Source organism: Mytilus galloprovincialis, chromosome 4, assembly GCF_965363235.1.
Source record: "Mytilus galloprovincialis chromosome 4, xbMytGall1.hap1.1, whole genome shotgun sequence".
NCBI lineage: Eukaryota > Metazoa > Mollusca > Bivalvia > Mytilida > Mytilidae > Mytilus > Mytilus galloprovincialis.
In genome coordinates, this window is record NC_134841.1 from 38,849,925 (window position 1) to 38,922,013 (window position 72,089).

General features: G+C 31.8%; 3 protein-coding genes across 3 annotated transcripts; 2 read left to right on the plus strand and 1 right to left on the minus strand.

Moving 5' to 3' along the window:
- The first annotated feature begins 1,297 nt into the window (after nucleotides 1–1,297).
- LOC143071020 (uncharacterized) lies at nucleotides 1,298–12,992 on the plus strand. Its single transcript, XM_076245109.1, has 7 exons — nucleotides 1,298–1,301; nucleotides 2,408–2,419; nucleotides 3,502–3,717; nucleotides 9,671–9,835; nucleotides 11,162–11,227; nucleotides 11,523–11,800; nucleotides 12,897–12,992. The coding sequence occupies exons 1-7, from the start codon at nucleotides 1,298–1,300 to the stop codon at nucleotides 12,990–12,992; spliced, it is 837 nt and encodes a 278-aa protein (XP_076101224.1).
- A 952-nt stretch (nucleotides 12,993–13,944) lies between these two features.
- Nucleotides 13,945–33,187, plus strand: LOC143072098 (von Willebrand factor D and EGF domain-containing protein-like). Its single transcript, XM_076246891.1, has 12 exons — nucleotides 13,945–14,342; nucleotides 15,639–15,788; nucleotides 18,748–18,951; nucleotides 19,260–19,495; nucleotides 22,234–22,573; nucleotides 23,252–23,398; nucleotides 24,588–24,789; nucleotides 25,984–26,168; nucleotides 27,092–27,349; nucleotides 27,844–28,093; nucleotides 29,360–29,480; nucleotides 31,840–33,187. The coding sequence occupies exons 1-12, from the start codon at nucleotides 13,992–13,994 to the stop codon at nucleotides 32,036–32,038; spliced, it is 2,643 nt and encodes an 880-aa protein (XP_076103006.1). The 5' UTR covers nucleotides 13,945–13,991; the 3' UTR covers nucleotides 32,039–33,187.
- A 10,490-nt stretch (nucleotides 33,188–43,677) lies between these two features.
- On the minus strand, nucleotides 43,678–54,618 carry LOC143072096 (uncharacterized). Its single transcript, XM_076246889.1, has 9 exons — nucleotides 54,428–54,618; nucleotides 51,732–51,941; nucleotides 51,042–51,209; nucleotides 49,275–49,349; nucleotides 48,192–48,401; nucleotides 47,413–47,580; nucleotides 46,719–46,769; nucleotides 45,717–45,864; nucleotides 43,678–44,042 (listed from the first exon to the last, which is right to left on the minus strand). Exons 1-9 carry the CDS (start codon nucleotides 54,483–54,485, stop codon nucleotides 43,820–43,822), a joined length of 1,311 nt encoding a protein of 436 aa, XP_076103004.1. The 5' UTR covers nucleotides 54,486–54,618; the 3' UTR covers nucleotides 43,678–43,819.
- Between the last annotated feature and the right edge of the window lie 17,471 nt (nucleotides 54,619–72,089).

Genomic DNA, 72,089 nt, shown 5'->3' on the forward strand with positions numbered 1-72,089 from the left:
TTTGGTTTTAACAATGTATGTTTTCGTTTTTGATGTCTGTCTTTAATCTTATGTCTGTTTTCAATTGTTCATTTTTTCTATTATAACGGCTGTTGTTTTTTGGTTTAAGTTTTATATCTGTTTTCGTTTTTGACATGTGTTTTTTATTTATTTAAATATTATGTTTTTTTTGCAATTGTAGTCTGATATATTGTATGATATAATTTTAAACGTCGTGCAGCCTCTAACGTACAGTAGCCAATTGCATGATTTCACTATCCGATTGTTAGGGGAAAATGTTCTTCGACGAAAAACAAATTAACCTCTAGTTCATTTTGTAGTACTTTTGCATTGTATGAGTGCTGTCTTTGTGTTGTTTAAAGTTACAAAGTGTTGTTTGCTTATAATAATCTATCAACGCGGTTGCATTATTAGTGCTAATAACAACGTTAACGGTATCAATTTTCCTGCACCAGATGCGCATTTCGACAATACATGTCTTTTCAGTGATGCTCGGGGCCAAAATATTTGAAATCAAAAGCTTATATAAAAGACGAAGAGCTATAATCTAAAAGGTCCAAAAGCCAAATCCGTGAAAGGAATCAAGAGATTTGCAATTAACAAATCGGGTTTTGAGAAAAGATTAATTTACATGCGATCGACCTGTCCTGTATTAAAAATACCATTACAGTTTGAAGTACATACCTGACGATGCATCCTTAGTGATATAATACTTTGAAAAAAAAACATAATAGTTCTGATAAAAAACATCCAAAGATATCAATATTTTGTATGTACGGACACTATAACTTGTTGAACGCCGTACTTTGACCTATAATGATTTTCTTTTATAAACTGTTACTTGGATTGAGAGTTTTCCCATTTGGCACTCATACCACATCTTCCTGTATCTATGAACTCTTTTTCAAATAGGATTATCTCCCGTTTATCAGGGAAACATTTCAATTAAGATCAATGCATTTCCTGTATATACAAGTTAAAGCTAAAACAGATAAGGACTGCTTAGCAGCATAACGTATAACGTCAACAAGTAGCAATTATTGTTGATCGAGTCATGAGTACCCATACTGTATTTTTATCTGCCGAAATAAACATCATCTCCCGTCGAAGAAATGTTCACAATTCTATATCAAACTCTTATGTTAAACATATTTATTTATAGTGGATTGAGAAACCAGTTATCGCAACTTATGTTAATTCCTTTCCACTTTGCATTGCAAGTGCTGCCTTGTAGCGGCAATATCCAGCTCTTTTTCTAAATCTACAAGGGTGCCTTCTACGTGCTCTCTCTTAGAACATGGGTCAGTCAATTATGGTCCCCTTCCGACGGACTATCATCGTTTCCTCAAGAACATACTCGCAAATGATGTCAAGGGAGAGCCGAAAATTCAGTCCCTGAAATTTTCTTCCTTCTTAGCCATATCACCAGGCAGCCGATTAGAACCGACTTTGATAAGTAAAAATTTAGGATGGCGTGAATGTCGAATAAAACTAAAAGTTTCAAACCGTGATTTGGAGCAAATTCTAGTTGTGCAGTAATTTGTTCTCCCAATTAAAAATTATCAAGTTATTAAAATAAACTGCCTGTCAGAGCCTATTTATCAATTTGAATTTGAAACGACATTATATAGCAAGATAACCAGTAAAGCCAAAATAATTAACCGAACGGGCATTGGATCGGATCTGGAATTCCCATACTGCGCTCCTTTTAATTATATATCTTCTCCTTGTACCTTGATAGTATCTTTCATGTAAAACATGGACCAAGCAATGAGCAACGGTGTTTGTTACGCAATGATTTCAAGATAGCGTGAATATCACATGAAACTTTAATAGCTTCTTACTGTGATGCTAATTGGTCAGACATACAAGTAAATATACAATATTAGGCCAATGAAAGAAAAAGATAAACTTTTTTGTATGAGGCTCAGAAACTGGAGAAGAGCGAGGTTCTGCCGAGCCCTTCCCAATTTTGCGCCGAGTTCACACAAGTTTATATTTCTATGACATTGGCCTAGTATTGTTTTTATACTGCAACTTAAATTAATAGAATGATATCTTCTGCAATCGTTATACAGATGTTAAACTTATTTTCATCCCTTAATGGACCTCTTATTGTGGAGAAGGTGTTCCATGATGAAATTGACATTATACAAAATATAGCTATGTTACTATATTTAGGAAATAAACACAACTAGTTGCAGTATGAGGCATAATTTATTTCGAAAGTCCGAACGATGTTATTATTAAGAGTGTTTAAAAAAATGATTTCAAAATATGGATGATGACATTATAATTAATGTTTTAATTTATTATTTTGAGTTGATAATACACTTTAGAAATAATCCCTGTCTGCTTGGTAGAGGGTTCATACTTCAAACAATAATTATTATTCTTTTTTTTGTAGGTTTTACCAATGGTACATTAATCGGAATTTATTGAAGAGGGACGAAAGATACCAAAGGGACAGTCAAACTCATAAATCTAAAACAAACTGACAACGCCATGGCTAAAAATGAAAAAGATAAACAAACAACAGCACACACGACACAACATAGAAAACTAAAGAATAAACAACATGACCCCACCAAAAAACTAGGTTGAGAGTTATTTCCAGACACATTATACGCAACAGCAAATTTTAAAACATAATATGTGACACAATTAAGTGGAGTTATTTTAGCTTTGTTTTTGATAGACCAACAAAATAGAGAATTATATCGCAATTAAAACAAATATATTCATCAGGAAGTGTTTCCTTGACATTATTCAAAGTTTCGAGTTATTCTTTGATAGAACATTCGAATTTAAGGATCAATGGTAAATGTGTATTACCAAGCTTCTACATGATAATCATCACTGCACTTGCTTGACCAAGACATACAAGTAAATTCCAACATGAAAAAGTTCATTCAGTATTACAAACGCTATGAATTTAAATAAACACACGAACAAAGAAATCGTTAAAATGTTTGATTTAAAGTTAGATAGAAAAAGAAGACCATTTAATTGTTTAAAGTTTTTTTTAACAAATGCAAAGTCATTAAAAACTTCCTCATAGCTCCGACCTAGTTTCGTGGAACTTAAACTTCCTGGTTCCAATCATTGGAAGCAAAGTACGCAATCCAATAATTTGGAATAACCGTTTCCTTTTTTTAAAATTTAGAACTGATTCAATGGGATTTTCACTTGTGCATGTACATGTTTGAGCAGTTCTGTGTTTGGCAAATTTTCAAAGATATAAAAGTATATAAATTGATCATACTATAATTTCTTCAAATATGAAAATGGACTTCTGGAGAATCGTATTTTATCATTTACTCTTATTTTTTATGTCAGCCAACGCAACAGGCAAGTACAAACATTATACATAATTTTAATACATAGTATGATATTGCATTTGTTTTAATTAAAAATTTCCATATTTATCATATATTTTCCATAAGTATGATCGAAAATGCATTGCAATCTTATATTTTATCGTTTTTCTTTGAATTCCAGATGATTTAGATGATCCCTGCATTTCCCATATAACACTACAAGACCAGGAGCAGCGTTCAGCTGAATATCAACTTGATATTGAGAACGATACTCCCATTAATGATGTTATGCTGACAGATGATTGGTATAGATTTAATACCAGCAACGGAGATGACATGCCTACAGAAGCACCAAATTCTTTTAAATGTGGAACATGGTATCCAATCTGGTTAAACGGTAATCATTTTTGTTTAATTGGATAAGACAATGACAATTTAGAGCTTTATTATCAATGTTACTTATTAAAAATATACTAATTTCTATTTTCCCTGTATGTCTCTCGTGTCAAAGAGAAAGTATTTACCAAAGCGTGATTTTGTTAAAGTCATGAACATGCGTTTATCAATGAACAAATATGTTTCGTGGCATTTTCAGGAATCCAATTATTATAATTATTAGCAAAATCATTATTTTGTATCATTGATATTCCTAATAAACTACGCATTGTTATGTTTTGGAATGATATGCTCTCAAATGAGTATAAATTATCTTTATATAGACACATGTTACAACTTCACCAGATTAAACCCCACACATTTTAAATCGGATAGGTACATTAAATCCATTTTTGATGAATGTGGTCTTACTTTTATATGGAATTATCAAATACCTATGAATAGAAAAATGTTGAAATCTCTTATCAAACAAAAACTTGTTGATCAGTTTATACTACAATGGTTTTCTGTAATTTGTTATTCTTCAAAAGGATAATTCTATTGTAAATTCAAAAGTATATTTGAATTAGAACCCTATCTACTACAATTGGTACAAAATCATTGATTGCATATGGCTTAATTTAGATGTTCAAATCTTAAATTCCCAATTAAAACGGAAAGATGGAAAAATATTTTAAAAGAAAATAGGATATGTCATCTATGTAATCACAATATTGGCGACGAATATCACTATATGCGGTGCATTACGTTTGCGCGCATTACCACTACATTTGCGCGCAAAAATCATTACGTTTGCGCGCAGCTTTTGCTTACATTTGCGCGCATTTTTTTTGACAGGTAAACTAAGGTAAAATCGGTGCATTACGTTTGCGCGCATTACCACTACATTTGCGCGCAAAAATCATTACGTTTGCGCGCAGCTTTTGATTACAATTGCGCGCATTTTTTTGACAGGTAAACCCAGGTAAAATACAGGTATTAACACATGACATGTGTAAAATCTCTTTGTTCTTACTGTGCTATAATCTGGATAATGCACAGCAAAGGTGTGCATTAACTACCTCAGATATACTGCACAGTTCTAATCTATTTTTACCTTTAGGGGCGGTTCCTGGATTTTAAAAAGGGCGTTATTCTATAAAATTAAAAAAAATATCACAGGGTGTAGCGAGACTAAAATCAATATTGACGATTTTATGCTAAAACACGATACTTTGTCCAACGACTTATTCGCCCCTACCCCAAATCCGCCATCTGCCTTAAAATTACGACAAAGTTGAACTTTGTATAAACATCGAAGTTTGAAAATAGGAAAAAAAAAGATTATTTACTAATTTTAAAAACAATCACTATTCATTGAAACACTTTTTATTCTGAAACATTCGCAATGAAGTTACATGTATTTCTTAAGCTATACTACGGAGTTTATTATGCTCACTTTAAAATTTGTTTTACAATTTTATATGAACAAATTATAATTTGAATTAAGAAATATTTTCAAAATTAATAATTGATAGTCATGTTTATTATGAAAATGAAAAATATATATAGTCAATTGTAATTTAATTTAAATTTTTACCTGAATTTACCTGTAAAATGAATGCGCGCAAATGTAATCAAAAGCTGCGCGCAAACGTAAAACATTTTAATCCCCAAATGCGCGCAAACGTAGTGCGCCCGGTAAAATACAGGTCATAATACTTTATTATTTATTAATTTGTTCAATTATTTACAAGTATCAGTACCCCTCCCGTTAGTTTAAGTCTCCTAAGACACCTATTTTGAAAGAATTCAATCAATAATATTTTAGGGAAATACAGGTCATAATACTTATTTATTTATCAATTTGTTCAATTATTTACAATTATCAGTACCCCTTCCGTTAGTCTAAGTCTCCTCTTAGACAGGGGAAAAAAGGAGATAAAGCCGCATATTTTTTTTTCGATTTTCAGATACAATTCAACAAGTCAAAGGGTGTAGACAAAACTTTAAGAAATCTGTGACATAGCCCATTTATCATAACTTGAACTTAAGATAAAAAGGGGTTTTAAATTGATTTTAGAATTCAATATGAACAATATATGATTTGAATTAACAAACTATTTTCAAAATTTATAATTGATAGTCATATCTTTTATGAAAATACCAATAAAATATAGTCATTTATAATTTAATATATATGAATTATTATTTTACATGAGATTACCTGTAAAATGAATGCGCGCAAATGTAATCAAAAGCTGCAAACGTAAAATATTTTAATCCCCAAATGCGCGCAAACGTAGTGCGCCTACTATATGTGTGTTTGTTCACATCCTTGTGTGTCACTTCTTAGACAAAATGTTGTGCCTAATTATTACTTTCAATATCCTTCAAGGCAGAAATTAATCGGTATAAATACTCTCATTTTGCAACACAAAGGTGTATAGGAAAGTATGTACTTTCCTTAGAATGATTACTCATTTGTTGTAGATGCAGTTTTTATACATTTATATATATATTTATGTTTTGACAATCACTGAATGATAAGGAAGATATCTGTACACATGTAATCCTTTTTTTAATAAAATAGGTAATAACTTAATTTTGGATGTAACGCGTCTTCTGATTGGCTGACATTATTTTGTTATGAGCCCATAGACATAATTTAATCATGTGACCGTGACGTCATCAATGTTTTATGGTTTTCTACGGTTTAAAATGGAATTTAGAATTAAATTATAAGAAATGACTGTAATATTTTTTCTGTCTATTCGAAATAACATAAAAAATGTGGTGCACACTGTTAAATAACCCGCTACGCGCGTTATTCAGTGTGCACCAATTTTTTTATGTTATTTCTTCATAGACAGAAAAAATATTACAGTCATTTCTTAAATATATCTAATGTATATGTTGTATACAAGTTGTAATGTTGTACACATTATAATTTGTACAGCTTTTTTGCATAAGTTATGAGTGTTTTATGAACTGCTTTAAACAAATGGATGATGTAAGCGCACAGTCTTTTGTTATGCCTACCTCTGTCATATTTCCACAACTACATGATACAGTCAAACACTGAGCAAAGATACTAAAATTAAAAACATTATAAGAACAAAAACATACTTTTTATGGAGCTGATTTTGGTATAAAGAGAATCATAAGATAAGAACTTAAATCATTCCGAGATCCTCATTTTCTGTTTGAGGACAAAGAGAAAAGCACTAAATGTTAGGTTGAAGTATATAAATTTGAATTTAGTATATTAAACTGTTACATTTTAGAAGATACACTTTAATCAACTGTTACAAGTAGGTATGTGTCAAAAAACTAATAAAATAAAATATTTTTTACAAAATTACATCTTGTACATAACATATATATCTCAATGTCATGAAAATCACGTGCTATTATCGTACACTATTCTGAGGTCGATTTATATGTATACTTTACCATGTTTTGACCTCTTGTACACGTTTGTGTCTGAGGAAATAATATTTTGTCTTTTGTCTTGTATTATTAGACCAGAGCCAATCAATTTAGCAAGCATGTACAATCACGACCTAAGCGATGCCCAAAACCTTCTTGCAGTACTTGTTTATAAATACAAACAGTAAATAGTACTTTAGGTTTAATTTGTAGAATAATAACACTTTTATAATTATGGTATGTACATCGATAAGGATTTCCATTTCCGAGTTAATGAGACATTTCTTATCTAAGCTAAATCTAAAATAGCATTTTCTGTATCTTCGTTATTAAATCTACATTTGAAGAGACGTGGCTCAAACGCAGAGCCGTAAATTAGAAGTTCATAATGGGAGGCATTACAATATGCTGGGAGTTTATGGACCGTACAGATCCCATGATGTTGAGCGCAGTTTGTCAAGTTTTATCTCCCTAGTTTTCCTCCCCTAGAGATATGATTTACAAAAAGTAAAACCTCTTAACTAAACCTGCACTCTCCATAAATATTGATTTTATTTATTATACCAAATTCAGAATCTAATATTTGACTTAAATTCATTCGTTTGATGTGTCTGAGCTTTTGATTTTGCCATTTGCTTAGGGACTTTCCTCTTAGAGTCGTCCTCGGAATTATTTTTGTTACTTGACTTTGTAACGAAGATATATTTAACATTAATGCTTGTTTATTACCATCATGTGTCAAGTCCTTATTTCTTCATTACTATCTTGTTCTATTTTCCCTTTTCGGGGAATGATTTATTTAGTGTTCGAACTTAAACATGGGTCTTTACGAAGACACAGTTTTCAGATCAAGTTCTTTGGACAGCGTTCTCGTCTAAGTAATTTTTTTATAGGAATTCATTGACCAGCATCTGAATATATAATAAGTGTAAAATGTATATCTTTAGAGATAATATCGAATGAAACATTACACAAAGGATCTATAAATGTATAGAATGAATGTGAAAAGCATCAATATAATTCATTGTATGCATCTTGTTTTTCTCAAAATGACAGATACAGTCTCGGTATGTAAAGATATATCAACTGTTTTCGAACTATTGATCCATTGTTTATTTATTTTAACAAACGGTATTTCAGTCCATAACATTTAGATATTCTATTGAATTTCTATGATAATAACAATTACGCGTTACGTGCTTCAACTCTATTTATAACTTCTTTTCCAGTGACATCCGATACTTTTAAAATTGTAATAAGTAAACTTACTTATTGTTAACATTTTCATAAACTGTTTATCTGCCAGCCTTATTTGATTTTTCAATTTGAATTTTGAAGTGAATTGAAAGTTATTTTATTACTGTTCGCACTAGTGGAAAAGTTTAACAAAAATACCGTACTTCAAAAAAATTCAAAATAAGAAATCCGTGAAAACTGATAGAAATAAAAATAAACTATCAATCAGCGGATCACGCGAAAACAAAAATGTCATATATAATGTCCTGTTGTGATTGTCTTAAGTTTAATAAAGACGGTATACTTGTGTTTTTATAGAAATAAAATCTTGTTGAATGTTAGAACAAATCCAGCTAAACATTAGTCCCATTTCTCATATTTAGGGACGCAAATGTATATGTATATTCACTTGTAACACTGATACAATAATTACTTCCTTAAATAACGAAACGTGTGAAATATCTTTTCATCGTATATAAATCACGTGCGAATCATTAATCTGTTGTGTACATTCGGGCTGAGGTTACCAATTTACGTTTATTAAGACGTTTTTCTTTATACGTATACGGGTAACACCATTTTCCTATATTTATAGTGGTTTATGCATGTCTCACTAAAAATATTTTTTAGCTGAATTTGTATAGGTTGTCGTTTTTATTCAGAAATGCAACTTTGTCCGCCTGAGGATATATAAGATTCATCCAGCATTATGTGAATATGTGACAGGTTTTTAAATAAATTTGTCAGATCAAAACAGTTCAACTTTATTATTGATAAAAACTCAAATATCAACCAAATTTGCACCATAGTAGCTTTCATCCGTATTTTATATAAGAAATGTTTTATTTTCTTAACCTTTTTTAGGGATACTACTTCGCATTTGTTCATTTGTTGTTAATCATATATATTTTACAAATGTAATTGTTAGTTAAACTTACCTGTATTTTCAACAGACCGAGTTGTTTTCTGTAGAAGTACTGTGGAAAATGAACAAAATATCACATTCAACCGTACCTGCCGCTGAGAAACAGTTCAAAAGTGAATGCAAATTTTATAAAACTAGACACGCTTTAGTATAAAATATTATACATTCTACGTAGTGTATGATACTAGTACATCGTGTCTTTCGCGCTTGTATTCCCAAGATACTTTCCTATACGAATAAATAATTCAATTTTAAATGGGGATACTCGATGAATTTTCCAGTCCCCTATGGATTTTCAAATGGCAAAAATTGTAGTATCTCATATGTTCATAACAGTCATGTTTGAAATTTCTAAACCGAAAATATACTACTATATTTTCAGATACCTTACCTCTGGTTAGTGATGGTACATCGAACAAACAAGTGTGTATGCGGTCTTTCAAATCGGATTGTTTGGAAAGCTGGAACATTAGGATTAAGAACTGTAGCGGTTTCTATGTATACGACCTAATTAGCAGTAGTACAGAAAATTCAGCATATTGCATCGGTAAGCTTGAGTCATATACACTTGGTTTCGATAAATACCATCTCAAAGTTACAATACCAGTGCGTACAATCCGTGCTTTTCCTTAAAATGATCTGCCTCGAGAACGGTCTATATTTTCAATTTTGAAGATAAATACTTTAATAGCATTGAACCAAGGAAATCAAAATAAATAGAACTAAACCAGCACAGAAAACAAATCATCCAACGAAAATTCTAATAGTTAATAAAAGAGGAAAGAGTTGAGGACAGAACGACACGCTGTTTCGTTGATGATATTACAGTGACTTGACTGTTAGTGTTGCTCTCCAACTATTGCGGTACTTATACATCTTCGGATTTCAAATGTTTGGCTTTGAGCGTTCCTGATGAAGGTAAATCCAGAAAAGCGCTTCGGACGCAATAAATTATTAAACGTGTTGTTTTATATTTTTGCAACTCATTCAAAATTCGGACCAAATTACAATTTGTTTTATTTTAACAAACTGTTCAACTGGTCAGAATTTTGAACAAACTGTTGAATAAAAATTGGAAAGTGCAAGGTGATAAAATAAAACATACTTACAATCCTTTATGTTTTTTATCCACTTAAATGTTGTTATGAAAAATCATTCTAACAGTATGTATACATACTTTATAGGCATTGTCATGCCAAATGTGAAATGTTGTAATGTTTATCCAACTTTGGTGTATTACAATAGCAATTGCTAAATCAGTTTACCAAATTGCAGTTTGATTTCTTCTCCCACAAACTGATCAACTGGTAAAATATTTTAACAGATTTCTACTCCCAAAAACTGATCAACTGGTAAAATATTTTACAGATTCCTCAAGTGAAATGTTGTTATTATGAAGTGAGTGCTGAGAAATGAAAACATATACTTACCATTCAGATATAAAATATTTTACCAGTTGATTAGTTTGTGGGAAAAGAAATCAAACTGCAATTTGGTAAACTGTTTTAGTCATTGCTGTTGTGATACACAACGGTTACTAGATAAGCACTGTAATTGCTATAAAAATGTCCAAACTAAGCTTTCATAAAGTTTTTTGTTCGAAAAGTCTTTTATATTCTTAGGAATCAGACATCATTTGAATTAAAACAACATACATTCATTAAAATATGTGTGAAATAACAAAACGTTATTGATAAGTTTCCATGGGGAGATAACGTAAAACATTATTTTTTAGAATAAAGACTTTTTGAAAGAAAAAAAATATTATCTCACAATGGAAACTTCCTACAAACATATCGTAATTTCACACATATTTTACTGAATATGAAATGTTTTAATTCACATAATATATATTTCCAAATATATTTTTCAGGATCAAAACTTGTTCAATGTCCATATGGTTATTCTTCAAACACTGGATTTTACCCCGGTTGTACTAGTAAGTAAAAATTCCTTTTCGTAAGTTTTATATATAGTTTGAAATTCCTTCGAAAATACTATTTAGAGATATGTTCTCTTATGGAGGAAAAATTTAAATCCAGAAACAACGACTTACTTTGCATATATTATTTATATATGACGTGCAGTATTTTGGATTAGAACAAAAGTTAGACATCAACTGTTTGGTCCGACGAAGGCTATTTGTAAAGGCAAGGAAAGAAAACATGTGTTTGCTTCTGCAAGAACAATATTTCTGATGATGTATATTTAAATACTTCTTTTTTCTCCTTCAGTGAAATTCCCACAAAAAACTGTAGGAACAGTAGAAATTATGGTAGATTTAGTTCCTGGTCCTGTGATCGTCCCACTGTATGGAAATAGTTCAGTAACAGCGTTTGAGTGTAAATTTGATGAAGTATTCGGAGATGACGGAGTTAAATTTGTTTATGATGTGCAATGGTTCATCAATGGTCAAAGTTTTATTTTACATACGGGAAAAGCATACAGCAATATTGGGAGTACCAATCTTACAGAGAATGACTGGATCGGAAAACATAGACTTAACATGGTTGTAAGTTTAGAGGACGTTTAGCACCTGATATCACCCCCAGTTTTTGGTGGAGTTTGTGTTGCTTAGTCTTTAGTGTTCTATGTTGTGTTTTGTGTACTGTTGATTGTCTGTTTGTCTTTTCAAGTTTTAGCCATGGTATCGTCAGTTTGTTTTCGATTTGTGAGTTTGAATGTCCCTCTAGTATCTTTTGCTCCTGTGTATGTAACAAAATCACAGCTAACCACCTGTTCCTTGTGGATGAAGATTTTCCAATAATGAACTTCAGTGTAATTAGAAACCTTAAATCTGCAATTTAACTGATAAATGTAATGTTAAAATATAGCAATTTGAATTATTTCAACTATAAATGCAATGCTAATTTTCTAATAATGCTTCCAAATCTACATATAGGTAAACAAAAAATGAATGATAACGCCACTTGTTTTGCCCCCTTAACAATTGCAAACATACCACATCTTCTTATTTCTACATATAAGATTGCATTATTGTATTATAAATATCTTCAACATTCAAGTCATAAATTGAGTATTGTCATCAGTCATAATGTCAAATTATCCCAATGTCAATCCGTTATTAAACCCGACAATCCTACATATGAACTAAACGCAATTTAATCAATAATGCTGTATACTCGTAGTAAAAACGAATCGCTTACAAAAATCAATATTCTAATTCTCTTGTTTATGAATACAAACGCATTTTCCTCGATCATTATTTATTTGACAATAACTATATTTGCGTATGACAGTGAACATGTATAGATTGAAATTATGAATTATGAAGCCGTCGATGGTATCATCAGCTAAATTATTGAGGATTCGGTACTGACATTATTCATAACATATCTTTTTTTTAAATTGTCCGATCCGAATTTATGAAGTATAAAGATACTAATGTTCCATCTACCTCATGCAAAGTTGACCTCAGATGAATTGGCTGTTCTTTTCGGTCTCTTTTGGTAATAAAGGTTTTCACGTATTTTGGTTCATTTTAAACTTTGATAATTGGTTTGTATCCTTCCTGGTGGAGGAAAATTCAAAAATACATTTTGTTCGGCCGCATCAAAATCTAATGTGTATTTTTCGTTTCTTTTTAGGTAAGATGTTCAGTACGATTGAGGTATAGTGCTGGATTGACACCAGGCCACGAGATAACTAGCACAAATTTTCCTGCAGGGATATATGTAAGTTAAACTGTTCATTAAATCGCTTGTTTGTTTAATGATCTTGTTTCTGTTAGCACTGAAAACCATATATATGCAACCTTCATATTTGCTCACCGATTACGACCTTTAACTTATTCAATTTGATTGAAATACATTTCCGGTTTCCATACGTCATTTAAGAGGACGAGTCAGGCAAAGCTCCTTAAAATTTCTGTTGTTGTCTAATTCAATGAAATTTCCATTTCGACAGTATCAAAAGTTCTTAACATTACGACGAATCTTGGGAATTCCTCTTATCATTTGAAATAATGAAAAGTTATTTTATTTTGATAGTAAAGGAAAGAAATATAAAGTTTGTTGGACACACATTATCTTTGACCTTCCCTTTAAGGAAATAAGCAGAAACCGAAGATATTTTGATATACGGTGGATTCATCTGTTTTAGTGGCTTCCAATTGTCCTAGATTAAGAAATAAAGTTAAATGTTTTATTACTCATAATTATAATATTCATATCTTTAACCTTAATCCGTAATTAACAAAATTTCCCTAACAATACATTTGCACCACCACAAAACATACATCATTAATTGCTAGTTATAAATAGAATTGAAATCATTTACTTAAATTAGGCAAATAAAATTGATAGACCTTCTTTCATATCAAATATTTATTTAAAGATGTTCTTCACCTAAGGAAAAATATAATTGTTCTTCGAAATGTTGGTTTGTTATAATGTTCCATTCACTGGGACATAAACCGAGTACAAGTAATTGAGATAATAAATTCTTCAAATTGAAATTGAAATACACTGTTTTGATCTTTAATTAATTTCATCATTTTTTGGGGCTTGAATTTGATATCGTGTCAATGAAATACACAGTTGATAAAAAAAAAAAAACGCATTGAAAAGAAATGATTAATACATTACACTACCTTTTAACATAACTCGTTTCTACTATAGCCTGAAAAATATGAGTATCAAGTCAAAGAAAAGCAGGAGATAGAAATAAAACTACACAATACAATGCCTGTAGGATGCATAAGTGGATCCAATCAAGCGAGAAAAGGATGTGTATACAAACTGCGATTAGTTCAACCTGATTATCAAATAAACTGTAAAGGCGACGGGTGTGATGCATGTGATACAAGAAACATACAGAATGGTGATATAACATTCCCACGCTCTGACTGTTCATACAACATCACATCTGCAACTTGGGACCAACCTCTTATCTTAAAAATTACCGGATATGTCAATGGACAGTACGATTACGCTGATAGAACAACGTATTTAAGAGTTGTATCACAAGGAGGAAATCAGTATGTTGATGGAGGTCTGTTTGCTTGGGATAATGTACAGATACCAGACATAAAGGTACTTTAAACATATACGGGGATATGGTTAAACCATATCAACCTATTTAGAAATAGCTAGTTTAGAACAAAATTATCATAGTGTATACAACTGAACTAGCTTTATTTAAACTCAAACAAAAAAAGTGAAAAATAATGGACATAACTGAAAATGTCGGTCAATGGCAATGCATGATAGGTCATCTTGCGACACCAAAATAATCCAAAATGAACATAATTGTTTGCTTTTAAAAACTGTTTTTTGGATGGAAAGTTGTCTCATTGGCACTCACACCACATCTTCCTATATCTATAAAATTAATTACAGTGAAACCTTTACTAAATTGTTCCATAGATATAAAAATATAGTTTTGAAGTTTGATTGTACATCCTCATTTTTACGGAAATGTTGTTTGCCGCGCCAGGAAACTTACAAACGATCATGCTGAACTTATCGATACATATTAGATATAGGAAGATGTGGTGTGAGTGCCAATGAGACAACTCTCCATACAAATAACAATTTAAAAAGTAAACCATTAAAACGTTTAAACCCGCTGCATTTGTTTGCAACTATCCCAAGTCAGTAACCTGATGTTCAGTGGTTGTCGTTTATTGACGTGGTTCATAAGTGTTTAATCGACGCTCATTTTTCATATACTAGTATATTAGACCGTTGGTTTTACTGTTTGCATGGTTTAACACTAGTCAAGTTTTATGCCCTTTATAACTTGCTGTTCGGCTCCGCGTTGAAGACCGTAGTTTGACCTATAATGTTGTACTTTTACAAATTGTGACTTGGAATGAGAATTGTCTCATTGACACTCATACCACATCTTCTTATACCTATGTTAAAAAACAGCGTGCTTCATTTATTTTACAAACACCATTGTTCTATGTTTCATTAATAAACGTAACAAAAATCACAGTGCTAAAATAGAAACACCAATGTGCTATGTAAAAACTAGCAATCCACTGTGTTACAAAGACCAATGTGCTTTGTAACAAACACACACGTTGCATGTTACAAACAAATTACAACAAAGCAAACAATGCAATTCAACAGAGATAAATATATTAACTAATCTGTTTTGTCTGTAAATTGAAAATAACAATGCATTTTTTTTTTAAATTGAAATATACAAATAAAAATTGATGTTCATATAAAACACTAAATAAATCATTCTCTCTCGTGAGCAGGTAAACAATCATATATTCATGTGACATCTTTGATATGAAGAATACATTGTGTATGTGTTTTATTTTTCAGATTTTTTTATGTTAGTATAAGTTCATCAGTGTTATTATATATTGCTAGATTACAGTCACGGATGAAGAACATCAGATGGCTGGAAGAGTGTGTGAATCCTTTAATGACCCTCACTTTTATACAGCTGATAGATACAGATGGGACGATTACAAACCAGGGGAATATATTCTTTACAGACATAAAACAAAACCATATCAAGTATGTTAAAAAGGCAAAAGTAGAATACTGCTGTTCAATGGTCATAAATCGATTTAATTGAAACAAACCCGGGTTAAAAACCAAAACCGAGGGAAATACCCACTATTAAAGGAAACAGAACGGAACAAAAACACTGAACTGCTATAAAAACAAACTCTAATATACATAGAAACGGACTTTGTGATAATAACTGCCATATTCTTGTCTTGTTATAGAACATTTAAAAAAAAGATGGCTAGTCAAACCTCCCACTTATATGTCAATGTTGAAGATACCACTAAAACGACAGGAATACAGTACAAATTAATACAACAACTTTCCAGACAAGACATACATAGATGATACAATACTACATTTCAACATATAAACCACAGAATAACAACAAACAAATAAAATTTAATTTCACGTATGAGCATTGTTTTTTAAACTGTTATGTAAATATGCAAACAACTGTATAATTTCTAATAAGATTTAAGGTTTATTATAACCTGTTTTCTAATATGGTCGTACTTAAACCACATAGTTTACTCGGAGAACAGACAAACATGTGCACCTAGAGAAATTTTTAGACATGGTAGTAACTAGATAATTAAATTTTAAATGCATTTTGTGTGTCATAAAATTATAAACTTTTCTGGATTTTGCTATTATTTTTTTAAATTCCTGTAGAAGGTGCAAAAATAAACTAATTTGGGGAAAAGTTTGAGAAGCTCCCCTCATTTAATCCATGCTGTGAGTAGTATTGATTTAAATGGACAATATGTGGCCAAGAGGCATCTGCAAACAAACTGTGATTTAAACTGTGTAACTGGGTGGACCATATTATAAGAAACTCATATGTTTGTTTATTTTGATTTCGTCTGCCAATTGGATAAAAATGCACATAGATATCCAAATAAGTTCTCAATTTTCTGAATCATAGGCTACATATAACTTTTATATATTCGGGTCCTGCCATGCATTAAAACGTTTTTAAATCAGTATGTCTGTTCTCATAGTAGATTTTGTGGTGTAAACACGGCCAAAATTTCAATTCCTTTTTATGGACCTTGCGTTTCTTATAAAGAAGAATATCAACTAGACAGCACACTTTTAAAACATTAACCTATATGGTCGGGTTGTTGTAGCTTTGACACATTCCCCATTTCCTTTCCCAATCTTATTCAATATTATCTGGAAATGTAGGAAACAGGTTTATTGTTTGTAATACGTTTGCACATAGAAAAAGTGGAGAAAAATTACTTCTATAAAATATGTTACTCACAAATTACTAGTGAATATATCCATTGTATATTTTGGTAGATTTATTATTCGGATGATTTTTGCTATACAATAGTAAAAACTATTTATATATTATGTTTTCACATTAATTTTTTAAAATGCATTTGTGTAAATACTCAACATCATTTGAAGTTTGTCTGCAATAATTTACTTTCAAACCGACAAGCTGTATTTTATTTGTCCTTTTTACGAGTCCTGTACATTCAATTTATTATCTTATACAATATGCCAGGTTCTCCAGCAATTTTATTTTTAATAACAGCATAAAAATTACAATGTTTAATATAACATGTTCTTTTATTAGGTCTTTCCACTTTTCTGCGAAAAGACCTATTGATTTTGTTCTGACTATTATTCATTATTATTTTCTTCTTCCGCCTGTGTTTGGTAAATTCGTCAGATCTTGCTTATCTTTTTGCATATGATATCAAAGAGGTTTTGGGACTTTGAAACTGATCCTGTTTAACTGGACAAATTTTAATGTAAGAGTTATCTTCCCAAACACTGTTTTTCATTTGTGTGCATCTCCTTCACAATCGTGAAAGATTACGATAGAATAATTTTACCAATTTGCTCATTATATCCTCGCAATCTTAAGATTAAAAGAGGGACTAAAGATACCAAACGGACAGTCAAACCCATAAATCTAAAACAAACTGACAACGCCATGGCTAAAAATTAAAAAGACAAACATAAAAACAATAGTACACATGACACAACATAGAAAACTAAAGAATAAACAACACGAACCCCATTAATTTTGATCTAAGCAGTCCGGAGCCTCCATATGAGAGTTATTTCCCCTTTTGTATTCAAAATAAGTGCAATGTTATTGTAACTGGTAAGCCATAGGTGATAGAAATCTATGGGGTTTTGATTTAAGGTCTTTGGTCCAATCAAAACAAAATTAGAATAAGGTCAAAGGTGAAGGTCATGTCTTAATTTTGATTTTGGCTTATTTACATTTTTTTGAAAATGTCTGATAAGATATGAACAACATAGTTTGTTAAATGTAAAATAGTTGCGACATGTCGTTTCACATAAATTATGTTTGAAAAGGTACATTGGCATTACATGGCAGTTTCTCCCCTCTTATATATGAAATATAGCGAATGTTGACATTAACCATATATATAAAGACCTAGGGTCTTTTGATAAGAGGTTCTATGTTTATGACCTAGGTCAAGGTCGTATGTAATTTTGACGTTCTACATTTTGACCATTCCTTTATCTTCATATGCAGACATGATAAAGCTGAAAGACTATGCATGAGATTGCTAAACGCTAACCGGAAATGAACTTGTGTGAACCAGAAGTAGTTATTTTTTTAAATTTATTGTTAATGTGAAAGTATATAGAATCATATATATTTGGAATCAGTGTCAAATAAACTATCAGATAAATCAAACAAGAATTAAAAAATGTTTCCCCTTTATTCAAAGGTATAGAAAAATTTATATTTTCTAAATCATTTTACAATTAGCTATCAATTGGCACTTGAAGTGACAATTCAAACCCAATTTTGATATTTTCCATATCATATGGTGGATGGACCTGAAAAACTGTTTTTTTTTATTGTTTGTATTTTTGCTTTTAATTGTTTTATAACTGTTGGTAGGAATCTGACATAACTGACTTTACCATGTGATATTAATGCTTGTTAAAAAAATATTTTCAGGTGAATGCATTGTATGGAATATGCAATAGCGGCTATGCCAATTGCAACTGTGGCGTAGCAATAAGAAGTGGTAACTCAATGTTTGTTATGAGAACATGTGATTATATTTCACAATATGAAACACGCACGCACTCTCCAGATATAGAAATGAGAAGTTGTGATGATTCATCGATGATCATTAAGGAAAATGGAGGAACTTATACGGTAATTCTATGAGTGAATAATACATTTATCAAATGTTAGCATGTTTTAATAAACATATTCCAGCACAAATGACAGCCAAACTGCTTGATAAAAGAATATGAATCTTATAAATCAACATACTCAAGGGAGTTTGTGTCCACATCCAAATATTGTGGATTTGGCTATAAACATATACATTCAATTTAATCTCTCCAAAGTGATATAAGATGTCTTTGGATTTGATGAAATTTCTATTAAAATTTATGATACATCGTTAAAAAGTAAGAATATATAGTAGATACATTTAATAACTTCTACTTTCATTTCAGGTGACTTTGCCAATAGGGACCGAAGTAAAATTTTCGACGTCATCGGGATGGGGACACGACCAGTACATTGGTTATATACATGTTAAGCCATCCCTATTAGATGTTGAAAATTCAGAAGGACTATGTGGATACGTTAGTGGTGGTTCAATGGATACAAGTGATGATTTCACATTAAGAGATGGGACCACAATAGCAACTACACATGCTAATTGGGAAACGTTTGCAGAAAACTGGAGGTATGATTAGTACTCTATATATAAAATGGTATATTTTTTTATACAGATTTTATACATGAAATTGACTGAAGTCCCGGTTTCAAAACGTAAAATAGGATAACGCAAAATTTGCAATCATATAAGTCAAAAGTCTAGATTTTCATCAACACATAAACAAATAACAAACATTAATAACTATGTGAATACTATGTCAATACAGAACATATTCTTTTATCAATGAGAGAGACGAACAAAGATTTAAAAGCAAATCAAAACTATAATTATCTTGAAATCATACAAATTAATTTATAGAAATTCATACAATTAATCGAACATCTATTAATGTGTTAAACTTTTATTCCAACTTCATGTAGTTGTAGCTACAAACATATTTTATGCAACATCAATCAATATGTTACACTTTTCCTCAACTCTTGTAGAGATGAAGTTACAAAAATATTTTTGTTGTCATGCATCCAATTTCATCTTGAGAGATGCACACGCCTGATGAAGCTAATTTGTTTAGCGAAATATTGCTTATTTCTATTTAAAATCTATTAGAAAATTAGCGTGTTTAAGTTATATTCTTAGACATTTATATATCAAATTTACAGATCTAACATTGTTGGGTTGATGTTTAGACGAGTTGTATATACATTATGTACACAGCCATGTAGATTAAAACTGACGTGGAAAGGTAACACCCGGCTATTAAAAGTTTCATTTTGAAGCCCAGGTGGTCGTGTGGTCTAGCGCGCCGATTACAGTGCAGACGATTTGGTGTCACGATATCTCAGTAGCGAGGGAAGAACCAAAATCTAACATTGTTGGGTTGATGTTTAGACGAGTTGTTTAAACATGTATATATAAATATACATTTTTTTTGGTATCTAAATATATATGCATAATCCGTGTAAACAAATAACTCTCCACAACACGCTACATCCGTTTAATTACACCGAATAGATTTGGAATGAAACTCTCTGTACAGGTGAATATATTTGTTTTACTTGAAAGCTGTAATTCATTAACATGTCTATGCCTAATTTTGAGGATAAGAGGATATTGTCATAGAACCGCGGGAATTATACATGTATTCATACGCGTTAGCTGGCTTTTTGATGTAACGTCATATCCGAAACGTTTTTGCGGGAAGATGCTCGAGAGGGTAAAAAAAGTAATATCCAAAATGGCAAATGCCATGATATTTGAGGCAAATTCACCGGCAGTGGTGAAAAACGTGCAAATTCGTTTGAAATGAAGATAAAATATTCGAATTTGCGAAAAATATACTAACTATAAACCAATCAAAATATGGCTTTCTTATATAAGGTGAAATTATGATAAAAAAGGTAATACATTGTATCTGATAATCAATTATTCTTTTCTCTCTGACTTCTCAATCTGTACTGATCCAGGGGTAGTTCATCAAAATCGTTTTCACACAAACAAAATTTACAAAATTATGATTTATTTTATAAATCTCACATCAAATCGACATGTTAATGCATGCATGTGATTTTAAGATTGCATCACACAGGCCATTTCCTTCATTTTTAAATTTATCACTGAGGGTTTTATCTATAATGTGGGCTGCATTATTTTGCAACTTGTCTACTATGCCTCTACCAATACCATTGCATTACCACTAAGTTACGCTAAATTAAAGCCAGGTTTCGCATTCAGCTATTTGTTAAAGCTTGACGATGAGAACAAACAAACAGAACGTCCTCTGGATAAAGCTTGTACATGTTTAAAATGTAACAATGGCATTACACACTCATCTATGTTACGCATAATTCCGGCCAGGTTTTAACTTCAGGTCATTTGTTAAAGCTTGAGTGAGACAGGTAATAAAGCTGTTATTTAGTATCAATACTTTCGGGAAAAAGTCAATTTATAGGACTATGAGAACGAACAGACGAAACTTATTCAAAATAAAGTTGGAATGAAACCACCAATGCCATTACACACTATGTATCTACCACTGCGTTGGGCTGAATTAAAGCCAATGTTATAGCTCTGGGTAATTTTTTAAAGCTTAAGTCAGACGTAAATTAATATTTTTTGTTTCTTGTATTATCAATAACCGACACAAAATGTCGGTTAATAGAACGACTAGAACGAACTAACGTAACATCTTCTGAATACAGTTTAAATAAAATCCACCAATGCCATTAACTATTATAGCTACGTGACGCTCAATTAAACACAGGTTGAGACTTTGTTTTTTTTTAAAAGCTTGAGTGAAATCTGAAATGAAGCTGTGTATAAGTATGATGTATCAAAAAAATAGGTACGATGTCAATATGTAGGAAGATGAGAACGAACAAACAAATCAACTTCTGTATAAAGCTTGAATAAAATTCGGACTAACAACAGCAGTGGTATAAAAGTTCAAATACTCAAGTGCTTAAAAGATTTATCGTATATCATCATGATCATGATCTAGATGTGGAATACACTTTAAATAATTGACCACTCTGTCACCTATGCCTTACAATAGTAAAGCTTTCGATGGCCGGGTGTTTCCTTTTCTCATCAGTTTTAATCTAGCGTCGTAATACAGTACATGATAAATATATATATTTCATTTTTTTCTCCCTTCTATCTATTTCACTGAGCAGGTACAATTTAAGATACTAGTAATACAATTGATAAAATATGTAACATAAAATAACTTACGTAAGCGAACGTCTGTACATCTCATTAATACCTTTATGTAACATTTACTGACATCATAATCATTACTTTTATAGGGTACTTGATGCTGAAAGATTCTTTGTAGACAAACCCCTAGTACTGCGTCAAGAAATTCATCTTCAGCAATATTGTATTTGTGGGGAGACGGAAGATGAAGGAACACAATTAAATGAATTTTCATATAAGTGTGGCTTAGAAGGTCCACTGAAAAATTGTTTATCGCAAACAAGAGAAGCTGCTGTATTTCATAAAACATGTTCATCATCCAGACGAAAGCGTTCTGTCGATGGTCATCATATCATAACAAAAAGCTTAACAGATAGTGATGACATCATTGACAATAGAGAAATGTATATAGCTCCTGATAGTGAGCTTTCTGCTGTGGAAATAATTCATGTAAGAATACATTAAATTTTACTGCTCTAGATTGACGATGCACCGAAAATGTTCGTTAAGTGAAATGTATCATTTTAGGGATATTCCACCTTTTAGCGGTAACAAATTGTACATATTTTTGGAAGATAGCTTTGCTCAGTATAATTGTAAACTGTTTATATGCGTTGCTTTAAAAGAAAGAGAACTTGATTTTCATAAGATTACCGGCCGATTGTTCATGGAAATTGAAGATAACAAATGCGTTGTCAAATGAAAAACGGAGCATCTTCAAGATTTTAGTGTTTTTTTTTATCAGATTAAATCTGGATTAATAAATGTTAGTATAAGAAAACCAGTATATGAAAAAAAAATTGAAAATGCATTTCTGATTTGAAAAATAAGTGTTGTTAGGACATATTTATGACATGGCAGCCATGTTTAACTTTCAACAATTACTCCATAAAGTTATAGATAAACTCATCATAGATAGGATTGAAATTTCATATTTACGCCTGACGGGTGTTTCGTCTACAAGATCTATCAGTGACAATCGAATAAAAAAATGTCCAAAAGGCCAAATAAAGTACGAAATTGAAGACCATTGAAGACCAAAAATTCCTACAAATTTTGCCAAATACAGCTAAGGTGATCTATATAACTCTGTTATAAAACTCTGTTTCGTATTAATGTTTATATCAGATAGACAAATGGCCTGGTAATTGGACTGAAGTTAAAGCACGAGAAGTATGTCAGTCCAGCATCACAGAGGCAGTTGGAGACGAAATATTGGAGACATCGCATACAAAGTCAGATGGATATATAGAAACATGCATGTTTGACATTAAGGTACATTAATGAAATATGTGATATATGTTTTCTCAAGAACGTCAGCATCTTTACTTTACAATCAGAATATAAATCTTAGAAAATTAGAGGCGAGAGATACCAATGGGATAACCATAACCAATGTATTATTATCTGCACCAAAATTGATAGAAACCCCTAGTATTGTCTACAAAATAATCACCAGTGACGGTTGAATAAAAACTGTTAAAATACACTAAATATAATGCGATGTTGCAGAGCATTGAGTGCCCAACTTTTAAAAAGATTTGCTTAATATATACAATTTGACTTTTACTTAATTTTATATCATGGACAAAACGTAAGTACCTAAACAACTAAATTGAGTAAAGATGTTTAAAAAAACCTCAGGCAAGTGTGCTTGGAATTTTAGATGATGTCAAACATTTCATCAAACAATCTTTCTATGAAGCTACGATTAAAGTGCAACAGACCACAAAACTAATGAATTGATAATTATGAAGATTATAGTTCACGAATCTGAATATCATTAACCTTAACATTATAATAAACACTCACGGAATGGAAACCTGAAACGTTGATTAAAAATTGCTTTCATTTACTTTTGAAATCGTATTGCAAAGAAGCCAACATTAAATTATTAGTGCAACAGTATAATATAGAAAGTCTTAAACAAAGTTTGTATTACTCAACATGATAGGTTGTTTACAAATATGAACATCTTTATGAATAAACTGCATTCTACGTGTAGATATGTTTGCTTTCAATCGTTATCTTTCCGGCAAAGACTTTTTAAAATTTAAACCAACATTAAACCAACATTTTAATCATAGTGTAGAGATGTGATTTTCAAATTATGTGATACAATTTAAAGCTAGATCCCTTAATATTTGCCCTCATATTTAAAAAAAAAACAAAAAACAAAATCTTTTCAAATCAAAACAATTTCTTCGGAACAAAAGTATTTTAGTTGAACCTATTTGTTTCCACCAATTCCTATAAGCCTGTATATTATTGGTTTCCTATAGTGACATATAGTTGCTAATGTCTGTGTCATTGTGGTCTCTTGTGGAGAGTTGTCTCATTGGCAATCATACCAAATCTTCGTTTTTGTATCATTTGTTACTGGTAGATTCATTTTGCGCAGTGGTCGAAACGGTTGTAGAGAAAAATCTAATGATGTGGTCTTGACTTGCAATTTTTTTTCCAGTTAGCGGGAGACACACGATTCTTAGAGGCAACTGTCAGTTCTCTACAGGAGGTTGCAATATCTGAGATATCAAGAAACGTTTCTTTATTTATACAAGATAATACAACTGAAACTACAGCAAATTCAAAGAAGTCAATAGGAGAGATGCTGCTTGGCAATTTATGCAAAAATAACTGTAGTAAAAATGGAGTCTGTCAAAAAGGTAGGGTAAATAAGTTTATAATAAAAAAAAATATATATCAAAATTACCGGACTCTAAGGAAATTCAAATTAGAAAATATTTATTCAAATGGCAAATTCAAAAGCTAAACACATCAAACGAATGGATAACAACTTTCATATTCCTGATTTGGTACAGTCATTTTCTTATGTAGAAAATTGCGGATTAAACTCTAGCTAAACTATGGAAGTAAAAAAAAATTACTTTTATGCTCTTCAAAATTTAGTTTTTTAAAGTACATATTGCATATTTTTCAATAGAAATTTTAAAAATATTTATACACTGCGAAAAGGATTATGTTGACATGTATGACGTAATTAAACAAGTTGTTAGAATTCATTTAAATCATATATATTATTATTCCTTTTCCTTCGCGTATCAAGCAAGCCTGGATTTTAAAGACTTCAACCACATTGTTAGCGTTTGGCATTCTGCTCATAACACTTTTTTTTAATTCTTTCATTATCATCATTTAACCTTTGCCTTATAGATTTTTAAGATTAGCTGTCCGAAAATCGTCCGTCGTCGTCTTTGTAGTCCGTTGCGTTAATTTTCACCAAAATCTACTTATCTGAAACTACTGGTCCAAATTTAACCAATCTAAAAATTTTTGTTTCATTTTTTAACTCTCATTTTGAAAACCCTAGTAGATGGATAGAACTTTGAATAGCCAAAATAATCACAATACAAGACCTACAAATAAGTTAAAATGACCAAAATTGTTTGTCGAATTCTTTTTGAAATTATTGCCCTTTAATTTCAATTTGCCAATATTTTGTTTTAGCATTTTTACTTGATATCTTGAAAATTATAATAGATAGTTAATAACTTTAAAATAGGAAAGAATTGTCAGCAAAATTGATCACAAGACAAGTTTTACAATCAAATCCTATTACTGACATCTTCATTCGACTCGTTATTACCCTTTACATATGAATAATACCAAGTTTTTGCCTAGTATAATGGAAACTATAAAAGAGATAGATGTGGATAAAAACTTTAAGAAGCCAAAAAAATAATTAGCAGAACAAGTTTAACCAATATGTCAATATGAATGAAATTGTCAGTTAACTCTTCCTAGAACTATTTCATCTTCATGATGATAATTTTACCTTAAAACAGCAAATCAGTCTCATTTTAGCATTTGTATTATCTAGTTCCTGTTTTGCGTTGTAGGTGTTTGTATCTGTAATCATGGTTTTGGGAGACAAGACTGTTCAGAAGACCTCACTTTACCACCTAGAAACATAACTATTCCAATGAATGGTATTTGTAATACCAGAGAAAGGTTGTGTGCTAAGACAAATATACAGGGCGTTTTCAATTCAAGAAACATCACTTGTCGTTCACGACACTGGGAGGTAAATATTATCTCACATGAATCAAGAAACCAATTTTAACACGCAATACATATGTTTCTGTAATGAGCTTTATCAATACGATTCCGATCAGCAAAAATACACGATCAAAACCAGAATTGCCTAAATGGGCTGTAAAATGATGGAACAACTTAGAGTTCATGTACATTTATGAACAATTATATATGTCATAATTTAGAAATGGAAATAGAGCTGCCTATGATTGTGATCCTTATTTTGTCATAACAAAGGAACTTCAGCTACTTTGATATTTTTAATCAACCCCTTGATGTTTAAAAAGACTTTGAATTTTTTAAAAACTAAGGCTTTTTTTTTTTATCTCAGGAATAGATTACCTTAGCTGTATTTGCCAAAACATTTAGGAATTTTTGGACCTCAATGTTCCTCAATGCTCTCCAACTTCGTACTTTATTTGGCCTTTTAAACATTTTTTTGTTTCGAGCGTCACTGATGAGTCTTTTGTAGACGAAACGCGCGTCTGACGTAAATATAAAATTTTAACCCTGGTTTCTATGATGAGTTTACATGCAGTTACAAGATACTGATACAAGTTAATTGGTTGTTTTCTTATAATTTTTTAAACACATGAGTCAATGTAACTTGATCGCATATTAGGAAAAAATAGCGATTGTACCAAGAAATCAATCAAAATCGACAAAAAAGACAGATGGAAACTCAAATGAACTTTTCATAGTTTTGTACGTCTATCCGCCTTTCTTTTATATCCCATTTACATGTAATTCTTAATCTATAACAAAGAGAAGTTCGATAACGCATAACTGTAAAACTTCGATCATCATTATCATGTTGTAATGGATTTATGAGTTTTGAACAGCGGTATACTACTGTTGCCTTTATTTGTACCTTTGCTATAATTTTTCCATTTAAATATTTTTAATTGATAGATGTTGAAAGACGGAAGTTGGAGTTACGTCTCAGATTATCAGACATATGATGGACAATATAGGAATTCGTACTTGGTTTCATGCGAATTACCAACAGCTCGAAGAAAAAAGCGGGCAACATCAGAGTCAGTTATAGCTGATGGTTATGAAATAAGTTTGTCTACAGACGGAAATAACTTTGGCGACAGCGTCAAAATTATGATATACGACCTAGAGTGTTTTTCTTGTTATTTGGAAAACAATACATGCATTGAACTGGTAAGGGCAAGCACTTTGAGCTATTTATACTATTAAATTTTTAAGATGAAATTATTGCTCTAGTGATATATTCAGTTATATTTGCCTACTGTGAAGATGTTTCATGACTCTGTGTCCTTGATGAGTTTGTTTCGTCGCATTTTAGAGGCAAAAGATAGGAAACAAAATAACCATATTGATTTGAAGATTTTTTAATTATTTCTTGTTAAGGAGTTTCAAAGACAAGGGTAAAGACAGAATAAATGATTTTTCAAAGATAGGCTTAACTTAGATGTAAAATAAAATGAGGTACTGAACGAATGACCATTTCTTAAAATTGAGAATTAATGGAAATGGGGAATGTGTCAAATTTACAATAACATGTTTTTCAGACTCATTCAGATTATGTCTATAAGTAATGATTTTTGTTATAATGTGCGCGTATTATATGAATAAGAAGGTAGAAAGTAATCTTCATATGTTGACACCTAATAAACCTAGATATGTGTTTGTAGGATACATGTCCCATTGAAACTACAACTGAAGCTACAACGGAACATTTAGCTTCAATGAGTTCAATCTCAATTACAAATACAAGCACTACAACAAAATCCACGACAATTAATCCTGCAACACCAATCACACCAGTACAATCAATATCGACTACAGGCAGTTCTACATCTCTAATTTCAACAGAATCAACAATTAAATCCGTATCAACATCTGAACAAAAAACAGAAGCAAGTATTACCAGTACACCAAAAGGTAAGACCGTTTACAATAGTGTCACATTGTAAATTTGCCTTAAATCGAAGAAGTAGTTTTCAATAACTGTCGAGTTTGGAACATTTGTGCATTCATAGCGATTTACCTATATATCGTTTACAGTATGAATATAATCAACAAGGTTAACTTGCCCTTATTTATGGAAAGTGGATATCTTCCTAATATATTCACTGTAGCCAATTGGTGTTTATGCATCTTTATATGGTCATTTTATAAATTTCCTGTTGATAAAAGTATGAACTTTCGAAATACGAAGGATTTTCAATCCCAGGCATAGATAACCTTAGCCGTATTTGGCACAACTTTTTGGAATTTTCGGTCCTCAATGCTCTTCAATTTTTACTTGTTTTGCTTAATAACATTTTTGATCTGAGTGTCACTGATGAGTCTATGTAGACCAAACGCGCGTCTGGCGTATTAAACTATAATCCTGGTACTTTCGATTTTTTTTTATGTAAGTTAAAACTAATGAGCAATGAGCCTACGATCTGGTAGATCTAACAGGACATCAAACATTTAACACATTTGATTCACCCCTTTTGTGTCCCAAAAGAGGGACGAAAGATACCAAAGGGACAATCAAACTCATAAATCTTAAATAAACTGACAACGCCACGGATAAAAATGAAAAAGACAAACAGACAAACAATAGTACACATGACACAACATGTACCGATAATGTTTTACCTATGATTGTCGTCAAGATTACCCTCTGTTAGTCAAATGTTTTGAATATTAAAAAAAATGATACCCTCTGCTCTTTTATAATAGTTATCAAAGGTTCCAGGATTATAATTGAATACGCCAAACGTGCGTTCCGTATACACAAAACTCATCAGTAACGCTCAGATTAAAATAGTCTTGAAGCCACCACTGTTATTTTCAATTCAAGCTGATGTTAAGTTTTATCAATGGTTCAGTCAACTGCAGATTTTTACGAGAAAAGAGTGTTTTCAAACAAATTAACTCTCGAAAAATTTCATGTACAGGTAGATACTTATATATATATATATAAAAGAAATATATAGAAAAACATTTGAAGGTTGGCAATCAACAATGATAATGAAATGAAGGGGTTTTACAATTGAAAATAGTTAAACATGTTAATATCATTTAAAATGTATTTTTTTTACAATTTCAACCTTGTTTGCATATTTATACATGGCTTTAAAATACTAAAATATATTTTTGGACTGTTTCATCTGATATAAATCTTTGCTACGCAATTCTCATCTTTATTTACAGATGATAACTCAAAATCTGGTAATATAATAGCCATTTTAGGAGGCGTTATCGGAGTTGTGGTGATAATAATTCTTATTATTAGCGTGATGATTTACAAAAAAATGAAATTAAAGAACAATGGGTATGTATCTATTATTAAGCTTATTCTAACTAACGACTTAGGCAACATTCAAGAAACACCGGCTTTAGGGTAAAATATCTGCCATTTGATACGATATACCACAGTATGTATTTATAATGATTTCCTTGATGCAGGTTTGCTACACAGAAAGAAGCTATTAAACCAAGAGTTCCAAGAGTTATGTTGTGTTTTGTATATTGATGTTTATCTTTTTCTTTTTTTGGCTATGACATTACCAATTGATTTTCAACTTACGAATTTGATTTCCTCGTGGTTGTCTTCTGAATCTCTGTTAGGCCACACCAAAAGTCTAGAATGCTTAGGGACGGTTTCAAAAAGTAGATTACATGGTTAATCAATTAAATTAACATTAACAATTCAAAACTCGTTATCAAGCGTGGAAATCTTTCAAAGTAAAACTTTCTATCAAAACAAAGTGAATGTAAGAAATTATAGGCATCCGTACGTCCTTCAGTATTGAGAAAAGCCAGACTGTTTAGTCGATTTTAGCAGGCCTTGACATTTAAAACTAGCAAACAATTCAATTGAGAAAGTTTACGGCCTAATTTATAATTAATAATTTTAAAACAAACAAACAATCACTTCACTACAGGCAATGTTCTACGGACCTGTGTACTTACCCGCTTTCGCATTTAAACCGCTTTCAAAGTTAAGGCATAACTGTGAATAATTTTCTATAAATACATACATACAACTACAGTAAATGTACAAGTTATTTAAGCGAAGGTACACATACAATCAATTAACTAAATAAATAAATCTTTGTTCTAGATGGTTCAATATATTACACACTTAATCTCATGATCTAGAAATCATTATTTATCCCAGCTCACTGAGTGTATTGTATTCTTTGTCAACATTAAACTGTGCTATTGTCCGATCAAGCACAACTGCATGTTTTTTTCTGCTTTTGTATTTATGGTGTTAATGAATTATTTCACGTTAAGTTAACTTCTCTTTGTTGATTTTCATGTGTGACATTAGGGACGACATCAAAAGATCGATGTAGGATAAAAAACTTAAATCATATAGTTTGGGGGTGGGGGGGGGGGGGGGGGGGGGGGTGTTAAAATTCTGCAAGTTTTGTATATCTAAAATAGATTTTTACATATATCCCTATTGGTAAATCAATTTTCCCAAATTAATTTAAGAGGGGGTGGGGGTGGGGGGTCAGTGGAAAAACTATGTGAATTAAGTTTTTTATCCTACATTGAACTTTTGATGTCGTCCCTTACATATAGACTTTTCAATTTATCTACAAAGTATGTTTTGTTTTGTACATACATAAACTTCAGTATTAATGTATTTATATTAGGGATGTCACTCGGTGAGGATTTACAAATCGGTTACTCTTTGGATTTACACAGGCTAATGTAACTTATATCAATTTCACGTGAATTTAAGTTAATGTGAATCTGAAATGAAATTCACATGAATTTCACCTCAAACGAGCTTATACGTGAAACTCACGTGCAATCAGTTTTTGTGAGTTTCATGTGAATCTCATGTGAAACTGATGTGAATTTCACATGAAAATCACGTAAATTTTTGTCATTTGAAATTCACATGAATTTTTAAAATAGAGTATTTCAAATAACATCTAAATTTTCAAATTTAATCAAAATCATGAAAAATATCAGTTTTTTTTGTTGTAATTTTCACGTGAAATTATTGTGAAAAATTTCAAATCAGATTCATATGAATCTCAAATCAAGTGAAATTCACATGAAAATTTTCACGTGAGTTTCATGTATAAGCTCGATTGAGGTGAATCTCACGTGAAATTTTTCGTGTGAATATCATGTGAGATTCATGTGAAATTCATGTGAGCAAATTTTGCCATTGTACCGAGGTTAATCGAGTACTCGCTCGGTAAAACATTTACAAAATGAATGGAAAAAACAAAAGTATGCCCAAACATGTTATGTATTGTGGGTGGTTGACTGTCTTTTGATCGTAAAAACTCAAGTTCTCGTTGGCATCCTTTATTTATAATAGCGTTTACAGTTATAGATCTTCCACGTACGCACTCCATTTTGATCGATAATGGGAATGGGTGTGTCGTAAAAAATCACATTAATAGTAAAGATACCTTGCAAGTAGACGAAACACGCGTCTGGCGTTTATACAAAATGTAGTCCTGGTATCTATGATGAGTTTATATGCAACAAATCCCAAGGAATTTAATTGTTTTGGTTTTCTTCTTATGTACAAATTAAAATGAAATCAAACACTTGTGAAACATTAATGTTCAAACTTTTCACCTTTTATTTATTGAGTTTTATTAACTATCGGGTATCATAATTTATTCATTTTTATTATAATTTTTAACTTTCAGACATATTGAAGACAATTTGAGTGAGCAGTTTCAAGTTCCTCCTAAGGAAACTGCCATGAAGCCTCAATTTTCAGACAACTATTTAAGAGAAAAAAGTAACAATTCATTAGGTAATTTGTCTTTCGATCTTGAGACCGATAACATATCAAGACCGAGAACACCAGTTGAACTATTTGCCGTTGGAAATAATAAACAATAAATGGTTTGTTTGCCTTTTTTACAGCATTACATTAATCAATATTTTATCACTCCGTCCATGTATTTAAATAAATGTCTTTCAAACTTGTTATATTGATCAAATAAACATATTATGTACTATAGAAATAATGTAGGACATTTTCTACCATAATTTGTTCAAGTAGGAAATGTATTTTTATTTTCTGAATATCGTTATGTTTTTTTATACACTGATCATTTTATCAATATTTAATTATATGCAAACATGGAACTTTTGTTAATTTACTTTAAAAAAAAAGGAAAAAACTAATAATGTCATCTGCCATTAAAACATTTACGTAAAGCAGAATCGTCTCTACTGTCGTTCAGATACGTTTTGGCATTAGTATAAAATACAGTTCTCATATTCAACAGTTGAAACAACTTGACAACTAAGGGAAGGGAAACAACATCACTAAAGATTAAATTTTAACTTCAAACAAAATAATAGGTAAAATGACTTGAATGAATAGTAGTTCTGATGCTAATTGAGTATCACAGTCATAACATTAGTCAGCTTACTGGCTCATTTTTTTAAAAGAATGTTTGCGACTACGGAAATTCCAAATAACATGCTTACAACTATTTAACAATCCTCCCGATCAATCAATTTAGACTAAAAAAACAACAACCCACAAATATTATTTACCTCGATGATTTTTCAACATGAAGTAAAATAGCAGCTGTGACGTAGAGAAAAAATATATTCTGCTCTTCAAAGTTAAACAGTTCCATGAAATGCCGCAATAAAAAAAAAACAAATATATCTAAGAGGGAGATATATATATATGCAATATATTTTCAAGGTAGTTGCTGATACCAATTTAAACAACAGCGTTGTTTGTATGGATCACACATTTTATTTTAGGTTTCGTTCTCCTAAATTTCTAACATTAATAACATTTTATAACATTAATGCATATAGTAAACTATAAATATAATCTTAAAACACACTACCATGCTGAAAGTCATTGTCTGTTCTCATTCTAGAATCGTTTATATAGTCAATTTATCGTTATTCTACATGGGTTTATTTTGTGCTATGTTTAACCATCTTGATTTACATTTATGTGATGTTTTTATATGATTTTATATTTTTGTTTTCTGAATAAAGTTTAGATATAAAACTTAAGTCTTTCTCCATCTTCTTCTTTGTACTGGTAACCAAAATAAAATAAAATAAGTTTTCCCACAAAGTCGCTATACTGCTGGAATTTGTAAATGCTCCACGAAACAAGCTTACAAATCGTTGCACCTATTATATCATCAACAATCAACGACGAGAAAGCCTTTAGGAGAAAAGATATCATTTCATTTTTCCGATTGTCAAACTTCTATTTCTATGTAAAGCAACATTTCAGAAGCACCATAATATGAAATATATATTTCCGGTTGGATCTTTTTTCCAATGCGTGCATTTGTAATCGAAATTTGATAGAAGCTGCTGCTATGGAAACAATGGTTCATGGTTAATGTTACAGCGCCATCATGAGTTGTTTGATCGATATGGAAAATCCGTGTGAAAGAAGACACAATTTAATGTCTTAGTTATCCTCCTGTCCTATTTTCTTCAATTTTGATATCTAAGAAAACATAGAATGTGTAATTGCAATAATCAAGAATCAGCAGTTGAGTTCCACATGACAAGTAGGGTCTACGTATACTCCATTACAAGGGATCAATCGCATTGTTTTGTACAGGGTTAAGATGCTCAGTTTATTTTATGGTACTATTATTCTGTTAACAATTTTTGGTGCACCTATTTAGACGAGCCCTCTTTTATTAAGAGTATTGATTCTCCATTTGGTATTTTTTGGTCAACATCTACACTGATGTTACGTTATGACAGTTCTTGTCCATTCGTTTTTGATGCGTTTGTTATTTGATTTTGCCATGTGATTATGGACTTTCCGAATTGATTTTCCTCAAAGTTCAGTATTTTTGTGATCTTACTTTTTCCTCGTGAAATTGTTTTCCCATTTTCTACTTTTAATTAAACATGTCTTGAGTTTTGCATCTAACTCATGCAGTCATAACATTGAAATCCAGTCTAAATGATAAACCCTAAAACAACATAGTTGATACGTTTTGTCTGAATCTGTAAACAATGCAATATTGAACAAAACACTGTTAAATTTATCATAATATTTAGAAATGATAGTATATAATTATTATTTATTATGGGAAAAAAAGAACAAAAACAAAATTCGTATTAAAAAAAAAAATATGGCTTCGAGAAAAGAGTCACACAGATAACAGCATACACACGCTACAAAAACTGATACAGCAACGTGAACAAAACAAATAACACAAAAGACAAGACTCGAGTAGTGTCGAGAGGATAGACAGTGCCTACCGATATAAACTAAGGTTCCGATTCCTAGCTGATCTGATATGGAATTGGGCTCTACTTTTATGCTCTCCTGGCCCGAAGGGCCAAGTGAGCTTTTCTTATCACTTTGCGTCCGGCGTCCACCGTCGTCGTCGTCCGCCGTCGTCGTCCGTCGTCTTTAACTTTACAAAAATCTTCCCCTCTGAAATTACTGGGCCAAATTTCACCAAACTTGGCCACAATCATCATTGGGGTATCTTGTTTAAAAAATGTGTGGCGTGACCCAGCCGCCTAACCAAGATGGCCGACATGGCTATAAATAGACCATAGGGGTAAAATGTAGATTTTGGCTAATAACTCTGAAACCAAAGCATTTAGAGCAAATCTGACATTGGTAAAATTGTTTATTACATCAAAATTTATCTGGCCTGAAATTTTCTTACAAATCAGACAACCTGTTGTTGGGTTGCTGCCACAGAATTAGTAATTTTAAGGAAAATTTTGCAGTTTTTGGTTATTATCTTGAATATCATTATGGATAGAAATAAACTGTAAACAGCAATAATGTTCAGCAAAATAAGATAAAAAAAAAGTCACATGGCCAATATTGTCAGTTGACCCCTAAAGGAGTTATTGCCCTTTATAGTCAACTTTAAACAATTTTCATAATTTTTTGTAATTTTTTAGAAAATATTTCCACTGTAATTACTAGGCAAAGTTCATTATAGATATAGATAATTGTAGCAACAAGAATGTTCAGTAAAGTAAGATCTACAAACACATCACCATCACCAAAACAAAATTTGTTATGAATTTATCTCTGTCCATTGTTTAATATGCACATAGACCAAGGTGAGCGACATAGGCTCTTGAGAGCCTCTACTTATTTTTCATAAAGCTCTTCTGGAGTTGAATTAAATACACATTCTTTGCTTTCAAGTTTTCAATTCAGCGGACGTGGTGAATCTAGATCAAGAAAAGGGTTTCGGATGCTCCAAAATATTTTATTTTCTTATGCTATTGTCATTTATTGTGTCGCTCAAAACAAACAAAAGTCAAGATAAAAAATCTATTGGCTCTGTCGTATACGACTCATAAAGTTTTTACCGTGATCACTGTTGACAAAGATATTACACAATCATCAACTAAAATATTGTTCGTGTTTATTAACCTTCAAAAAGATTTACCTTTATTGTGAAGGAAACACAAGTTGTAAGCTGTATATTTGTATTGCATAAGCACATTCAGGTATAAAGTATCAACAACAAAAGAATGACGTTACAATGAAAGTTCCTTACCGACGTCCGCAGTTCGTGGGTTTCTCAACATTCTCCGGTGCCTAAGAAAGTGGCTCAAATATAATGAATACATTAAATAAATTGTCCTAGAACTGAATGAAATATTACAAATAAATGAAATGAAATATTTCTTTTAAAATTAATATCTCATATAAATTAAAATAATTTAAATTTACTGTCACTTCACTTGAATATAATTGAAAAATGTCACTTTAAACACTTTCTGATTTTCTCTACTGGATCTGTCTTGTCTCTTCGCTGATATCTTTGCGTCTGTAGAAATTGAATCGGATTCACAAATCTCCAAAGGATATAACTTAACAATTGGTCTGTTAAGTTAAGAGTTAGATGTTCGGACCGTCGCAGACCGCACAAGGTTATCGTTTCCAAAGGTAACTTTTTCAATTACACCGAGTTTCCATGTCGTACGTGGATAATTATCATCATATATCTGAACTGCATCTCCTAGTTTTACACTTTGATTGTTATTCCCAGACATTCGGGAAATTCTCGTAAAGAAGTCAAATATTCGTGTTTCCATCTTGTTAAAAATTGTTCAATAAGACGAAATCTCCTTTTCGCTTGATCATTCATAGTTTCATGATTTGTTGCTAAATCGACACTATAACAGTCTGTTTCATCTGTATGTAACGGATACGGGAAATATTTAATTTGTCTTCCATAAAATAGATGCGACGGGGTAAGCGGCTCTGGATCGGAATGTCCGACGATATATAGGTAAGCGGTCTATTGTTAAGGTTAGCTTCCATTTCCACAGCAAATGTCGGTAACAGAGCTAAATCTATACATGCGCGTCCAAGAATCTTTTTTAGACAATTTTAAGTTAGTCCAACCAGTCTTTCCCAAAATCCGCCGTACAATGGGGCACGTTTTGAAATGAATTTCCATGTGGTTCCAACTTTGCTTAATTTGTCATGTAAAGATTTAGAGTCCGTTAACTTACGAATTTCCTCCGCGGTGGCAACAAATGTTGTAGCATTGCCTGATATCATAAATCTGGGTATCGATTTCCTGCCTTTGAATATACGATTTTTCTGTCATATCTGGAACTATTTCAAGATGAATAGCTCGAGTATTGGCATATGTAAACAAACATATGTACACTTTACGAAGTAGTCCATTGTCTCCTTTGATGTTAAGCGCACCCCTGAAATCGACGCCTGATATAGTAAATGGTTCTTCGGACGATAATCTATCTTTTGGTAGAGGTGGAGGATCTGGTGCTTTAAAGGCAACTCCTGTTACTTTACGACAACTTGAGCATTTTCGAATTACGCATCCAACTTCTTGCCGTGCGGAAAGTATCCAATATTTCTGCCTCAAATAAGTTACGGTACCTCCTATGCCGGAATGTAAATTTTCAATGTGAATATTATTTATAAGTAATTTTGTTAGTCTATGCTTTGTTGGTATTAAATACGGGAATTTTGCATTCTCTGGAAGTGGTGCATTATTAATGCGTCCACCACATCGGAATAATCCGTCTTTGTCCAGATACAAACGTAATTGACGTATCAAACTATGCCTTGACTTTGAAAAGCTTTCAAAAACATCACTGTATCTTTGGTGTTGCACAGCTTCAATTAACTTCATTGTTGCATTATGACGTTTCTGAGTTTCTTGATTTTTATTGTCCCTACTAGTTGTGGTCATCACTTTATTGTCGATTTGAAATTCATTCGGCCATTGTTGCTCGTCTGTTAACCAGTCCGGACCATGCATCCATGATTTGCTGTTTTTCAATTGTTCATACGATAAGCCACGTGATAATAAATCAGCAGTTCTGTAGGGCAATATTTCCAGCTATGTTTACATGTGAGCTCTTTGATTTCGATAACCCTGTTTGCTATGAAGGTTTTAAGTTGCTTCCTTGAAGATATCCAGTGTAAAATAATTTGACTGTCGCTCCATAGTACACACTTTTTACCGTTCCGTAAACTTGACATTATATGTGACGTTAACCGTTCTCCGACTAATGCTGCCATAAGCTCAAGTTGTGGTATAGTCAACTTTTTCAAAGGTGCCACTCGATTTGTAGCCATGACAAAGTTAAATTCTTCCCCTTTGACTACGTACACACAAGCGCCGTACGCTACTGCGCTTGCATCGCTAAATACATGTAAGGTAGGTTTATCGGTAGTGTTCATATTTACAAAATAACGTCTCGAAAATTCAATCTCTGAGCGGTTTTTTTCAAGTCTTGATCGATAGAATGCTACTGTGGTCTAATTTCATCAGGTATTTGTTCGTCCCACCCTAGTTTCTGTGTCCATAAATCTTGCAATAGTATCTTGCTACGCACTGTAGCTGGGCTTAGAATTCCAAGTGGGTCGTAGATTTTTGACGATCTTCTTAGTATTTTTCGGTTCGTGATTTGCTAATCTATATAGCTAGTAGCATAGATAATGGTTGGAATCCAAAACTAACACGGTCATCTTTGGTGTTCCATCGTAATCCTAAAACTTTAACATTCAATATAAAAGGTGAACACGTTGCGCCGTATAGGATAGCTTTAACGCAGTAAATAATTAATTCTGATGTAGGGTCTGTTGAGTCCTTTAGCCAGACAAATCTCGTCATAATTCTGTCTGTCTCGTTTAACGTGATTTGAAGAAACGACTTCTCTATATTGGTGACAACAGCATATCTATTTTCTCTAAATCGCATGAAAAGTGTTGATATGTCATTTAAGATCGGGAGTTCTTTGGGCAAACAATCATTCAGACTAGGCGTGTCTTGTGATCGACGACAGTTACAGTCATAAACAATACGGATAAGTGTCGTGGCTGAATCTTTCTTGACTGAATGGTGAGGGATATACTGCGCATATTCTGTGCTTGTTGTTGGGTTGTCTATGCGTTCAATAAAACCTCTCCTTTCCTAGTCGTTTCTAATCTCACCATTTTTTCTAAGTAAAAACGGATCGTTGCTGAGTCTTCGTTCTACATTTTCTGTTCTTCGTCTAGCTATGTCGATGTTGGACGGAAGTGGCTTATGGCACTTTCCATGGAAGTTTTGCTGTGTATTTACAAGTGTTGGCATCGAACGATATATTTGTAGATATGAAGTTTTCCAAATATTCTGCATTTGATTTCTCCTTATTCTGAGGCGTTATTTCTAATGACTCGATTTTCCAGAAGTTTTCTAAATCATATTTCTCTTCTTTGTGTCCAATTAAAATGTTCATCATTGAAATAGTTCATTTTGTTGATTTCTGTGTCGGGCCGGATAGCAAATACCCTATTATTGACTTAACTGCAGTTGGACCGTTGCCTCGTATTATCTTATCTTCAATGAAATCCCAATAATGGTCAGCGCCTATCAATAAATTTACGGAGCGCAAGTATGGTTAGTTAGTTGTCTAGGTAGTATGTATCCGTATTGGTGAAGCTATTTCAAGAACAATAAGTATATTCAGCTGTATGAAGCTTCCGTCTTCCGTGAGTACAAATATGTTAGCGGTTTTCAAATGGCATACTGATTCGTTACCTCCTCCAAATCCAGGAATGGATATGGCCTCTGTTCCTTTTGGGTAACTAGTTGCTCCGCAAGATTATCTGTCATAAACGAGCGCTGAGCCCCTTCATCGAACAGTATGTTTGCGGCCATACTGACTTCGAGTGTACCATAGCTATCGCGGTCTTGAGAAATACTTGTGAATATGTTGTACAGTACATGCTGATGCGGTTTTGACTATATCTTGCTGATCTGATGAAGCGGGTGTATTATAATTATTGTTATAATTCGGAATACTGTTGCTAGAAAACGAAGACTGACTCTTATTTAAACAAATACTGGTATAATGTTTTCGTCCACATTGTTTACAAGTTCCTTTAGACTTACAATCTGTAACTCGGTGGTTGTCAAGACAATTAAAACAAGCTTTCTTTTGTTTAAGGATTTCTAGACGGGCTTTTCGGTCAAATATTTCCATACATGTATTAGGGCTATGAGATAAAATAAAATAAATACATGGTTTGCGCGTGTGAACGGCTACCTCACTTCTCTGTGGCTTTTTGTTATTGTTATTGTTGTAGTCAAAGCCCCGTTTTGAAGTAGCGATTTTAAATAGTTGAATTTCTGGGAGTCTGCTAATGAGGGATTACTATGAATTGCTGTGTCGTAAGATTCCCAGAATGCTTGCCGATTAAGAATGTTGCCGTCGAATTAAGAAAGTTCTAACTTTGGTAATTTGTGAAATTGGTTGTTGCTGTTTGACATATGAGGAGCGTACATGAGTTGCGAATTAAACGATGCTGTTTGGTTTCTATTGACATTAAAACTCTGAGCTAAAGGGTTAAGTGAACTATCTGTTACTGGTAGTGAATAGCTAGTAAGGGCGGTTGGTTCTAGAAATTTACGCATTTTGCGTATTTTTTTCTCTAAAGTTGTAGAATACTCATCTGAATCAGAAATCTCCGCTTCAAGTTCCTCTTCCGATAATTCACTAATAATCTGAGTGTTCAAGTCTAACAAATATCTTTGCTTATCAATGATCAAATCCAAAATGGTTGAAGGTTCGTCTCTGTCGAATTCTTCGTTAGATTTCACATCGTCAAATCTCCGCAAAATAGTTATCAAAGATACCAGGATTATCATTTAGTACGTAAGACGCGCGTTTCGTCTTCATAAGACTCATCAGTGACGCTCATATCAAAATATTTGAGGATCCAAAATTCCAAAAAGTTGTGCCAAGTGTTGACTACTGGGCTGGTGGTACCCTCGGGGACGAAACGTCCACCAGCAGTGGCATCGACCCAGTGTCCCTGAATAAGGGGAGCATTGTGAGAGCGCTCTTGTGTCCCGAACGTGTTCCTTGTAACTTTGTTGACATTTTCCAGCAGTCACGGCACCATAATATTGTGAAGGAAACAAAAGTTGTAAGCTGTATATTTGTATTGCATTAGCCACATTCAGATATAAAGTAACAACAACAACAGAATGACGTTACAATGAAAGTTCCTTACCGACGTCAGGAGGACGTCACGCTAAAGTTCGAGGGTTTCTCGACAACCTTATCTGTATAGAACTCGTTCCTCCACAGAATTTGAATAATTCAGTGAAAGAATATCATCTGCACAGCGGTAACTGGAGTAAGGGAATAATCTAGCTCTTTTTCAGTCTGCTTATGATGCTCAGCCTTATATGAATAAATTAAAAGCCCAGGTCAACACATATCCAGAAATATCACTCTTGTTTTAAGGATACTTATGAAAGTTAGATATCCAATGCAGTGAAAGTACATCCAGTTCTTCTTCTTAGCTTGACATTACACAGAAATATGGAAAAGACATATGGTAATCCAACATTTCCTCCTTGGTAAGTTTTGTGGCTGTATTGAATCACCTGCAGCGCTTTCTTCCAATATAGAATAAGAACCCCCCCCCCTTTACAATGTTAGTTTGGTTGAAATGACTACCTAATGAATTTGTTTCCAGAAAATTTGGATAGTTTGGTAGGGGAACGAAAACACTTGGTTCGTAATGTTAAGGGTGCAAATTAAAACAGAATGTTTTTGTTAATATTTTATTGAATTATGGGGATCATTACCAAATTAAATAGGAATGCTACGCGTACATTTAAACACTACAGTAATTTACTTAGACATGGCTGTTTGATTTTTAATGTGTACGGCTTGATATTTTGATTTGAATGTGCACTGATTGTACAAATTGATATTAGAATCATAATGTTTTGTAAGTTCTTATTGTCTTTAAACATGTTTTTAGTAAGTACTTTATATCTTTTGTAGTATATTTTGTTACAATTTTCTGTATTCATCTGATGAATAAGGCCTTTTATTTCTTACTTTTATAGTTTGTTCTTATATTGTTTTGTTAAACAGTGTCCATGAATAACGGGAGGGTTGTGTACATTATATGTTTACAACATATCAATTTAGTGTAACTTTCTTTACTACACTTATTTAACAAAATAATGAAAAGAGTTTTCTGATTAACACAACGACCTTGCCTACGTTTTACTTAAATGTGGAATTCCACAAATTATCATGAAATCATTTACATTAAAATATCGAGTATTACAAGAAACTGTTTTATAACATCTAATTCGGGATTCTGACAATGTACACTATAAACTGGACACAATTATGCACTTAAAAATATTGACACGATTAAGGGTTTGAGAAAAATTATAAATCAGAGTCCAGTGCCATTCCGAAACATTTGAGCAAACAATGACATAGACAATAAACACTTAGAAGGACCCTTTTTAAAAACAAAGCTCTGACAATGAAATATGATATATACGTTGATATGAGATAAAGAAACACAATTCAAAGAATGCATTTTTTTTTTTAATTTAATTGATGAAAAAATTTAATCAATATCAGTTTAAATATAACAATGAATATTAAGAAAAAAAAAAGAGTGAAAACAAAATATTCATAATATAAACATGGACGGAATGTATTCCGAGATTAAATATTATCTCACTAAACAAGCATGTTGTCGAAAATGACATAAATGTGTATTAACATGACGGAACATTATTACAATATCAGTTTAAAAAAAAAACAATAAATGATAACAAAAACAAATAAACATGTTTAACAATCTAAAATCTGGACGGTATATAGTCAGAGATATAATATTCTCACACTTAACGTTTAAAAAGCATGATGTCGAAAATGACAAAATCAACTGTCACAAAAAAAATCAATCGATGGTCAACAAAAATGATATGCCACAATTATATTACAAATGTTTACTACAATGTTGCGACAATGCCAAATGATATAATAAATATGTGTACAGATGTTGCAGCTGGAAAACTTTCTGTTGTAATCAAAATATGGTCATGGTATGATCACAGTCAATCTTATATCAGGTTCGTTATTGAATAAAGAGTATGTATTTTATATGTAAACAATTACATTGCTATTATTGTACAACATTTATTGCTGCAGCTTAAAAAACGTAAATAAATGCAAGAAAAATGTCATTTTTAGTAGTCCGTAGGAACTGTACAAGGACCACAAAATTTTTTTTTAAGCCTCGTATTTTTTTTTTACATACAACTTATTTATTTACATATGTATCTAAATGCATTAAATTAACAAATATATGAATATGACACAAAAGATTTAATAAAATAAAAAGAGCAATGTTATTTACAATGAATGTAAACGGGATATAATACAGATCATATACATTGTGGCACTCTGATAATTTTAATTGTTGCTATGTTGGTGTTTTACTCACTTTCAATGACAGCGACTATATCGATTTAGAACAAATCAATTAATATCAATAATAATACCTTTCATTTCGGTTAAAAATCTGAATAAAACTCGGTGTTAACAATTAAGTGTTTATTGAAGAAAAAAATTGTGTGCGAGATTTTATAGACATGGTATTTGGAAAAGAGTCGTATAGATAATTTAACCAATTACCAATCTGTTTTAATTTTTCTTTTTGTCTTAATATAACCACAAGACACTTTTCAGCAAAAAACTAATCAAACTAAGTGGAGGGATAAACAAGTTAAGTTATGTTTCTTGTTATGGTAAACATCATAAACAGAAAACAATATTGATTGACAAATCTGAGAGACGTAATAATATGTAAGCTCTATAAAAAAAATTGATGCAGTATTAATGACAATGAGACAACTCTTCACAAGAACCAAATGACTTACGAGTTAACAAATGTATCAACAATGAGCGAAGTTCATACCGCATAGTCAGCTATACAAGGCTCAAAATACAAATGTAAAACAATTCATTCGAGAAAACTAGCGGCCTGGTTTATATACAAAAGAAGGTACGGAAAACAAATATGTAACACAGCAAAAAACGACAACCACTGAACCACAGGTTCCAGATATTGAACGAGTATACACAGAATGTGGCGAAGTTAAACATGTTTGCGGGCGCCCAAACTCCTCTTACCATGGGTAGTATGTTCTAGTCTATAGTTATTGATTGCTTTTCACAAATTATTTTAAACATAAAACATGCATACCACTGTTCATTTCTGGAAAGACTCTAGAATATTTGTTTTACAGATAATTAAAAAATGGTATGTATGTGTGCTTTTCTTATGTATGACTCATCTCCATTTACAAAGATAAGTTTTAAATAGCCAACCAGTCAAATGTTATCCGTGTTTTTCACGGCAAATATGTCGGTAGCTGTAAGTTTCTTGTCTGGATTAAAATTTCCGATGCTAGTAACCGATGGTTCCCTGCTACGGTACGGAGGTGGACTATCAATGTGAGTCTTAGACTGGATATTTACAGATGAAGTTTTACGTTTATATAGAGGTGGACTGATTCCAGTTTTGTTGGTTTTTCCTGGTTGTGGTACATTATTGCTGAAAAACAACATTACACTAAATTATTGGGTTGCCTATTTATTTTTTAAAAGAATTAAGAAAAAAGTGATTGAAGGATAGCTTCAATTAACCTAAAGATTAAAGGGATAAAATTGAGCATACCAATTTACATGAAAAAAAGATATCAATCAAATTTCTTAATGGCATATATATTCAGTGTACAAGCTGTTTGCGTAAATTTTAAAACATAATGTCGCTTTTGTTTGCACATTGTACTTGCAAACTTTAACCAATCATAAAATAATGCAAACAAATTTGTTAACCCGAGTGTTGTATGCCAACCCGACAATGGCTATAAAAATAACACTAAATATATATGTATAGTGTATATATATATAAAACAAGTCAAAAAGGAACAACATCACAATAAAATAACTATAAAATGAACAAATATTAGATATTTCGGATAACAGATATCTTTCTTTGGTATATATATAGATAATTTAGCTGATCTGTAACAATAACATCTTCATGCCTTATATATCATGTACTGTAGTACGCCGCTAGATTAAAACTGACGAGGAAAGGTAACACACGGCCAGCGAAAAATCTTTTTTTGAGAGCCCAGGTGGTCGTGTGGTCTAGCGGGACGGCTGCAGGGCAGGCGATTTGGTGTCACGATTTCAGGGTTCGAATCCCGGCGAGGGAAAAACCAAAAATTTGCGAAAGCAAATTTATAGATCTAACATTGTTGGGTTGATGTTTAGACGAGTTGTATATACATTATGTACACAGCCATGTATCACCATCATTGATGGCGATCCGATGGATACATCTATTGTAGAGTTGTCATTGACTCAGACGTATATATATATAATTCACAGTATCGTTAAAGTGGTTTTGTGTGCATTTTCAAAATTTGATACTAAATATAGGCATGTATTATTTTTTGATGTTCAAATCTCGAAGATCGAATTTAATGACAAATCAAAGATTCACACAAAAACTCAAAGTAGACTACTCTAGAAACAAATTTGGACAAGCATCTGTAATAGATTTGAAGAGCTTCTAAAAGTCTGTACAATAAATTATTACATTATTCCCATGTATACTGTCAATTTTCAGATTGATCCACTGTGGTGAACTCAATACTGTTCGAACAATTCATTTGCAGTCTACAAAGATCAGTCTATTTAATATAATGCAGTAGTTGTCATTTACCTGCATACACAAACCTAATTTTAGATTTCTTGAAAAGGTAGTAAATAATACTAAAAAAGAGGGACGAAAGATACCAAAGGGACAGTCAAACTCATAAATCTAAAACAAACTGACAACGCCATGGCTAAAAATGAAAAAAAGACAAACAGAAAAACAATAGTACACATGACACAACATAGAAAACTAAAGAATAAACAACACGAACCCCACCAAAAACTAGGGGTGATCTCAGGTGTTCCGGAAGGGTAAGCAGATCCTGCTCCACATGTGGCACCCGTCGTGTTGCTTATGTGATTACAAATCCGGTAAATAGTCTAATTCGGTAGGTCACATTCATCAAATTTGTGCTAATCAGATAATGTGTTTTAAAAATAATGTTTGTAAATGTTAACTAACGGCTTAGACGACGTTGAGCTCAACTTAATGAAAATAGTTTACTTGACCCTAAACGTACTGTGAGTGTGCAAATTTCTTTGATAGGACACAACTTACCTATTTGTGATTTTCCGCCGACTTTTACGACAATATACTGCAAGTAACACGGACAACACTACAACGACTATGATGAATATGACACCCACAACGACAAGTATTTTAACATATTCTTTAGTTTCCTTTTCCAAAGTATATTCCGTATTCGCTGTAAATATATAAAAGAGTTACAATTAAGTTAAACATATTAAGTATATTATAATCAAGCTGAACATTTCACATAAATTCATTTTGATTATTAAACATATACATTAAAAAAAAATATAGCAAGACATACGATCCCATTAATATAGCACAAAATCATAAGAAAAAATAATTGTCCTATTGAATACGTCTTTTCGTCATAATAAGCCTTTTCCCTCTTCTATTAACATTAAAATGCAGCATAAATCGAAAAATGTTGTCTGCTCAGGTGAAGATAACAAAGATAAAGTTTTGTTTATGTAACCAATGAGAAACGTCAAATTACTGTTTCAGTTTTACAAACATGTTAATATACATATGTTTAAATAAATGAAAAAAAAACCGGTCAATTAAGACAACTACAATGTATACAATGATCGAACCTTAGGATTATTAATATGTACATTTAAATTACCGCAAGGTCTTTTACAGTTGGTAAAAATCATTTCGTGTAGTATATTACATCTAGTATTCTTAAACAAATAGGTAATAATACTTCATAGACGTATGTAAATCATATAAAGTTAAGATCGGAATAAGGTTTCTTGAATTCTTTTTTCTTTTGGTGTGTTGAAAAATTTGTTACTAACATGACGGAAGATACCAAAGTGATATTCAAATTCGTTAGTCGATAACAAATTGACATTGACATGTTAAAAAAGGGAAAGCCAGTCTATGGGCCACCGTATTAAAAATAAATAAATAAAGTAAGCAACCCAAACCATGCAAGAAAAAGATGATAATCAGGTAGTATTCTTTGATCCTGCTCCACTCGTGACACCTGTCATGTTAATTTTTTTTATCTTACATAAGGCTTACCATTTGGGGAAGGGGTATCATCTTCTTTTACTGCACATACATCTAAAGTACCTATTGTGAGAATAAGATATTGACTATGAAAGAAATATACAAGCGTTGTTTGGTTTGAATTGTATAACTGAAAATACTGTTCTAGTTAACTCAGATAAGATTGATATGATTCATTTTCCATATTCAAAATGTTGCATGATATCTATTATTCGAAACATTTACAGATACCTCTATTCAATGTAACATGGTTTTTTTTAAATATTGGTGTTGTTTGGTACACTTGTAAGGTGTATATCACAATTTATTCATTGTGTACAGGTATCGTTACTTGTAAGGACCCAGTGCCCTCGCACGATAGATATTTGACTAATATTTGGACCTTATATTTATGTAAATATGTGTATATATAAGTTCTAGATCTAGATCTAGGTTAACAAATCATTTCTTCCCTTATATTAATTTTATTGTTGCAATGGTTTACCTCAATTTTTAACGTATACGTAGTTAATATTTCAAGTTAAAAAATGAACATGTTCAATCAAAAAAAAGTTTTACATTATATTTTTTAGGCAGTTGCAATGAAACGTATTTCACGGAAGAGAAATTAACCTATACAATTCTAAAGAATCAATTTGAATGTTTTTACAGATTGACATTTTTATGGTTAATTCTTTCAATAAACCAAGTGAGTTAAAAAGCTTACCAAAGCAGTATCCGGAAGATGCTATTTTGCTATTCAGTAAATTATATACAAAAAAGTCTCCAGTGCATAGCTTTATGTCTACATTCCACGAATATAAGCATGTCTGTGTAAAGCTCTGCAGGCACACTGTTTGTTGTACCTGTTGTCCCGGGGTTGTTGGTAACTGTCCTACAAGATATTTTATTTCTTATATCTTATATGAGAAATAGTTAATATAATTGTATGCATCTTGAGGTTATCAGGCCTATTAATTGATTGTTTTTTCATCAGAAAGTTCGCCGGACTAAAATTAATATCTTAATGTTCTCAATTTTATGTAACAAATGACCCATGAGATGCTTATCAGTAAAGGTGAAATATCATTTTTTTTCATTCCATTTCTTTTATTATGAATTTCATTTAATTGTATTTTGGCTTACAGATTGAAACCATTGTGACTATTCGATTGATACCAATGATAGTTTTATTACATTATATAACAAAAGTATTGCTATTGCGTGTCGTTGTCAATATAGTTGAATTTGATGCGACTGTCATACAAGTGAGAGGGTTAGCTCGCTATAAAACCAGATTCAATCCACCATGCTCTAAATGAGAAAAAGCCTGTATCAAGTAAGGAATATGACAGTTGTTATCCATTCGTTTGATATGTATGAGCTTTTGATTTTGCCATTTGATTAGGACTTTCCGATTTTAATATTCCTCGGTTCTTATAGATAAACACACAATGAAAAATCGTTGCTGTGTAGTTTAAATATTAAAAAGAATCAAAATATTACCATTTAACCAAATTGGATACCATGTACCACAGTGAAATGGCTCTGGTGCTGATGTGGGCATTTTCTCACATGAACTTCTCTCTACTCGATACCACCCACTAGTGAGAAAGTCATCACTGATTGCCGTGTATTCTCCTAGGACCAATGTTCGTGTAGCCGCTCGTCTGTCCTGATAGTCTATCAGGCTATATTGGTCACATGGATCAAAACCTTAATAATATGTATTTGAAATAAGTATAATTTATGAAACAGATATACCGTAAATGTTGACACCATTAATTTGTTAAATTCGAATATGTCATAATGATAAAAAAAAAACCAGAACGTATTTTCTGAACAAAAAAGTAAAATAATTCAAATAGGTTTAAAAATGATAAATACAATGATTATTTCTTTAAATGTATCGATGTACAAATAATGTAATATACTTAAGATATAAACAAGAAGATGTGGTATGAGTGCCACTGAGACTAGTCTCCATCCAAGTCAAAATGAATAAAAAGTTAAGATGCATGTTATTCTATCTTACAGCCAGTTTTATTGAATTTTACAAATCGTTAATAGATTCATGATTTAGTAAATCAAGCTCCCAAAGCAAGGTTTTGAGCGTGTTAAATACATTGATATGGAAATATTAAAAAGAAGGTTCCTGGCAGTTAATGTCTGTATGTTTTTGTTATAAAAGGCTACTTATTTATTTAGAAAAGCATTTTCGATAAATAAATGACTACGGAAAGTTTAAGATGTAACATATCTATAATGAAGTAAATACAAATTAGCATATTGTAACAAATCAAAATGAACATATCAACGAAAAAACACCACAATAAAACATTTCAACAGCTTGATCGGCATACACTATATGTAAGTAAATTCTGTATATTTTTCTTCAGTTATATACAAACTTAAGTATTCTATCATAAAAAAATATGTTAATCCTACATTCGATGTATTATGTCACTAGTTTGACATTTTAGATCATTATGACTTTGATACGTACAAAAAACATCAAATTGTTTTAAAGTAAGGTTAAAAAAAACGAAATTCATTATTAGAATAAGGAATATAAATAAGATAATATACCGTTTATTGGATCGTCAGTATTTGTAGCTATTGATGTACTTGGTGTTTCAATTGTTGCTGTCACGGCTTCAGTACCTAAAAATAACATTGGAAAGATAATAGAGTAAGTAAACAAAATTGAAATACTTTTTTTTAACCCCGACCTCCCAACACAGTGCTAGTATGCGTATTTTAACAAATACACTTGTTTATCCCAACTTCGACGAACATAATAGATAGATATCTCTGACTAGTCTACTCTTAAAAGGAGGGTACTTACCTAACCTCCAAAGATACTACCGTTGACTACACATTTAATGTAATCGACTGTAAACTCATAACCAATTGTCCCAAAGTATAAAAGAGAAGAACCGTTTGATTTATAATGATACAACTATCTAACAAACAAAAAGGCATAGGCAAATACAAGCCAATGTGTGACCTTCATCAATAAGCAAAACCCATACAGTTCGTGAACGCTAATAAACGATTTGATAATTTCTGAATATCCTCACACATTGTGATTGTAATTGTGGTTGTGGTATACCAGAACATAACAGAAAAAACCTGTTTAAAACCAGCTGGAAAGAGGCTTAACTCATTCTATTCGTTTTATCTTAATAAATGTTTTTAACTAAACAATGACAACAGACACAAACTATTAATTACTCACAGGGCTAGTTAAAACCACAATGTCACGTGTATAGAGAATTACTTTCAAGACTGAAATTTCTGAAAGTATCCCAAACAGATTATAATAAAGATGTTATCATCATATATATTTGTTTTAAAAAGGATAGCTTAAGATTTTAAGTACAGTATTGAAGGGATACTAGCTACGAGAAGTACTAAAAATCTAAAATAGGATTTCAAGTTTTGTTCAATCATTAAAAAAAGTGAAATAGTGAAATGATAATTCGCTTTTAGCAGCAAGTATGGTTCAATTTTGACAATATAAGATAAGAAACATTGAAGATTAATTATTTACTTGATGGATCAAAATCAATACATATTCAACAAAGATAATATCTAATCATTGATAATATGTAGGGAATGTTCACATAAATAAAATGTATTATTCGTGAATTTAGGAGTTTTATAACTGACCACAATAAAAAAAAAGAATAAGACAACATCTTCTTTGTATATATGTAGGGTTTAACTATAATTTTAAGCTATTTGTTAAAACGCGTTCCTAACTCAGATTCTTCATGGTAGATTTAATTTACGTTTATTAAAATCAGAGACGTCACTATAGACATGGACATCATGGAGTAAATGGGAAATAAACACGATAATAAGGAATCAATGGAAAATCAACATTGCAAAAAGAATTAAAAAAACCCAAACAATTGAAACTATCAATCTATTTTGGTCATACATTTTGGTTTAAAGTGAAACTAGCGTTAAAATGAAATAATCATTCATCAGTGAGAGGAAAATTGTGTCTGTTCATTTAGTATTTATTAATAGTTAATAAAATAACGATTTAAAGTTCCTCGCATTACCTTTAAGTTTACAGTAAATCAAATACATGTATCTCTAGAAAAGCAAACTTTTCAGAATGTAACTCTCATCCTGTAGAACACATTATACAAATCATACAAAGGCATTGTTTAAAATTTTTTCTGCACTATCAACTGCACTATCAATGATTTAATTGCTTAATATTTGACGAAATTAACCAGTCTTATAATATGTTAATAGCAGATTATTATTCGTAAAGAATCGTCTACATAACTTGAGGAATACACAAAATGCTTTAAAATATACTTCTTACATACTTACCAAAGCAATAACCTGACGAAGTAGTTTCGGATCTGACCAGATTATATACCAAGTAGTCTCCTGAGCAGTATTTTATGTCAATGTTCCAAGTTAGGGAGCAGTTCTTTGTAAAGCCTTGAAGGCACACTTGCCCAACTATTTCTTCTCCAATAGTTGTTGGTAATGTTCCTTTGGTTAAATAAAACACTGATAATAAAAATCCTTTCACAATACTGTTTAATATTTTTCATTATCTTCCAATTATCAAACACTAATATATAGATGATTAATTGACAAAGCCATAAAAACAACCAAAAGACAAAATACAGATTGTGAAAAAGACCCCGTGAATAACCAGACGTGTTTTCAGTTCCCCCAGAATTGTATCAGGTACAGCTCCAGATGTTGCACTCATCGTTTAACTTACTTTCTTAAATATGCCTTTTATTAATCTCTATGGTTTTTACCGTATACCTTCAAAATCCAGCATATTTGAATACGCGCTTTGATAGTTACTTTGTTGTTTGTTTATTTTGTAATCTTGAATGTAGCCACTTACGGCAAAAAAAGATATGTAATCATTCACATGAATGCAACGCATCATATTTCAAGGAAACTCATGTTCACATACAAACATATGAAAAAAGGAGAGAGAGAGAGAGAGGCAAATAATTTAACCCAATTTTCAATATTAAGCAAAATATACTGTACCATTTAGCCAGATCGGATACCACGTTCCACAGCGTAAAGATCCTGGAGGCTCGGTTGGCATATTTTCTCCAGCTGCACTCTCAATACGATACCATCCACTCTCCAGAAAATCATCACTTATTGGATTTATACTGCCAATTTCCAATTGATTTTGTACTGCTCTTCGATCTACATATTTCATTGAGGTGTAGTTTGTACACGCATCAAATGCTATAAAATAAATCATAATACTTCTAATATCGGTCTGCATACTTTTTTTATACTAATATGTCTAAAAGAGGGACGAAAGATACCAAAGGGACAGTCAAACTCATAAATCGAAAATAAACTGACAACGCCATGGATAAAAATGAAAAGACAAACAAACAAACAATAGTACTCATGACACAACATACAAAACTAAAGAATAAACAACGCGAACCCCACTAAAAACTAGGAGTGATCTGAGGTGCTCCGGAAGGGTAAGCAAATCCTGCTCTAAATAATTTCAAACCATCATATACACGATGGAAGAAAACATATGTAAGTCTTACAAACATACTTTGAATATGAGTATGCTCACGAAATTAATAAATGTTATTTCCATTTAGAGCAAAGAACCTAATTTGAGACACAAGTACATTATTGCTGTAAATTTCATCAATCAATTATGATTTGATTGAATTATGTTTCCTGAAAAATAAATTGTAAATCCATTAAAATCAAATTTTGTCAAATCAATTTTCCTCCTTTGCTTCGTTCAGTCGTCGTCATGCAAATCCCCTTTCAGTCATAGAGTCACAATCGACTAAAATGAAATAATTATCATATTCATATGTTATACCACTATTGTATGTATCTACATATATCTAAAGACTGCAATAACATACCACTAGTGAGAATAGACACATGAAAATTATATCCGTCAACCAACTCTTGATTGATGAAGTTAATCGTATGTATTGAAGAAAAAAATCATAGGTATTAGCACAACTCGTACTCAATACGCGCGCTCCGTCTATAAGTGGTTACAGTGACTTTCAAAACAACAATATTTCAGTTGGACTTCCTCGGAACTCTGTTGTAGTAGTTTTAGTGTGATGCAGTTTGATTTATGAAATTAAATTTTAATGGAATATGACAAGACCATTAGAAGGACTACTCAGACAAAGTAAAACTAAGATCATGATATCTGTCCTAGGTTTGAAGTAGTTTACCTCTATAAATATAAATGAAATAATCAAAATATGAAGTGAACCGAACACACCAAATATCATGTCAATCAAAAGTCCATAATTGTGATGAAGAATCGTTTGGCTCTATCTTTAATGATTCAATCCTTAGTTTTGTGTAAAGATATCAAAGATGACATCCATTTGCAAGCCCATTAAATTGTCTTTTCATATAAAATTTTAGCTCAGGCTTTAACCATGTTTTCTATCTAGAAGTTTTTACATACTGCGATGTGTTTCACATTAGATTGAATATTAAATTCAGCTATTTGTATATTAAAATGATTTGATGTCAGCAGCTTAACTTGTAACTTTTCATATTGTAGGCATTTGCTCAAAATGAAGGATGTATTATTGCTGTTTGTGTATATCTCACCGTGTTTGATTTTTGGGATGCTGAATATAAGTGGTGGATCGATTCAGAATATTTTGTGGGCCTAAGCCGTTTCAAAATGAAGGAATTACCAGTGAATTTGTTTTCTATCTAGATCACAAGTTATTTCAAGCTACACATAAGCTACACATAACCATTGAATGGTCTTGAAGTTGGTTATGTTTTCCATTTATAGATTTTTATAACAATAATTTTTCTTCAAATCTGCATGTATTGCAACAATAAATTTTAAAATATAAATTTCCTCTGCATTAGCAGTTCCTAATTTTGAATTGTATATATTTTCGAATAGGAAGCAAGTCTGTAATTTGTGATGACAACACATTTATAGGTTGCATATGTTTTGAAAATTAGAGACTAGTCGTATAGGTGAACAAAAAAAAAACCCGCTTGGAAAGCCAGAATAATAACTGACATGGACTGCATATCGAGCCAGGTATCTTTACTGACAATTTACTGTAGTTCATGGTATCCCAATAGAAGTAATCATTGATATTTTTCATTTTGTTTTAGTAATTTGTTTCTTCAGAGAATTTTAATTGTTAGAAACATTTCTTAAATGTTTCTAACCAAGGCAAATGTGACCTTAATCCTATTTGGCTAAACTCTCAGAACATTTTAGTTTGCAATTCTATTCAACCTCGTTTTGAAATGGTCTCTGAATTGTTTTATTCGAGCGCCATTGATGGGATTTTATAAAACGCTTTCTATGGCTCTTTTTACGATTTATTGTTATGAAAAATGACCTCGATTTGTATAATCGTTGAACGAAGATACACAATAAACCCAATATACATGATTTAGTTTCAGACATGAAAATAACAATTATCATATCTGAAACTAAATTTACACATTACAGGATGGACTGTATTTAGATCTTCTTACACACTCTTTCGTATGGATTATCTTGCATGTAGTCTATTTAAAGCAAATACACTGTTCGTTGAAAAGAGGCATTGTTTGAATATGAAGTAAGTGTTCTCGTTTAATCAAAAATATAAAGCAGTAAAAACGAAAAAAATCTTTAATATCTATTACTCTATGCAACGTATTACTGATTTGATGAAAAATATTAAAAGAAAACTACTTACCAGCGTCAGAAAGAGATATCTGTAGAACTAAAATCACAACACATGTAGTATAAAACATTTTTGTATGTGCAATTATCGTCAATAAAACAGAAAATATGCCGTATTGAGCATATTGATTTTCAAAACTTGTCTGAAATCAATCATTGGATGGGTTTTCCAGTTTCAACGAAATACAGATCGATGGTATCTATTACTTCCTTGTTCGTTCATAATTACAAAGAACTTGATATTTAAATTAAACGCTACAATTTAAAACGTATAGAATGAAAGAACTATTGTTATTATGCTATGAATCATTGGTTGCAATAAAAACCCTTGCGTGTAAACTTTAAATAGGTTAATGTATTGAACGGGGTAAATAAGTCTACCTATATTGAGACGGTCGCAATGACATTGGTATGTACACATGAACAACATTCATAAGCAACGAGTGCTTATCAGCATTTACTTCCTCTATTTGTAGCGTTTGTATTTTTCTCTTCACTTTATTTAATCATAATATGTTATACGATTCTTAAAATAAAAAAAAATATTACCCTTTAATTTATTATCAAACAGAATTAGTATGAATAGCACTGTATTTGTGTCCCTCAAAAAATTGAAACTTAAAAATTGTTAAATTCTATTTGACTTGGAATATAAGTGAGTCATTACTATAAACTTGAATTGCTTTTCAGTTTAATTCACATGTTTCCATGAAAATGGTATTCGGTTATAAACTATACTTTACAGACAGTGGATAAGAATACATGTTGCCTTTACGGGTCGTCTCTAATACTCAACATATACGACTGCTTTAACAAGTACAAGTGAGGTTTAGCTTTATAAAACCAGGTTTAATCCAACCATGTCTACATTTGAAAATGCCTGTACCAAGTCAGAAATATGACAGTTGTTGTCCATTCGTTTGATGTGTTTTGTCATTTGATTTTGCCATGTGATTAGGAATTTTCCGGTTGAACTTTCCTCGGAATTCAGTATTTTTGTGATTTTACTTTTTAATGAAAATTTAAGTTGAGATTGAAAGACATTTTTTGTAACGTTGTCAAATGATTTGCAGGGATAAACGCCCTACATCTTTATTATGTAAATGTATATTATACTTATTTTTTGCGAGTACTTATTAGTTTGTTGGGATGATATATCAGTAAAAAGTCGGTATACCAATGTCTACTAATTGTGCACAATTACTGGTGTTTTCGAATTCAAATGATGCAGAAAAAGTCCCCCCCCCTCGACCCTTCTTAAAAACAAAAACTGTAACAACGTTCTTTGATTCCACTTGTAGATATGTTTATGATGCTCTGTCTTTCAATTATCTACATTTCAATCAGTGCTTTAATTTCATAGATCCTAGCGAAATTTACGAAATTGCATGAACCCCATTATAGAGAGCAAGACCGGGTGCGTTTCTTGTGTGTGGATGAAACCCTGTTAGAATTTTGAAAGTGTTACCATGTATTGGTATGCGTATTAATAAAAATCTGTTAACGTTATACGATTGAAAAGAGCGTATCTTACTGATGAGAAATGAGAGGTTGATAATTTGAAAGGTCATATCATCACGTTTGTTAAAGATTTTAGTATAAAATGGTCAATTTGTGCAAAATCGAGGAAAAGATATCAACCAATGGTTGTGTGATTTCCTTAATTGACCCCAATAATATTTTAGATAAAAATATGAGTTGCACATGTTCAGATTTGTTACTTAAAAGTTAAGGAGGAAAAACGGACACAAACCGGTATTTTAGTAAGCGGATAGGACAGATTCCATGTTGTTAGGAACATATCCCAATCAATCCCTGCCCCTACTCCTACAAAATAAATAAAATGAAAACAAAATATGTCTTTGATGAAGAAGTGAAATGAGAGGTGAAACTGTATATCCTGTGCATATCATATAGAGAAAGGTTCAAATATTTCAATTAACGGGTTTAAGATTCGTTGCAGACAACAAAAGTTGAACGAGAGGACATACAAACAAACGGATAGAACCCAAACCCTTTACACCACCTCTTTAACAAATGGCAATTCTTCAAGAATAACGATTGCATCACTTCCTTCTTTAGACAGGATAAAACAGAAAAGCCCAGGGTTATTTAAAAAACATTCCTTGTATACAATTATGAATATAATGGACGTTTATTGGTAAAACCATTTTGTTTTGGCACTGAATGACATATCAATCATATTTGTTCTATTTAAAAATTTAATCGATAAAAAATTAAATTGAAAGCATTATAATAATTGAATAGTGCTTGATCAGGTTTCATTTAAAGGAGGAAGTTGTGCAATGTTTATTGTTATACGAATGGTTATTTTTGGAATAACTAGCATTCGACCTCACCAAAGAAATAAAGCCTAGTTGAGAGTTCCAAGTATACACTCAGTTTGTTTAGATTGCAAAAATTGATTCTACAAAGGTCTTGTTGATGCCGAAATGTTATGGTTTTCATTTTATGAAGGATTTAACACACTTCTTTTGTTTCATTTTTGTCTTCTCTTTTAGATACCTGTATGTTAACCTATTATGAAAGGTCAATCGAAATTAACCATAAACGCTTTCTCTTTTATATCTAAGTTATATAGGCCATCATATATCTTTATTACCAAACTTTATATAAACTATAGATACACATTTGAATTACATCAGCATCAAAAATACATACGACACACACATAAACACAAACTATGTGACAGAATAGCAGAATGTGTTAACATAAAACTATTGCATTTATGTTCTAAAGAGAGTCGAAAGATACCAGAGCGACATTCAAACTCATTAGTCAAAATCAAACTGAAAACGCCATATCTAAATAAGAAAAAAATATAAACACAAACAATAGTACACAAAACAAACCACAGAAATCTAAAGGTATAAATCCACTAATTCAAAGTCCCATTGCTTTCTTTGTTAAATTGTGCAACTTCAAGCATTAATGGCTACTTGGTCATAAGTTTAAACAAAGTGGCAGTTATTTCATGTCAAAACTAATCTTTATTCTGACTTGTGCTGAAAAAATTAGCCTACCTATAATTGCATATTAGAGCGAACTGGTTCCCGGAAGTCTGATAGTACAAAAACAGGTACTTTTGGTTTGAACAATAGGGCAAAAGTGCCCTCCTATTAGAATTTTATATACTTCTTTATTATTCCAAAGAATTTTCAACAAAAGTTATACATTAATCCCAAGTCCCAGTGCCTTCATTTGATACCAAACAACCCAAATATTTCACCTATTGTTAAAATTACAGCTATGCATATTTTGTTTTAAAAATGTACTACTTTCTTGTATGTTCTTTCCGACCGGGCATGAATTAGTGGTGATCTCAGGTGGTCTGGAAGAGTAAATAGATCCTGCTCCACATGTGTCATCCGTCGTATTGCTTATTTTTGTATAAATCCGGTAGATTACATTCGCAAAAAGTGAAAAGGATTGTAGTAACGACAGCAGAACATGAGTTATATCGTTGCATCGCCTACAGAGGCTTAAAGTTATTTAAAAACCTACTCTTTAGCAAGATTAAATAGATGAACCTCCAAACCTATAACTCTACAAGGTTTATGGAAGCCCATTAGATTTTTTAGATCATTCACTATAAAAACACATTTTGATTTATATGTCTACTGAGTCCATTTAACATGGTCATATATTCTTAACATTGATGCAAACAACTAGATATGACTTGGTAATTTTATTGCAGATGATACACACATACACACGTAAGAAGGATGCCTACTTTGTGGACACACCAAGTATCACTTCGTTTTTGGTTTATGCGATGTTCTCATAATGCATTCTTTATTTGCAGTTTACACTATCATAGAGATGATACATACTCTCTTTCTTTAGTAGCTCGTGAATAATTGTAAGTGAAAAGTAAAATCACAAAAATACTGAACTCGGAGGAAAATTCAAAGCGGAAAGGCCATAATCAAATGGCAAAATCAAATGTTCAAACACATCTAACGAATGGACAACAACTGTCATATTCCTGACTTAGTACTGTTGCCTTAATATGGTACAGGTATTTCTTTATGTAAAAAAGGGTGAATTGAACCTGGTTTTATAGCTAGCTAACACTCTCACTTGTATGAAAGTCGCATCAAATTCCATAATAATGACAACGATGCGTGAACAAAACAAACAGCCATAATAGGTAAAAATGCCAATAATACAGAAGTCAGCATTGTGCTATAATCATAATCACTAAAAAAACATACAAACATGTAACCAAGAAGCACAACATTGCATACAGACCAAGCATATTAGTAAACATTTAAGACAAGAATACATAAATTTACCTTGTACAATAACACAATGACAGGATGTATAAGTACAGAGCCAGGTAATACAGGTAACGAAATAATGTTTTCATTCGTTTGCAACCAGATTTTAGGGGAAAATGCAGCATTTATCAAGTACGTGATGTGGCACACAAAATCCTTTAAACCGTATGACTTGTGATGCATATATATGTAAACAGCCGATAGCCCACTACTTATTACCATAAGCTTCAATTTGCGTCTATGCTAGTTCCATTGTATAAATCTAATCAGTATCCTTTGTAAAACACAATTCATGCAAGCATTCTGATTAGAGAGAAAATTGCGGAAGGTGCTTTGCTTTGTGAAGTCATTAAAAAAATCGTTTATGATAATAAAAGAAATTTATTGTACTGCTTAATGTCATCCGTGATTCAGTCATATCTTATTTCGAAATATATAAATAACGTGCATTTTTTTAAATGTTATGTTGTTAAGGGTGTTCTAGATATTGTGTGTTATTGTTTCACTTTCAAAATACAAATTACACAAATTAGAGGTTTTGGTGCCTATCATACTTTAAGTTTTCTGAATGTCCATAGTCTTGAAAAAGTTGGCAGTTGTCATGTCTTTGGATGTTGAAGACACATATTTTGTAGTTTGAATACTTCAGTCAAACCCTTTTATAAAATCGGAATGGTATAGGTATCAATATACGCTTAAGACACGTTCTATTTTTAGAGGTCATATTTTGGGAAGTCAAAGAAGTCAAAGAAGCCATTCTTATTATTTTTATCATACTTATATTAATCATACTACCACAGTCTTACAGATAAACCAATTGGAGATTATATGTATTTAGATATCGTTAAGTGTCTGTCGCTCGGCACAATACTAGTATGAAGCTTTTTGGTTGGTTTGGTTGTTTCGTTTACTTGTCAACAGAGATTTACATTGTGAATCGTGCTGATAGTTTACATTGTCCAAACAATTCAATAGTCAATGAGTTATACATAAATGTAGAACCTTAACATTTAATCCCTTTCAACTGTCACTGCAAAATAAGATTCACTATGTTTTAATGCATTTCTGCTGTCCAGGACCATTCTTCGGGTTTAGAATAACAAATATCTATTGTTGAAAAATAGCCATAGTTTCTTTAGTTTTGCCAGTTGTTTATTATTTGTCTCGTTTACATCATTTTCTACATCAGAAGTTACCTGTACCAAGTCAGGTATATTACAATTGTTATCCATTTGTTTGGAGTGTTTGAGCTTTGAATATTGCGTTTGATTAGAAAATTTCCTTTTTGAATTTTCCTAGGAGTTCGGTATTTTTGATATTTAATGTAAAAATTGTAATCTCTTTTGTGTTTTTTCATGAATCATTCACACTTTTGGGACTTTTCTTTAACCTGTAATTTAACATGAAAATATGCCAAAAAAATTTTTTTTTACAAATTGAATGTATCTCATATATATACTAAATTATCTTACTCCTGAATTGATGAACTTGCATTACGCAAGTCAATAACTATTATTGAAAAAAATGACAATTATTGGAATTCTTTTTTATGTAAACTGGGTGCATCCTGAATTATTCATTAGCCAATTGAATTCAATATTAGTTTTGAAAAGTTCCTGGTGTTTAACTGTGTCAAAAACAAGTTGATCTATTTTGGTTTAATGAATGTATGTCGGTCACGGTTATTGCTGGTGTATGATTTACACAAATAAAGTATTTTTGTTATTTAAAAAACTAACAGATTAAAATTCAAATTTAAAACCTTGTAATTTCAATGGTTTTAAAGTGCTTTTTCATAAAACACTTTCAGCAATAATTGTTTTCAAATTATTTATTCGACGAAAGATACCAAAGGGACAGTCAAACTCATAAATCTAAAACAAACTGACAACGCCATGGCTATAAGTCTATTCGATTTTATAATTGACAAAATGTTGGTTGTGGTTTTGTTCATAAATTTTTTTAATGATAGTTTTGTCTCCAGCTTTGGTAAAATGAAACATTGTTCGATTATTGATTATCACTTAACAGCAACGTTTAAGATGAAGAATAACTGTAAAATTGATGTTTTGTTCATATGTCCTATTATTCTTCACCAAGTTGTATGTCAAAACATCATTAAAAAGCTGCATTACAAAGTTAATAGCATTTTCGATGACCTTTCAAGTAGGAACGAAAAAAACCCGAACAAGGTATAACATATCGAACGTGTGTTCTCACCTTCGTTTGTTCATTAAATTCTAAAGATGTGAACAAAAAGGGCGTTCCCTTATTGTTTAATTCCATTGGTAGTTTGATATTATAAATATAATTATGCAACAATGTTTCATAATTCAAACGTCAAAACAAAACTGGACGAATTAATGATAAATAGGAAAATAAGAAACATATGTGAGAGACAATGCCAAAACAGACAATACACTGCAGGCTCCCAATTCGGGAGATGTACATATATAATGAGTGCGGCTGGATTAAACATTAAGTTGTACGCTCCACTTTTCCCTTTATCTGGGAGAGTGGTAAAACAGCGCAACCTAGAGCAAAATGTAAAAGACTTTACTCATCAGATCGATACGAAGCAAAAACATTAATTAACAAAAATACAAAGATTCAAGACACAGAGTATCGATATTAGAAAACAAAACTATTGAAAGCTAGTGCAAAGCCAATCACAATATATTGCACGAAATCGCTACTTGATATAATAATTCTAACCTATGTATTAAATTTTAACTCTCATTGTCATTTTTGTTCATTTAACATTATATTTCAAAATTATAAGTAACATAAAACGGAGACAAACACATCATTTAATTTTAAAAAGGAAATGGAATGTGATTTGATAAAAGTCTCTGGATTGATATATCAAAGCGGCGCAAGTAAAGTACACGACTAGGTTTGTCAAAATGTGGGTATTTAATATGAAAGATTTGCTTTTTTTGTCAATACTTGTGCAAATAAAAGATATTTTTCATAGGAAGAAAATCATACCTATTTACAAGTGTTGACGATTCATAAAACTGGTTTTCTTTTATTTTTAATACCAATTCAATGACACATGAAGATTTATTATTTAAAGAGGATAATTTCAAAGACAACAAATAACTATTCCAGTTGGTTGTTGAAAGTTCTCTATAGAGTAAATAAGCCTTTTACTTTACAAAATAAGCCAAATGTCCAATATAAGCATTATAATTACCCTAAGCGGTAACAATCTTTTGGTTAGAAATGGTAACTTATACGTATAAATAGAACAAACCAAGGTTGTATTATCAATAAAGAACGTTTCAACGGATATTCATCTTGTTTACTAGGCAATACGAATCGCACCAGTGGGCCCATATATTAATCCTTTTTTCGAATTGTACTGGCTACTGAAGCTATACAAAAAACCTTACAAATATAGATTTATTTCGTCTTCAAGCCATTGTTCCACTTCTTAATTGTCTATTCTACTTCTTTGTACACTTGGTACAATAAAAAACATCATAATAAATTGTTCAAAAGAGGCCTTTGAAAATAGTGGAATTAATTACTTTTTTGGAGTGTCGAAAATTCGTTGGAAGTACTTGATAAATTGCATGCTCTTATTGGTGATTATGAATCTGATAAAAGTTTTGATTATTGTACCCTATATTCCACTTTGCCTCATGTTTTTATTAAGAAAAAATGCATACATCTAATTAAATGAGCATTTAAACAGAAGTATGCGAATACATAGTACGTTGAAACTCTTTTGGGTCATTTTTTTCAGTAGCAACACACAAAAGAACTATGCCAATTGGACATACTTTGATACTATAACTGCCCTTGAACTTTTATTAGATAAAGATTCCTTATATCGTCAAGTTATCGGTTTTTTTCAATGGGGACTAAATGTGAACCACTTATTGTAGACATGTTTATGTATTGGTATGAGTTACAATTCATGACTAAAATCAGCAAAGACCCATCGAACAACATCTAATACGAAAATCAACAATACTTTTAGATATTTAGATGGTATATTGGCTCTCTATACTAAAGAAATTCATCCTGTTGAACTAATTTTAAATAAAGATAATACTAATATTGAACACTGCCCTCTCCTCGATCTTGAGATCATTAACGGAAACTTAATACCAAAACTTATGATAAAAGAGATGATTTTTCATTTCCTATCGTAAATTTTCCATTTTTAGATGGTGACGTTCCCTTGTCACCATCGTATGGTGTTTATATATCTCAACTTGTAACATTCGCTCGTGAATGTAACAATGTTATAGTTTTTAGAGAGAGAAATTTGTGTATTACTGAATTTTTTTTATACCAAGGTTTTGTATATCACAAACTAGTCAAAACATTTACTAAATATTATCATTGGTACATTCGAAAATATAGTTCATAATGCAGACATCTTATATGCTCAGGTAATTCACATCTAATTGTTTAGGGCAATATTCTTCACAAAGCACATAAATGTCTGCGTTCACCTCAAAACATTTGAACAGACGTATCAATTATATATACGAAGGAATGTAGTAACTGTTGTCAGGTAATTAAAGATTGCATATTTTGTCTTTAATATTGATGCACTTATAAGGCATCGGAAATAAACACATATATTCTAAAACAAGTTGTTGGCATGATACAGGTTATATTCTTATCATATCTTTATGATTGTATATCACTAAATCCCTAAAGGCAGAGATTGTACTTAGATATGTTGAAGACATAATCTGTCAATCAGTTTAATTTGTGTCACGAGCTGGCTAGTAGTACTTTGTTTATTTATGTATCATTGTCATATCTCATGTCAAAACGTTGAAAAATGAATGATAGGCACCAGACAAATACACAGTATAAGGGAAACAATTCTTATACGTATTTCCACCATTTCTTTTTCTATTCGGTTTAACCAATATTAACAACGATGGATCGACGTATTTAATTCCAACGACCACCAATGGCCCTCTTATAACGCATAGAATGTGTGCAAAGATAAATAAAACCAAAGGTACGAAATTATATTCAACAATTTTCTTCTCTATTTCGTACCTTTGGTTTTATTTCTTTGCATACATTCCATCCGTTTCACAGATAGCTACGAATATGTTTTAATTGTAGTAACTACACTCCAGTCGTCTTTTTTTCCGAATGTAACTGAATTAGCCTTACATGAGCAACAGGGCGGTTGCAAATGTGGAGCAGGTTCTGTTTATATAATTATCGTACCGAAGGTTCTGAGATCACCCTGTTGTTTGTTTGTTTGGATTCATGTTGCTCAGTCTTTAGTTTTCTATGTTTTTTCTGTTCAGTGGTGCTTTTATCTTTATGAAATGGAGTTGTCAGTACATTTTCGACGTTTTAGTTTGAATATCCTTTTAATATCTTATGTCTTCCTTTACCATTTATTGCACGTTTCTCACCCAATAGATCGATACGAAGCAAAAAAAAAACAAAAACAAAAACAAAAAAACATAAATACAATAATAGACAGAATGTACCGATATTTGAGTATTCGCATACAATGATGTCAAGACAATGCGAGTATGACTTTACTGGCTGTGACGGGTGTAACAACCAGAAAGTTAACCTTTGCTAAGAACAATTGTTATAATCTGGGAACAATATATATGTTCCTGACATAATGCAATAAAACATATAAACATAGTTTGCGTTAGACTGATTCGCTCATCTTTAAAATATAAAAAAGGAATGGAAAATATAATATAACTATATACCAAATAAGGGATAAAGTTGTAGTGAGAACCCAGGACGGGATTAAAATCAGAATTTGAAGGCAGAGAAAACTATGCACCTAATGTTGAGCATGACTTTAATAAACGAATACGAATACCGAAAATTCAGGATAAAAATAAGGCGTCGGTACTTAAATTCAATCACGGACCCACGGTGTCATGTGCATGTTTTAGTATATAATATCATGTCTGAATAATAGCCAACGACAAATCGTACGCGGCGATGAATCATATAGTTATGATACAGTAGACTACAAAGTATAATATAAAATAAGCAAGTCTAAAAGGGTAAAAAATCATGAACAAATGTTGAATATTTCGGATAACTAATATCCTTCAGAGGAGCAAATTCACTTTTCTCTGAGAGCATGACTGAACGAGATACTTTTTGCACAGTATTTTGGTTGACATCTTTGGTATTACACCTGTTTCTTAGCCTCGTACAAATACAGCTGATATTTAAACACAATAAACAGATATTGTCTATATATCCTAGTAAGCATAAGTTGAATCTCCGTTGATCAATTCATTACCAACTAGTCAGGTAATTTAAGATGGCATATTTTGGTATTAATATTGATTCACTTATAGGGTCTTTGCATCGGAATTAAACAAATCCATTCAATAACAAGTTGCATGCATGATACGGATTATGTTCTTCTCATATAGCATATCTCTTATGATGGTATGAAATTAAACCCCTAACTAGAGGGATTGTGCTTTATTTTCATAATTTGAAAACATAATCTTACAAACAGTTTAAAGGAGGTATGGAGCTGGTATGTCAGTAACTGCAAATAAAATGTAGTCATTTGTTAAATTCATGTATCAATGTTATTTTGATAAGTTTCTTTTGTAACCTATTCTGACATCGTATTCGGACTTTTTTTAAACGGAGTTTTATTGTGCGTTCTCCTGTGTGTTTGTTATGCCCCACCTACGATAGTAGAGGGGCATTATGTTTTCTGGTCTGTGCGTCCGTTCGTCCGTGGGTCCGTTCGTCCGTGGGTGCGTTCGTCCGTGGGTCCGTTCGTCCGTGGGTCCGTTCGTCCGTGGGTCCGTTCGTCCGTCCGTCTGTCCCGCTTCAGGTTAAAGTTTTTCGTCAAGGTAGTTTTTGATGAAGTTGAAGTCCAATCGACTTCAAACTTTGTACACATGTTCCCTATGATATGATCTTTCTAATTTTAATGCCAAATTAGAGTTTTTACCCCAATTTCACGGTCCACTGATACCAGCCTCTGTTCTTTGGTCGGGTTGTTGTCTCTTTGACACACTCACCATGTCCTTTCTCAATTTTATACAAATGTAAACGTAATGTTTACCTATTGAGATCATAGTTAAATATTACAACCGATAGTAAAAATGTGAAATGAACTGTACAAAAGAATGCGACCGCCTACAATCAACAATAAAATTTAAAAGCCAGAAAATCATTGATGAATAGGAAATGATCAAAACACTGTCTTTGATTGGACCTGATAAAAAGATTTTTTTAAACGATCGAGTTCATAAAAGTTATTTATATGTTGTTCTATATGGGAAGCCATACGGGCAAAATTGTACAAACTTTTAAAATAAACAGATGGAGGTTATTGAATTAAAGGAATAACGAAACCAGGGACCTGGGGCCTGGTTTTCGAAAGTATCTTATGACTAAGACATGTCTTATGATGGTCTTAGGACATGTCATAGTCGTAAGATATGTTATCGAAAGTGTCCCAAGTTACGATTTGTCATAACTTTTGTCGTAAACTTAAGACCCCTCGCGACATGACTTATGATGGTCTTATGATTGTCAGCTAAAATTTTAATTACTTTTCATGTATAATTTCATGTTAATTGCAATAAAAATATTTGTTGTGTTTCTCAGTTAGATAAATGATAAAGATTTTATTTTTCTTAACTACGTTAATTAAAATTTGAATCTCTTGCGACATACAAATTGGAATTCTTTTCTAACTCATGGTTTTGAATAATAAATATACATATTATTTCGTTCCTAGTATATTTATTAGTACTATTATATTAATGTGTGTGCACGGGCATTTCGTTAAGCCGGTACTCGATGTACCGAATCTAAAAAGTATTCACAGTTAAACAGGTCGAGAACTCTAGATTTTCTGACGTCAGAATATATTTGCATAGTAATTTCCAAAACACAAGGCCAATATGGCCTTGAAAAACTAACCAATCGACTCAATGAACTACAATGCATTGTGGGCTACTACGAGTAAACTACTACTTAAGACACGTGGAATTAGTGGGAAAACAGTCAATTAATATATTGTCTGGGACTCTCATTACCAAAGTTTTTATTCTGCAAATATATTTAATGTAAAATATATAACGTAATCTTCAATTTCCATGCTCAGATTAAAAAATATTGTTTATTGGCTTCACGATTCGACTTTCTTTTTTGCCTTGCAAAAGTATTTGAACCGGTTTTGTGCATTGTTATGAATTGAACCTGCATTAATTTCACGACATGACACAGTGAAATATCCAATGAAGTGACCACTGTCCAGTAAGAAAATCATTTGAGCTCTTTTAAACCTGTATAATGGCATTGCAAAATCATTTCTACCTAGAAAACACGAAACTTTAATTGAAACACTTCTTTCTGTACTGAATATGTATTTTTTTTTATCAGGACCTGAACTAATAGTAAGAACATCATAATATTCAGTATGCTAAAAAGAAGTGTTATGAAAGCGGCAGGGGCGGGTCCAGCCATTTAAAAAAGGGGGGTCCTAACCCTGGACAAAAGGGGAGGGGTTTCCAACTACATGTCCCCATTCAAATGCACTGATCGTCCAAAAAAAGGGGGTCCATCCCCCGGAACCCCCGCCCCCCTGGATCCGCCACTGAGCGGGTACGGTATATAATTCAATACATTTTTTATAGTTTCATCCATCGATAATATCCGTTTGTTGCTATTTTTATCACAAAATATACCTCAGAGGTTTTTTTTTATCGTTCGGCTGCTGTCCTGTTGACATATGTAAAATATCTCCAATATTAAAAGTCTCTGGATCATAGTGGGTGCCATATTACTTATTATTTTTTTTCTAAAACGTATTTTGTATATAGAAACAAGTGTGGACACAGATGAGTGTGGATAGTATGTTTGGATGTTTGACAGTGTCTTATGACAAAAGGAGTTTTATGTTTTTCCTTTATGGTGTTATTTTTTTGTCTATCTGATGAGTTAAGCCTTTATAACTGATTTTTATAGTTTGTTCTTATGTTGTAGGGGTCCCAGGTTAGGGGGAGGCTTGGGATCCCACTAACATGTTTAACCCCGCCACATTATTTTTGTATGTGCCTGTCCCAAGTCAGGAGCCTGTAATTCAGTGGTTGTCGTTTGTTTATGTGTTACATATTTGTTTTTTGTTCATTTTTTTACATAAATGAGGCCATTAGATTTCTCGCTTGTCAGAATTGTTTTACATTGTCTTATCGGGGCCTTTTATAGCTAACTATATATGCGGTATGGGCTTTGCTCATTATTGAAGGCCGTACGGTGACCTATAACTGTTAATGTTTGTGTCATTTTGGTCTTTTGTTGATAGTTGTCTCATATATGTTTTTTATATTATTAACTGTGTTGCATGGTGACAACCAACCTGAGCATTAGAACTGTTATTTATTTAATATTTTTTTTTATGTTCATGACAGGCATGGAGGAGACAGTAATAACACTAGTTACCGAAGGATTATGATAGAATATGTTCTACATCTTTGATTTTGGATACATTTTGTATCTAGGAGAGCAACACATAATAGATTAATTTTTTCACACGTTTTTTTTCTATATATGGGAGATGATATCTAGATTTAAAAACATGATATAAGGAGCCTGTAACTCGGTGATTGTCGTTTATTTATGTGTTACATATAAGTTTTTTGTTTATTTTTTTTTTAACATAAATAAGGCCATTAGTTTTCTCGTTTGAATTGTTTTATATTGTCATTTCAGTGCCTTTTATAGCTGATTATGCGGTATTGGCTTTACCTATTGTTTATGTCCGTACAGTGACCTATAGTTGTTAACTTCTGTGTCATTTGGTCTCTTGTGGAGAACTGTCTCATTGGAAAGCATACCACATCTTTTTCATATGTATTTGCTTACTATTGGTATGGTTCACTAGATTTAGTTAAAACAAACTTAAGTTAAGACTAAATAATTCTTCAATGTTTCCATTTGTAAAAGGGCATAACCCTAGAATGATAATCAAAGTGCTTGTAATCACTGAATGGTTATTAAAGACTGCTTTAATTTATCAGTTGGTAGTAAAGTGAATTTTGCATTGTATATTGTATAAAGCATTAATTTAAGATGATTAAACTACTATTCTGGACAGAGAAAGACAACTCTAATTTTCAAAGAAGATTTCATAAAGCATTGGTTTTAGGTAATTAAACAACCATTCTGGACAATTTATGGTCTCGACTCTACAAACATGCTTGTTTTTGGCCCTCAATTCCTCGACTGTTTGCCCCAATAACCCTTAAAATATACCCCAACCTTCTACTTATGGTATTAAACATTATGGTACAATTTCAGAGCAATTGAAATACTTATACACAACTTTTTGTACTGACACTAAATTAATGCTTGTTTTGGGCACCTTTGGAACCTAAACCTTATGGACTATAACCCCCAAAATCAATCCCAAGCTTCCTTTTGTGGTTATAAAAATTGTGTTATAATTTTATTTATTTTTTTTTGCTTATAGTTAAGTTATTATATGGAAACCATCTGTCTTCGGACGACGACGACAGGATACCTATTTAGGACCGCAAAAATTTCTGTGGTTGTATAAAAATTTCAAGCATGAACAATGAAATATAGTTGAAGAAATCGATAAGCCTAGATAGAGCTTATCATTTTTTTAACACAATTGAACAAACATAATATGTTTGGTTCAAATTAAAATAGAATGCTTTTATCTCCCCAATACTTACATTGTACATAAGAGGTGATACTACTTTGACAAATCCTTGTACATGAGAGTTGTCTGTCAAATCTTTATTTTACAAAGAAAGAATTGCATAACAATGAACTGAGCTCAAAGCAAAGTAATTTAATAATACACTTAGACAAAGAGCTAAATCCAGTGATATACTTTGTACTACAGGTCCTTCATGAACATCCATCGACCAAAACCATATCTCAAGAACATTCCATACTACATGGTTGTATTCAGAAGTCCTGAAAAAGACATGATTGTTTTATCGTATTTTAAGTATATATATGCACAGGTTAAAACTTTCTTGTGGTATAATCATTCAGTATCTAGCAACTATCAATTTGCTTTATGCACAAATTGATATAGGTTTAGTGTACATCTGTTGGAAATAAGAACACACACACCTCCATCTAGTTTTAGTCAACTGACAAAATATTCATAACTATAAAATGTTATCTAAGACCATAGGTGGATCCAGGGGGGCCGCCCCCCCTTTTATGGGAAAAATTTGGTTGATTATATAGGGAATCAATAACACATAAACAAACGACAACCACTGAATTACAGGCTCCTGACTTGGGACAGGCACATACATAAATAATGTGGCGGGGTTAAACATGTTAGCGGGATCCCAACCCTCCCCAAAGTCATTTTCAAATTGTACTTCATGATAAAATAAGATTCTATATCTACTACCAATGAAAATGAAATATCCCTCTAATAGACTAGCATTTAAATCACTGTTTTCTAAACTGGTAGCTAGGTCACCATGGATCTTAAATATTTCAAATGCATGTACATTTAATAATATAAATTCTCCAAAATTCACTATATTTTCCCTTTTTTGTCTTCTGTTTGATATACCATTTTTTGAGTCTATATAATGTATATATATATATATATATTGTCCTTTATATTGAGGTCATTTTTCGCAAAATAAACCCACTTAATCTGAACTTTAAATGCAAAAGACCCCTAAATGGCTAACAGACATTGCTATAAAGAATTATAGTCCATGATTCATATACATGTGATTTAAGAATTCATGAAATTTAAACTGATGCACAATACTTTTTTATGAGACCTGTTTTAACTTAAGGACGACACCAAAAGTTCAATGAAGGATAAAAAACTTAATTCACATAGTTTTTTTCACTGACCCCCCTACCCCCTTCTTAACTTAATTTGGGAAAAACTGATTGACCCATATGGATATATTTTGCCGCAGTCCAACCCCCAAACTATTTGAATTAAGTTTTTTTTATCTTACATTGATCTTTTGATGTCGTCCCTTACCGTAAAAACTTTAAACAAAATAATTTTTTACTTCAATTTTAATTTCGAAAAAAGTGGATCATACTATATTAACATAATTAAGGAGCCGCGAGGGTATAAAATTTTCAGAAAAAAAATAAACATTTGTTTTTCATTACAAATTTTATTTGTTACCTTTTGTAGTTGTTACTTTATCATATGGTACAAAAATCATTCAAAACAATAAATTTGTGTTGGCCCCAGATGACTTTTACAGGGACTAAACTTGGGAATTTCAAGCTAGGAGCCCAGACCAGATATTTCATAATTAGTTTGTATATGTTCAACTAAAATTTAACTGAAATTTTAGGGGCCCAGCTCAAAATCTAGGAGCCATGGGCGACTGGGCCCCCTTTAAGTTTTGTCCCTGTTTTAGAATGTATTCATCATTGAAAAAGTTCCAAATGATCTCCCTTTGGTGGGTAAATGTCATTTTCTTGCTTTAAAATTGAAATATCTTTTTCAACTCATCTGTGACCTATATTTCTGTAATAAATTTCTTTTTTTATTTCGATATTAACTTTATTTCTCCTATTACTTCAACAGAAAAAAAACACTTTTACATAAATGTATGCTTCTTTGGAAGACTGATTATGAGCGCAAATGAAGGGTGACCCCACTTTTTTTATTTTATTTTTCTATTAACTATAATAATATAAAGTTCATTTATAGAAAAATATAGAGAAATCCTATATAAATGATTTAGACCCGCCACCCCCTTAAAGTTTCTTGATGATCGCTTTCTAAAATTTTTACTCCCTCAGCTCTCTACTAAAAAAACTCTATTTTCAGCCACTTGACCCAAACAGGGAGTTGTACATTTGACTGTCTTTTCGAGATTGGATTAAATAGCGATAAGGTGTATTTTTCGTATTTTCCGGGATTGTTGAAAACTTGCATATTCATCACTATCTGATTTTGTGGTTTTAACAATCCAGACAGACAAATGGTTCGAGACCACAATTGTTGACGAATAAAGTCCCTAGTGTTAATAGTGGGTTACTTGCCATTAATTTTAATACCCCTTCCAAATTAATTTATACATGTTTAATGCCTCAAATTGTAAGTAAGGGGGTGAAATTACACTGTAAAAAAATTTGGGTCCCGAATTTAAAAGGAAAGTAGTGATTTGGTCCAGGTGAAAAAGGTTGAAATATAGGACTTCGGAAGCTGTCAAAAGATTTCAAGACGCCCTAAAGATAAAATTGTTCATATTTTGAGTTAGAGACGATGAAGTTTTCTACAATTTTGATATAATTTGTCCAAAAAGTAGTACAACACACTGTAAAAGTTTCATTGAGAAAGCGCAGGTGGGATTTTTTTTATTCTCATTTATGTTCTAA

What these genes read in the sequence shown, in the direction of transcription:
- LOC143072096 (XM_076246889.1), bottom strand. Translation starts at nt 54,485, where the DNA reads ATGTTTTATACTACATGTGTTGTGATTTTAGTTCTACAGATATCTCTT. An exon ending in GTATCCGATCTGGCTAAATG is followed by an intron (nt 51,210 to 51,731) that starts GTACAGTATATT and finishes ATTTAACCAAAG; the next exon opens with GAACATTACCAACAACTATT. An exon ending in CGGCGGAAAATCACAAATAG is followed by an intron (nt 44,043 to 45,716) that starts GTAAGTTGTGTC and finishes GTTGTTTTTCAG; the next exon opens with CAATAATGTACCACAACCAG.
- LOC143072098 (XM_076246891.1), top strand. Translation starts at nt 13,992, where the DNA reads ATGCCTGTAGGATGCATAAGTGGATCCAATCAAGCGAGAAAAGGATGT. An exon ending in AAATGGAGTCTGTCAAAAAG is followed by an intron (nt 24,790 to 25,983) that starts GTAGGGTAAATA and finishes TTTGCGTTGTAG; the next exon opens with GTGTTTGTATCTGTAATCAT. An exon ending in GTCGTTCACGACACTGGGAG is followed by an intron (nt 26,169 to 27,091) that starts GTAAATATTATC and finishes TTTAATTGATAG; the next exon opens with ATGTTGAAAGACGGAAGTTG.
- LOC143071020 (XM_076245109.1), top strand. An exon ending in ATTTTACCCCGGTTGTACTA is followed by an intron (nt 11,228 to 11,522) that starts GTAAGTAAAAAT and finishes TTTCTCCTTCAG; the next exon opens with TGAAATTCCCACAAAAAACT. An exon ending in AACATAGACTTAACATGGTT is followed by an intron (nt 11,801 to 12,896) that starts GTAAGTTTAGAG and finishes GTTTCTTTTTAG; the next exon opens with GTAAGATGTTCAGTACGATT.